Raw genomic sequence first — 72089 nt, 5'->3', positions numbered from 1 at the left:
TCTTGGCTAGGATAGCCCTCATAATTCTTCCTTTGAAGTCTTTTTCCTACACGCGTCTTCGTGACAGTGAATTGTCACTGAATATCTTCTTGGCTAGGATAGCCTTCATAATTCTTCCCGGAAATCTTCTGCTTATAGGGCGTCTTCGTGACAGTGAATTGTCACTGAATATCTTCTTGTCTATGATACCCCTCATAATTCTTCTTGAAAATCTTCTCCCTACAGGGCATCTTCGTGGCAGTGAATGGTCAATGAATATCTTCTTGGCTAGGATTGCCTTGGTAATTCTTCCTGAAAATCTTCTGCCTATAGGGTGTCTTCGTGAGAGTGAATTGTCACTGAATATCTTCTTGGCTATGATAGCCTAAGTAATTCTTCCTGGAAATCTTCTGCCTACAGGGCGTTTTCGGGACAGTGAATTGTCACTGAACATCTTGGCTAGGATAGCCCTCATAATTCTTCCTTTGAAATCTTCTCCCTACAGGGCATCTTCGTGACAGTGAATGGTCAATGAATATCTTCTTGGCTAGGATTGCCTTGGTAATTCTTCCTGAAAATCTTCTGCCTATAGGGTGTCTTCGTGAGAGTGAATTGTCACTGAATATCTTCTTGGCTAGGATAGCCCTCATAATTCTTCATGGAAATCTTCTGCCTACATGGCGTCTTCGTGACAGTGAATTGTCACTGAATTTCTTCTTGGCTATGATAGCCCTCATACTTCTTCCTCGAAATCTTCTGCCTACAGGGCGTCTTCGTGACAGTGAATTGTCACTGAATATCTTCTTGGCTATGATAGCCTTCATAATTCTTCCTGGAAATCTTCTGCCTATAGGGCGTCTTCGTGACAGTGAATTGTCACTGAATATCTTCTTGGCTAGGATAGCCCTCATAATTCTTCCTTTGAAATCTTTTGCCTACAGGGCGTCTTCGTGACAGTGAATTGTCACTGAATATCTTCTTGGCTATGATAGCCTTCATAATTCTTCATTTGAAATCTTCTGCCTATAGGGCGTCTTCGTGACAGTGAATTGTCACTGAATATCTTCTTGGCTAGGATAGCCCTCATAATTCTTCCTTTGAAATCTTTTTCCTGCAGGGCGTCTTCGTGACAGTGAATTGTCAATGAATATCTTCTTGGTTATGATAGCCTTCATAATTCTTTCTAGAAATCTTCTGCCTACAGGATGTCTTGGTGGCAGTGAATTGACACTGTATATCTTCTTGCCTAGGATAGCCTTCATAATTCTTCCTTTGAAATCTTCGGCCTACAGGGCGTCTTCGTGAAAGTGAATTGTCAATGAATATCTTCTTGGCTAGGATAGCCCTCATAATTCTTCCTTGAAATCTTCTGCCTACAGGGCGTCTTCGTGACAGTGAATTGACAATGAATATCTTCTTGGCTAGGATAACCTTCATAATTCTTCCTTTGAAATCTTCTGCCTACATGGCATCTTCGTGACAGTGAATTGTCTTTGAATATCTTCTTGGCTATGATAGCCTTCATAATTCTTCCTTTGAAATCTTCAGCCTACAGGGCGTCTTCGTGACAGTGAATTGTCACTGAATAGCTTCTTGGCTAGGATAGCCTTGACAATTCTTCCTTTGAAGTCTTTTTCCTACAGGGCGTCTTCGTGACAGTGAATTGTCACTGAGTATGTTCTTGGTTATGATAGCCTTCATAATTCTTCCTTTGAAATCTTCAGCCTACATGGCATCTTCGTGACAGTGAATTGTCACTGAATATCTTCTTGGCTATGATAGCCTTCATAATTCTTCCTGGAAATCTTCTGCCTATAGGGCGTCTTCGTGACAGTGAATTGTCACTGAATATCTTCCTGGCTAGGATAGCCTTCACAATTCTTCCTCGAAATCTTTTGCCTACAGGGCATCTTCGTGACAGTGAATTGTCACTGAATATCTCCTTGGCTAGGATAGCCTTGATAATTCTTTCTTGAAATCTTCAGCCTACAGGTCGTCTTTGTGACAGTGAATTGTCACTGAATAGCTTCTTGGCTAGGATAGCCTTGACAATTCTTCCTTTGAAGTCTTTTTCCTGCAGGGCGTCTTTGTGACAGTGAATTGTCACTGAATATCTTCTTGGCTACGATAGCCTTCATAATTCTTCCTGGAAATCTTCTGCTTATAGGGCGTCTTTGTGACATTGAATTGTCACTGAATATCTTCTTGTCTATGATAGCCTTCATAATTCTTCATTTGAAATCTTCTGCCTATAGGGCGTCTTCGTGACAGTGAATTGTCACTGAATAGCTTCTTGGCTAGGATAGCCTTCATAATTCTTCATTTGAAGTCTTTTTCCTACAGGGTGTCTTCGTGACAGTGAATTGTCACTGAATATCTTCTTGGCTAGGATAGCCTTGATAATTCTTCCTTTGAAATCTTTTTCCTGCAGGGCGTCTTCGTGACAATGAATTGTCAATGAATATCTTCTTGGTTATGATAGCCTTCATAATTCTTTCTAGAAATCTTCTGCCTACAGGATGTCTTGGTGGCAGTGAATTGACACTGAATATCTTCTTGCCTAGGATAGCCTTCATAATTCTTCCTTTGAAATCTTCTGCCTACAGGGCGTCTTCGTGAAAGTGAATTGTCAATGAATATCTTCTTGGCTAGGATAGCCCTCATAATTCTTCCTTGAAATCTTCTGCCTACAGGGCGTCTTCGTGACAGTGAATTGACAATGAATATCTTCTTGGCTAGGATAACCTTCATAATTCTTCCTTTGAAATCTTCTGCCTACATGGCATCTTCGTGACAGTGAATTGTCTTTGAATATCTTCTTGGCTATGATAGCCTTCATAATTCTTCCTTTGAAATCTTCAGCCTACAGGGCGTCTTCGTGACAGTGAATTGTCACTGAATAGCTTCTTGGCTAGGATAGCCTTGACAATTCTTCCTTTGAAGTCTTTTTCCTACAGGGCGTCTTCGTGACAGTGAATTTTCACTGAATATCTTCTTGGCTTTGATAGCCCTCATAATTGTTCCTTGAAATCTTTTGCCTATAGGGCGTCTTTGTGACAGTGAATTATCAATGAATATCTTCTTGGCTAGGATAGCCCTCATAATTCATCCTGGAAATCTTCTGCCTACAGGGCGTCTTCGTGACAGTGAATTGTCACTGAATATCTTCTTGTCTAGGATAGCCTTCATAATTCTTCCTGGAAATCTTCTGCCTACATGGCGTCTTCCTGACACTCAATTGTCACTGAATATCTTCTTGGCTAGGATAGCCCTCATAATTCTTCCTGGAAATCGTCTGCCTACAGGGCGTCTTCGTGACAGTGAATTGTCTATGAATATCTTCTTGGCTAGGATAGCCTTCATAATTCTTCCTGGAAATCTTCTGCCTACAGGGCGTCTTCGTGAGGTGAATGATCATTGAATACTGTCTTGGCTATAATGCCCATCATAATTCTTCCTGGAAATCTTCTGCCTACACGGCATCTTCGTGACAGTGAATTGTCACTGAATATCTTCTTGGCTATGATAGCCTTCAAAATTCTTCCTGGAAATCTTCTGCCTACAGGGCGTCTTCGTGACAGTCATTTGCCACGGAATATTTTGGCACTCTTTGTGACAATTAATTGCCAATTAGTTTTTCTTAGCAATCATTGCCTCCAGGGCTCTTCTTGGTCACCCTTCTTGTGTGTCTTCTCAGCAGACCACCGGAGGTCTTGCTTGAGGGGTCCCTGGTCATGGGGAGTCTCCTTGCGATCACATTTTCCTCGGGGTATCTTCTTGGAAGCCACTTGCCACCAAATTTCTTCTTGGCAATCTCTGCCGGAGGAGTTACTGAAAAGCGAAGCATGTGTACTCGTTATTTGGTTCACTATTATATGATTTATTAAATCCTACTTGGGTGTCCCCTACATTGGATTTACTCACATATGTGTGAAGTTCCATGTGCCATATGAGACGTGTCATGTGCTATGTGATATGCGTCATATCATATGTGATATGTGTCATTCGATGTATTGCATATGCCATTGAATGTGTCACACGATATGTAATGTATATGTAATGTGTCTTGTGATATGCATTATCTGACATGTGTCCTGTGATAAATATCATGAGATATGTTTTAGGTGACATACATGTATGTCATGTGATACGTGTTAGTTAAAATGTATCATGCGTCATGAGATGTGATATGCAATGTATGATGTGACATGTGATTCTCGTGATATGTATCATGTATCCTGTGAAATGTGTTCTGCAATGTGTTGTGTGATATGTGATGAATTTTGTATGTGGGATGTGGGATGTGGGATGTGTCTTGTGTCATGTGTTATGTGTTGTGTGATGTGTGATATGTGATATGTGATGCGCTATGTGTGATGTAACATGTGACATGTGATAAATATCATGTATACTATGGTATGTGCTGTGTAACATTTTTTGTGATATGTGGTTAATTTCATTTGTGTGATGTACCATGAGCCATGTCTTGTCATATGCGTCATATGTCAAGCGCCATGTGCTATGTGATAGGTGATGTGTCATTCCTCATGTGTCGTATGAGTATATATGTGCCATGCTATAGATGATGTATGACATTTAATGTGTGTATGTGATATGCGCTATGTTTCATTTTCAAAAGACTGTTTCATGATTTTATCTAAACATCATTGCAGTTGCCTTTCAATAATATGCATATTTTTGTTGCAAGAAGAAGCGTTAAAATCATCCACAAAATGAGATCCTTCAAACGAGTTTATAAATGATTTCGTTTGATAAACATGTTTGATATGGACATGCTGTTGACAAGCTAAGATGACACGTGAGGGCGTGGCCTAACTCGCGACATATTCAGTTGGACAAACCCGACTAATCGTTAAGAATATGTGATCAAATGCAAAATCTACGATTCAATAGCAAAATAATGCATATCGTGTAAATAATTCATTTTTATCCATTATTGCTGAAATCGGAAGCACGTACGGCATCGCACACATCGAGGCAATTTATGCATACGGTAGTAAACTGCCATTGAGAAATTCTAGAATAGGTTTAACTTCACACCACATTAAATATTAATCACATTTTTAGCTATTTATTCCACTTCACCTGTTTACTGTTGATTGTCCTGACTAGCAATTGCGGCTGTCTTCACTGCTATGTCTTATATATTTTCGCTATTGCCCCCGGTGAGTAAGATGAATATTTGAAGTCTAAATCCGAAATCGTAATGGATTCCACGCTCGATGATTTTCTAATTATTTTCTGACAGCGATGGCGGGACATAACATATTCATATGACATAACAATAGCAATATAATAGTGTTACTGGTAATTCATCACAAGAAGGATAATTTAAAAAATAAAGAAGTCTTTCGAAACTTTTTTTCTGAGAATCCCCCGTTCTCAGAACGGATGAAGCTTGGTACACGTGATTCATGTAATGTTTTAAACATCTGTTTTACCCAAAATACTATATGATTTTGTACCCATGAAAATAAAAAAATCGATCAAAATAATTATATTTCTTTTTACATGCATATTGCAAAAAATAGTTAATGAGCAGAACATATAATAAATATATCCTCAATTTCATTATATGACTGTATAATTATGACTGGCTGTGATCCTTGAGTGAGGCAAGTCCAATTGGCAAAACTCAAATTGATTGTTTGATTCTGATAAGAAAGTGAAATCATGTCACTGAAGAAGAGGCCAGTGAAATTGGTTAAACCTTAGTTGATTGTAATGTTTTGATAGGAAAATGACAATACATTTTGACAAGTATGATACTAAAATTAATGTATAGCTTTGAAACTAATGCAAACTTATTCTGGCTACAAAATCACTAGAAATTTTGGGTACATTTCAACTTGATTTCGTTGAATGATGGGATAGAATTTTTTTTATCGTCTGTAGGATTCCTTTTCCATTTTAAAACAAGTATTTTTGAACGTAGCCAGGCAAGTATACAGCTCATCTTTTGTCCTAAACAGTAAAAACGATAATTTGAATAGTGAATACACCTCGGAAATAACGGTTTTTAAGTTGTAATTCTATCTAACTTGTCACATGGTTTGAAGTGCGTCTAACAAAGGAAAATCTTTTTTTAACACTGACAATTTCAAGCAAATTTCAACTAAAGAGTTTCCATGGAATAACAAATACTACTTTTATTGAAAATAGAACTATTCTTGAAACTCTTTCTTATGGCAGGTACACTTTTATACAGACCAATTGAGGAGCGTGTGATACTGTGTTTGCTTACAAGGGATAAACAGGTTTGTAGTAGTACACGTATATGTGCAAAATATACCAAATAAGGTAACAGAAAGTCACAGGCCTAGGGTGTATATGATGGGAAGGAGTGAGTGAGTGAGTGAGTTGGGTTTAACGCCGCTTTTAACAGTATTCCATTTATATCACGGCGTGTCAGCTTAATGTGGGAGGAAAGCCCGAAGTGATGCAGGTCTCAGACGTTTTACCACTTCGGTAGAAACCCACGAGCACGGGTATGGTGCTGACAAACCTAGAAACATAATTGGGGAGAACCGGGATTCGAACCCACAATCATAAGTTTCTGGCGTGCCCAAGGGACACAACTCTGCACAGCGAATCGCGGCGCCTTAGACGACTGGGCTATCCGTGCGCCCTGATGGGATGGAATACACATGGGAAGGGTGATCATATATACAGGGACATTCCTTTTAACGCCACTCAGAAAACTGAATATTCTGAAGCCCATCAACTGATCAAAGATTTCAATTCCAAAGATGGATCACATAGACTGATACACACAAACCTGTTATAAATTATATTTTAGTATTGTTTTGTTTGGAAACAAATAATTTAACATACAGGAATGCCAATATGAGATTTAAATGTATATATGTTATTGATCTTATCTCATTTTTATTCATGAAATACTTAAATTAATTAATGACATCAACTTGTTACTTATTCACATAATTGATATTCAAACGAGAGCTTATCAATGAAACATAATCTGTTACACTGGGATGACGAATTGATCCATTTTTAATGTCTGTACACATAATCAGTGTGGAAAAAATAACATATTTAAATATAATTGAAAATGTTCAAAACTGCAAACAGCTGCAAATAACTAAGCGTCAACAAATATTTTATCAATACGCCACCATGTAGATATTTGAATTTATCATATACATATGAATGAAATACTGGAATTTATCAGTGACTATAGATCAAGTTATCAGTCACTAGTGACTGATATAAACCAGGTGCCGAACTACTTTCTCCTGAATCAAAACATTTAAGAGTTATCCCCTTTGTTTACGTCTGCTAAGCAACAAAAAATGTACGAAATGGACACTTCTGACATTGATTTATTGTTAAGTCAAGTTGACATTGATTTTAAAATTATTGAAAAGAAAGAAAACAGCAGATTTGCCAAAGTGACAGTTGAGGATGTGGACCAGTTTCTGGACACTGAGGTAAATCAGAAAACTAAAAGAAAGACGGAGCAGGATGCAAGAGTCTTCCAGGAATTTTTGGAGGTCAGTCTGGAATTCAGAGAGTTTACAGACATACCTCCGACTGAGCTGAGCAATCAAGCATGTTCATCGTGTCCGTGAAAAAGAAAGATGGTGGGGAGTATGAGCCTTCCAGTCTTCGGTCATTCATCAGCTCAAGTCAGCGGGTTATGGAAAAGAAAGGGTATAACAAAACAATTGATGATGTAGAATTTTCTAAAATGAAAGAAACTCTCACGCTGAAACAAAAGTCTCTAAAATCCCCGGGTAAAGGGAATAAACCCAAAGCAGCGGTTGAGTTAAGTGACGCAAATATAGAAGAAATGTGGTTTATTTGTACCATGCATTTTGGGATGTGAACCTGTAAGGAATGCCATAATCCTAGATGGGGCGATGTTGTCCTACTTACCGATGATGATGGTACAGATTACCTTCAGTACGACAGTGAGCGGCAGATCAAGACCAGGACTGGAGCAGATGCGAGAACCCCAGCCTCGTGCTTAAGCTATCCCTCAGACACAAGAGAAAGACCCAGTTGCCTTGTACAAGCTGTACCGGGAGAAGCGACCAGATGCGATGCTCTCTGACGACACTCCTTCTTTCTTGCCATCAACTACAAAAAAAAAAAAAAATGGTTCATGGTTTTTAATAAATGCCATGGGAATCAACACAATTTATGACATCATGAACGACTTGAAAAGCGGAACAACATTCGAACAAAATGAGCGCATAACACCCAACAGGTAAACATTACATAAATCACGACAGATGCTAAAACATAAATAAAAATATACATAATATGAAACACAATAATACTTTACAACAGACCTAATTCAACATGTTCAACTGGTTGCAAAACATTAATCATAATTAAAACTTGAAAATTACCCCTTGTTATGATAACCTAAGTAAGAAAGAAAGATTATCATTATTACTATCAAATATAGCAAACTCAGTCCAAAATTCTGGTTTGAGGGAATATGTCATAATTTCAAATTAAACTGAATACATACATTATTCTCATGCTGAAATATGCCCATTGTTTCATTGCAGCGTGAGAAAACATCTGGTGCAGAAACTGAACGACAAGGGACTACCCCCAAACCAAATTATGCAAATAACAGGTAATATTTGGGGTTTTTTGCAGATCAAAGTGAACATGAATCATTAGGCAAACATGATGAATTTTCTGCAAATTTAACCGCCAGATAATATAGCATATAGTATCCCCACATGAGGACTGCATCGATAAAAATACCACCTACATTCATTGCAATTATTTATATTTACAGATAAATTTTAGTATTCTCAAATGTCCACACTTCTGCAATACATTTGAACACATTGTCACAATATAACTGAAACTAACAATATACCTTTGTTTGACTAATAATCAATTTCTTTTTAAATATGGACTATTTCTTTCAAATGCACATACTATTCCATTATTGTATCAGTATAAACTATCACATTCTAGCTTCTAACTGCAAACTGAGGATATTATATTATAATCATGAAATGTTAGCCTACTTACTTAGACTATGTACTTTTACTGCGTCACTCGTGAAAATATAAGACTCTCCCCACTTCACTCGATGAGATAAAAGTGGTATTTGAGGAAACAAATTAAATATCCTCTATATATTGAATACATTTGTAAATGTTATGTGAAATTGTTCTAAAATCATGCTGGAATCTATAGATGTATTATGAAAGCCAAGATCATTAGAATATTCCAAATTTAATGTGAAACTACGGAAAATATTTATTTGGTATTTTATCAATCATGTGTACACCAATGCAGTAGCATATATTTTATCATAATCAGCAAAGGATGAATGTTATTTGGAAACACATTTTGTCACGCCCATATTCGCGCACCTGTTGACAGTGTTGTGAGTGAGTGAGTGAGTGAGTTTTGGTTTTACGCCGCTTTTAGCAATATTCCAGCAATATCACGGCGGGGGACACCAGAAATGGGCTTCACACATTGTACCCATGTCGGGATTCGAACCCGGGTCTTCGGCGGGACAAGCGAACGCTTTAACCACTAGGTTACCCGACCGCCCTGACAGTGTTGTGGGGAATGATCATTGGGATCGACCATATCTATAGACGTATTGCTTGGGCACAATTGTTGCAGTGAAAACAAAATACATGCATGTATATCGCAGTTACATAAATCACACCCCTTCTGATTTACTGTTAAACCATTTGCTGATCCTGCGATATATCAACAAAAGTTTAAATAAGGATACTGGGAAACTTGCATGTTGATAATCTAAAACCTTTTCCGGGTCACGGGAGAATACAAGGTCAAACTAATTTAATAATACTACAATTATATCGTCAAAGTCGCATTGTTATTTCATATTAGTGTGATTATTGATACCGTGTTGTGATTTGTGTTTATTCTGGATGTGACAGGCGAAGTATTTCCAAATTAACTGTTATTTTTTGTGTATCGAAAGATAATCTGCAGACTACCCCTGTCTGTGACATCACTTCCGGTGACCTTTGCACTCATCCAAACATTGTTGTCAGATTTCACAATCTTTATATTCATTTCTCTCTCGTCATATTACACGGAAAATGACAAATGAAACACTCTTCGATTCAGAAGATCATTTACTGTCGCCAAGGCATATGTGAACGCAACGTAAACTTTGTTGTTATTAAAATAGTAAGAAGTTATGCTGCGGTCGGGCGAAGCGCGCCATGTTTGATTTTAGGTCTGCTAGCATTACGACACGGCATTTGTATTTTTGTATTGAAATCATACAACCAAAACACTTGAATTTTGGAACGGTGAATATTTATAAGTTGTTTATTGACATGACACGTTAGATTAACACTAATATTCTTATTTCTGCAACTGACATGATGACCTAGAATATTATGTTTTTATTCTGTCGGACGTTTGCATAATACATTTTTTTAAATGGTTTATGATTTACCATCGTGCTGTTTATTTACAGCAATGCGAATTTAAGCTCGGCACAAATTTAACGATTTATACAGGTTCCTTATCATTCGTGACAAGCCGAAAAGCGACTCGTGCCCCTCTCGTGGCCATTTTTGCGACCGGGTTCCGTCTTAGCGCAAACGGGCATAACTAAAACAATTGTCAATTCGTTGCGTAAAGGTTGACATATATTTCACCATATATTATATATATATTTCAGATGCCTTTTAAAGCACATAAGGACGTACGGAATTATACAGTATAATTGAACACATTTAACTGTGCCTTGGGTATATTTTTAGATGCAAGACATATGTAAAATCAAAAATTATTTCTGAGGGATTCTTTGACGAAGTACTTGAAATCATACGCGCACTCTGATTGGTTTGTCATATTTTCGCACATAACGTTCATCGATAGGGGGACGAGTCTTCTTGCAGGTTACGGAAAGGGGCGAGTGCTGACGAATGGTTCCTTATATGAAACGTATTCCACATTCAATCACGTAATTCAGGTAATTCGAAGAAAATTTAATATTTTCTTTGGTCTTAACCTCTGTATGTTCGAAATATCAGGTTATTTTTTACAGAAAAAGGTGTGTGTAGACCCGTGAAGATCCGGAGTAGAATAGGTCTTCAGCAACCCATGCTTGCCATTAAAGGCGACTTGTAAGATTCGACTAACGGGATCGGGTGGCCAGGCTCGCTGACTTGGTTGATACATGTCATCGATCCCAATTGCGTAGATCGATGCTCATGATGTCAATCACTGAATTGTCTTGTCCAGACTGGATTATTTACAGACCGCTGTCATAAAGATGGAGTGTGGCGTTAAACAACAAACCAACCAACCAACCAGTAATGTGTGTATTTTACTTTCAGGAATAAATGTGTAAATATTTCTTGAAATGTATCTTCTTTAATGAAGCACCGACCCTCCTTACAGCGTCTTATGTTAAAATGATACAGCGGGCACGGGTGAGAAGTGTGAAAACAGTTCAGCGGGCAACTACGTAATCACGACATGAAGAAGAAAATTTACCTCAATATAATCAGCAGAAGGGTTTCTAAACATTTTCTGGTAAGTGTTTCAAGAGCTGATATTTGTGCATCATCTCCATTATCTGATTCAAAGTTAATAGTTTTTGTTTCGTTCTGTTTTCTTGTATATTTGTAATTGAGGTACATAGCTTGAAGAGGAAGAATTTTTTGCCAATGTTTCTGCAAGTCTATTTGCAATATCCGATTTATCCGTTAAATGTTAGTTCGTATTCTTGAGATGTTGGAAGCTACATTAAGAATTGTATGTTGAATATCGTGAATCATACTTTGGACATGGGAGTACGTTAATGGATGCATAATTTTGCCAATATTGACGTTTATTTTGTATGGTTTTCAACCTTTTTCCTTGCCTTCCTCACTTGTTTGCAATCTTTGTTGAACCATCTGTTACGGTTTTGTGGATTTGTAGAGGACAAAGTTTGGTTTTGGTTTTGGTTGGTTTGTTGTTTAGCGCCGCAGTCAGCAATATTCCAGCTATATGGCGGCGGTCTGTAAATAACCGAGTCTGGACCAGACAATCCAATGATTAATATCATGAGCATCGATCCACGCAATTGGGATCGATGACATGCATCAACCAAGTCAGCGTGCCTGACCACCCGATCCCGTTAGTCGCCTTTAACGACATGCATAGTCACCTTTTACGGCAAGCATGGGTTCCCGAAGATCTATTCTACCCCGGGTCTAGAGGACGAAGTCAGACATTTATCAGCTATTGTGTTTAGTTCAGTGGACATTAACTTACAGAGATCAGATTTTAAGTTATTAAGATTGTATTCAAACATAGGCTTTAGTAAAGATCCATCTTGTTAGAGAAGGAATATCTGAAGAAGTCATGTCATATGTGATATGTGATATTTTATATGTGACATGCGATTTGTGTCATATGGTATTTGTTATCTAAAATGTGTCATATCTCATGTGATATAAGTGATGTGATAAGTGTGACATGGTATGTGGCATGCGATGTGTGAAATGCTTTATGTGTCATGTGATATGTGTCATCAGAGATGGGTCCTGTGTCTGGTGACAAATATCATGATATGTTTCATGTGACATATGTGATGTGTCGTGTGATGTGTGTTATGGGATACGTGTCAGTTGATATGACTGTGTCATGTGTCGTGTGTTATGTGATTTGTGATATGCGAAACGTGATGCGTTTTATGTGATGTGTCATGTAATATGTGATATATCATGTATCCTGTGATATGTCTCATGTAATGTTTCTTTGTGATATGTAGAAGCCTATGACTGTGGGTTCGAATCCCGGTTCGCCCCGATTATGTTTCTAGGTTTGTCAGCACCATACCTGTGCTCGTGGATTTCACCGAAGTGGTAAACGTCTGAGAGGTGCATCACTTCGGGCTTTCCTCCCACATTAAGCTGACACGCCGTGATATAACTGTAATACTGTTAAAAGCGGCGTAAAACCCAACTCACTCTCTTTGTGATGTGTGATGTCATTAATTGTATATGTGTGATGTGCCATGTGCCATATGTGTCATGTGTCATGATGTAGGTGATATATGATGTTCACAGTTTATCATGTGATGTGCGTCATGTGAGATGTGTCATGTGCAGTGTGATATGCGTCATGTCATATGTGATATGTATCGTTTGATATGGTTCATGTGTCATTTGATAAGCGAGATGGGATATGTATAATGTTATGTGTGCTATGTTCTGTGTCCTGCGATATATATCTTGAGATATGTTTCAAGTGACATTTGTCATGTTGTATGTGTTAGTTGATCTGTGTCATGTGTCTCGTGTCATGCCCCATATGTTGTGCGATGTGTTGTGTTATATGTGATGTAACGTGTGACGTGTCATGTGATATAAATCATGTATCATGTTATATGTGTTCTGTAATGATTAATTGTATGTGTGATGTGTCTTGTGTCATGTGTTATACGATGTGTGATATGTGATATGTGATGAAACACGTAACATGTGATACATGTGTTATGTGATGTGTGATATGTGATGTGTGATGAAACACGTAACATGTGATACATGTGTTATGTGATGTGTGATATGTGATGTGTGATGAAACACGTAACATGTGATACATATCATTGTACACTGTGACATGTGTCATGCGATGTTTTTTTGTGATATCCGATGTGATAAATTTAAAATGTGTGATGTATCATGTGTCATGTGATGTATCATGTGTCATGTATTGTCTTGTGTCACGTGTTATGTGATGTGTGATATGTGATATGTGATGAAACACGTAACATGTGATACATGTGTTATGTGATGTGTGATATGTGATATGTGATGAAACACGTAACATGTGATACATATCATTGTACACTGTGACATGTGTCATGCGATGTTTGTTTGTGATATCCGATGTGATAAATTTAAAATGTGTGATGTATCATGTGTCATGTGATGTATCATGTGTCATGTATTGTCTTGTGTCACGTGTTATGTGATGTGTGATATGTGATATGTGATGAAACACGTAACATGTGATACATGTGTTATGTGATGTGTGATATGTGATGTGTGATGAAACACGTAACATGTGATACATATCATTGTACACTGTGACATGTGTCATGCGATGTTTTTTGTGATATCCGATGTGATAAATTTAAAATGTGTGATGTATCATGTGTCATGTGATGTATCATGTGTCATGTATTGTCAGGTGTCATATGTCACATCTCATGTGATATGTGATGTGTCATTCATGATGTGCCATATGACATGTGCCTTGTGCCATGTGCCATGTGATATGTGCTATGCTAGAGGTGATATATAACATTATTTGATATTTATTACGGGATATGCGTCATGTGCAGTGTGATATGCGTCATATCATATGTAGTGTGTGTCATGTTTTATGTGATATGAATCCTTTGATATATTGCATGTGTCATTTTTATATGTGAGATGATAGATGTGTCATGTAATATGTGATATGTGTCATGTGATGTGAAGTATATGATGTGTGTCATGTGCCTTGTTGATATTTGATGCGTGTTAATCATCATAGTAGGTGATATATATGTGGCATGTGTTGTGTGATATATGACATGTGTCATGTGATGTGACATGGGACGTTTGACGTGTCAAGTTGAATGTGGTATGTGCCGTATGTCATGTGATATGTTTTATATCTGATATGTGTCAAGGGATATGTCTCGTGGGTCATATTTCACATGTGTATTGTGGTACATGATATTTGACATGTGTTATTTGATATGTGTCATGGGACATGTGATGTGTCAGAAACGCGGTATGTGTCCTGTGATGTTTGTCGTTCGTAATGTGTCATATAGTATGGATATGTGTCATACGCCATGTGATATGTGACATTTAATATGTGATATTTGTCATTTGACATGTGTTATTTGAAATGCGATATGTGTGATGTGTCATTTTATACGTGATATGTGGCATGCGATGTGTGGTGTGTGGTGTGTTATTTTGTCATGTGGCATATGATGTGATAGAGGACGGTTAATAGGTGTGTGTGTGTGTGTGTGTGTGTGTGTGTGTGTGTGTGTGTGTGTGTGTGTGTGTGTGTGTGTGTGTGTGTGTGTGTGTGTGTGTGTGTGTGTGTGCGTGTGTGCGTGTGTTATGTGATATGTGTCAAGGGACGTTTTATGTGTCAAGTTGTATGTCGTATATACCATGTGTCATGTGAAACGTCATATATGTGATATGAGTCATGGGATATGTTTCGTGCGCCATGTGTCATGATATACGATATGTGTCCTGCGTCATGTGATCTGTGTCATTTAATATGTGATATGTTTAATGTATGGTCTGTGGTATGTGTGATGTAATGTGTTATATGTGATATGTGGCATGTGGCATGAGAGTAGAGTAGAGAGAGTGAGTGAGTATGGTTTTGTGCCGCTATTAGCAATATTCCAGCAATATCACAACGGGGGACACCAGAAAAAGGCTTCACACATTGTACCCATGTCGGGAATCTAACCCGGGTTTTCGGGGAGATGAGCTAACGCTTTAGCCACTAGGCTACCCGACCGCCCCAGAGTAGAGTAAAGTAACATACATATATACATACTGTTTATCAAAGTCTCATCTGATAAAAAAAAAGTATACAAGATGAAATGCATGAAAATATTCAGCTGTTCCATACGGACCTTGAATTACTTTTTTATATAAATTAAAATCAAGTAGAAGTACACTTACATTTAAATACAGAAATAAAGTTACTCCATACGCTTACTTAGCATTCGCGTGATGAAAGGGTCAAGAAGTAACCCTGAAACACCGTTACAAACATTAAAGTAGTTAATGATAACCGTTTCATGTCTCCATCTTCACAGAATATGTTAAAATTGAATTGATATATTACACAGATGTTTACAAATTAGTATTTTGATGTTTTAAAAGTGGAATAGTGCCCTGAAAGTCAGCTCATCTTAGTCCTATAGCATGTAGCAAACGGGAACCGATGTCTCTTCAGAGTAGTGAGTAAAATGTATCGACCACAGATTAAGTTCACGTCCGTGTTATAATTCATTCCTCCCCGTTCACGAAGTCACGACGAGACCATTATTCTCCATTATTAAGACTAAATTACGTATAAATTACTCCAGCATTAAAACTTCAAATTATGTATATATTAATAAATATTTTTGAATAGGCGCTTATGGTCAACAGTTTTGGCATGTCATGTTATAGTTGAATGCTAATCGGGAAACAAAAGGAAGTAACACAACTTTGAAATACCACCTATGCCATTTCATTTTAAAAGAATGTTTCATGCAATTTATTCAGGTTTACACGTTTGAATTAATCCAATTTGATAATGTCATTGCTCTTAGAAGTACAAGAGTAAAGTACAATCGACGAAGATACACATCTGTGAGCGGTAGTGACAGAGAATTAGTGACAAAGTGCAGCAAATACTAATTTTATTTACAGGGTTTGAGTCGTGATGAACTTGTCTTGAAGCAGCTTCTTTTATCAGTAAACATTAAATATTTGTGGAATGATCGGATTTTAGAAACCGCAGATATGTTACATCGCGGCGCATGCGCATGGCGTTGCGGTTAGGCCCGGGCTGTCTACCTTTATTCTGGTCGATTTGGTAAAACTTCCGCCCGTATCCCCCCTAATATATATATATATAACTAAAGGCATTGGGAGGCAATGCATACATATAAAGCTTTTGAAGGGGGGATATGGGCGGACGTCTTTCCGTAAAGTGACACACCAAGCTATCACTGACATATAAGGGGACCCCCTTAAACCAGCACCCCTACCCTAATTGTTTTTACTAATCACTATGCCTGACTGATTATAAATATCCAACGTTAAGTGTTGTCAAGTATGCAGGTTTTATCGGACGGCTGTATAACTACATGTATTTGTGTTAATGAAATCAAACGTGTCAATTATGTTTTATTCAAATAACGATGAATTACGTTTGATGATATTTGCATTTACACCTTTGTGTATAGTACACCTTTCTTTAGTAAAAGAGGGAATTTACATAAAAATGAAATATTTTTTTTAAATGATGAACAGCTTGAAGTAGTAAAACAGTTTTGCTACTTAGGAAACGTCTTTACAAGTACTGGATCATATTCTTTGTGTTACAAAACATAAGCTGGGAAAGGTGTAAAAGCTATGAATGTATTGTTATCAAATATTAGAAACTGTAATTTTACACCAAAGACACTGCTCCAATTATTTTATTCTTTCGATACATCTACAATGTGCTATGGTTGTGAGGTATGGGGTACGGTAAACGCACCTGATATTGAAGGGATGCATCTTAAATTCTGTAAGAAAGTATTAAATGTACGTTCAAAGGAATGTAATATTGCTGTATATGGAGAATTAGGTCGATATCCTATTTACATCAATAGATTTTTTAGATTTTTTAAGTACTGGTTTAAATTAAATAATACTTGTAATTGTATATTACAGGTTGCATTGTGATAAAGGTGTGAAAAATTGTGCAAGGTATGTAAAAGATATGTTGTGTGCAAATGGTTTTACATATGTGTGGTTAAATCCTTTGTCTGTAAATCCTATGTTATTTGTCTCTTTGTTTAAACAAAGACTCATTGATAATCATAAACAAAATTGGAACTCAGACCTCAATAATAGTAGAAAGTTGATGTTGTACAGAAATCTAAAAGTAACTTTTGGTTTTGAACTATATCTCAATATTTTACCACGGGGTCTACGGAAATATGTGACAATTATTAGAATATCGAGTCACAAGTTAAAAATAGAAGTTGAACGTTATCACAACATTATCAAAGTTCTTAGACACTGTGCTTATTGTCAAGCTAGAAGTGTTAACGTACTTGAAGATTAATATCATTTTCTATTAATATGTCCCAAATATAAAGAGTGAGTGAGTGAGTGAGTGAGTGAGTTGGGTTTAACGCCGCTTTTAACAGTATTCCAGTCATATCACGGCGTGTCAGCTTAATATGGGAGGAAAGCCCGAAGTGATGCAGGTCTCAGACGTTTACCACTTCGGTTAAACCCACGAGCACGGGTATGGTGCTGACAAACCTAGAAACATAATCGGGGCGAACTGGGATTCAAACCCACAACCATAGGTTTCAGGCTTGTCCAAGGGACGCAACTCTGCACAGCAAATCGCGGCGCCTTAGACGACTGGGCCACCCATGCCCCCTCCAAATATAAAGATAACGGGGTAAAATATATACAAATATACTATTGGGAAAGACCATCTGAATTAAAACTAGTTAGCCTGCTACAAACAAGTTGTAAAACACAACCTATACATGTATTAAATCCTGTTTACAGCAAATATGAAATCGTGTCCTACCTCCATTGTCAATATATATTTGTGTCGTACCTGTAAGAGGAGGGGCAGAAGCGCAAGTCTTTTTCATGAATAAATATCTCTTCTGTGTTTCTTCAAAACGAAGGAATGATTTGAATGAAGGAACATGTACAGGGTCATGAGACAAATGTTTTCATAACGCTAAACATTGGCTGAATTATGTTAGACTTTGGTAGAATTATGTCTTGAATATTTTGTCTTGAGCAAAGGAAAGTTTTCGACAAAATATTGCTTCGCGTTTCATGCCTTAGGATTTACCCATGGAAACAACATGGTCAACTGTGTAAAACCGGCCACAATGCTGAGGGTTTGAGGACAAACGTTTTGTTACAGAATGAAAATGAGACGTGGTTTAGATGAAGGTAGAAAAATCATTACCTCTTAGTGTGTCCAGCGAACTGTCTCCACGTTGGTCGGGCAGGGGTTGGGTGGCTGAGTACACGTTTTTTCTCCAGTATATGAGAGAGGGTTGTGTTTGTAATAAAGCCATGTAGACAATATACACCACACGCATATTTCTCAATCTCCGACATCCTTGAATGTTCTCTTTGCACATGTTTTGGTAGGCATCCATTTGGGGAATCATGTCGAGAATTCGAAGGTACTCTTCATCACTTCGTTCTGTTTCTTTATCGCCATTTCATGTTTCCAAAAGTTCATTTTCAAAGTTAATTCCATCACGTTGTCCAAACCGTCTGTGTTTTGCTTTGAAAATGTTACTGTCAATATCCTCAACACTTTGCGTATCGTATCGTAAGTCATCTTCCTCGCCGGGAGAGCTACCCACTGCTTCGCTGACTCTGCTTGGGGTGTCCATTGTTTCTTGATTGCCTGGACGCTGGGTCAGTTAGCAAGGGCAAAATTACTTGCGAAAATTCGCCTTCACATGTGTTTATATTTGGGATACTTGATTTTAAGCAAAACCCTAAATGATGTTCAGTATTCACCAACATAAACCCATTCTAGGATGCTTCAAAGTCACATTTCCTTAGTTTTGCAGAACATCATCTTATAATTATGGAGGTGTTGCGCGATTTTGACGGATCATTCTTCTTTGCGATATGCTATTCTGGCGCATGCGCATCCTGCGATGTTCTTCACTGACACCCGTGTACCCGTTCCACTATACATGTTACAGTCAATGTGTAAAAATGTCATTCCCTTAGGTAATATATAAAATGCCTGAATATTTTAGTCATTTTACAAATTGACTAATAAATCTGAATATTGTTCATTGACGCGTTGACTGGTTTTATACATTGACTGTAGCAAAGACAACAGTGATCTGTGTTGACAGCCTGGGTGTACACTTGTATCACTATATATAGCTTCGTTGTATACTGACATCCTGGGTGTACATGTACCACTATATATAGCTTCGTTGTATACTGACATCTGGGTGTACATGTATCACTATATATAGCTACGTTGTATACTGATATCCTGGGTGTACATGTACCACTATATATAGCTACGTTGTATACTGACATCCTGGGTCTACATGTAGCACTACATATAGCTACGTTGTATACTGACATCCTGGGTGTACACTTGTATCACTATATATAGCTTCGTTGTATACTGACATCCTGGGTGTACATGTGTCACTATATATAGCTTCGTTGTATACTGACATCCTGGGTGTACATGTGTCACTATATATAGCTTCGTTGTGTACTGACATCCTGGGTGTACATGTGTCACTATATATAGCTACGTTGTATATTGACATCCTGGGTGTACATGTGTCACTGTATATAGCTACGTTGTATACTGACATCCTGTGTGTACATGTATCACTATATATAGCTACGTTGTATACTGACATCCTGGGTGTACATGTTCCACTATATATAGCTACGTTGTATACTGACATCCTGGGTGTACTTGTACCAATATATATAGCTTCGTTGTATTCTGACATCCTGGGTGTACATGTGTCACTATATATAGCTTCGTTGTATACTGACATCCTGTGTGTACATGTACCACTGTATATAGCTACGTTGTATACTGACATCCTGAGTGTACATGTGTCACTATATATAGCTACGTTGTATACTGACATCTGGGTGTACATGTACCACTATATATAGCTACGTTGTATACTGACATCCTGGGTGTACATGTACCACTGTATATAGCTACGTTGTATACTGACATCCTGAGTGTACATGTGTCACTATATATAGCTTCGTTGTATACTGACATCCTGGGTGTACATGTACCAATGTATATAGCTACGTTGTATACTGACATCCTGGGTGTACATGTACCACTATATATAGCTACGGTGTATACTGACATCCTGGGTGTACATGTATCACTATATATAGCTTCGTTGTATACTGACATCCTGGGTGTACATGTACCACTGTATATAGCTACGTTGTATACTGACATCCTGGGTGTACATGTGTCACTGTATATAGCTACGTTGTATACTGACATCCTGTGTGTACATGTGTCACTGTATATAGCTACGTTGTATACTGGCATCCTGGGTGTACATGTGTCACTGTATATAGCTACGTTGTATACTGACATCCTGTGTGTACATGTGTCACTATATATAGCTACGTTGTATACTGACATCCTGGGTGTACATGTACCACTATATATAGCTTCGTTGTATACTGACATCCTGTGTGTACATGTGTCACTGTATATAGCTACGTTGTATACTGACATCCTGGGTGTACATGTGTCACTATATATAGTTTCGTTGTATACTGACATCCTGTGTGTACATGTACCACTGTATATAGCTACGGTGTATACTGACATCCTGTGTGTACATGTGTCACTGTATATAGCTACGTTGTATACTGGCATCCTGGGTGTACATGTGTCACTGTATATAGCTACGTTGTATACTGGCATCCTGGGTGTACATGTGTCACTATATATAGCTACGTTGTATAATGACATCCTGGGTGTACATGTGCCACTATGTATGGCTTCGTTGTATACTGACATCCTGGGTGTACATGTACCACTATATATAGCTACGTTGTATACTGACATCCTGTGTGTACATGTGTCACTATATATAGCTACGTTGTATACTGACATCCTGGGTGTACATGTGTCACTATATATAGCTACGTTGTATAATGACATCCTGGGTGTACATGTGTCACTATGTATAGCTACGTTGTATACTGACATCCTGGGTGTACATGTGTCACTATATATAGCTACGTTGTATACTGACATCCTGGGTGTACATGTGTCACTATATATAGCTACGTTGTATAATGACATCCTGGGTGTACATGTGTCACTATGTATAGCTACGTTGTATACTGACATCCTGGGTGTACATGTGTCACTGTATATAGCTACGTTGTATACTGGCATCCTGGGTGTACATGTGTCACTATATATAGCTACGTTGTATACTAACATCCTGTGTGTACATGTGTCACTGTATATAGCTACGTTGTATACTGACATCCTGTGTGTACATGTACCACTGTATATAGCTACGTTGTATACTGACATCCTGGGTGTACATGTGTCACTGTATATAGCTACGTTGTATACTGACATCCTGGGTGTACATGTGTCACTATGTATGGCTACGGTGTATACTGACATCCTGGGTGTACATGTGTCACTATGTATAGCTACGTTGTGTACTGACATCCTGGGTGTACATGTGTCACTGTATATAGCTACGTTGTATACTGACATCCTGGGTGTGCATGTGTCACTATATATAGCTTCGTTGTATACTGACATCTGGGTGTACATGTACCACTGTATATAGCTACGTTGTATACTGACATCCTGGGTGTACATGTGTCACTATGTATGGCTACGTTGTATATTGACATCCTGGGTGTACATGTGCCACTATATATAGCTACGGTGTATACTGACATCCTGGGTGTACATGTATCACTATATATAGCTACGTTGTATACTGACATCCTGGGTGTACATGTACCACTGTATATAGCTACGTTGTATACTGACATCCTGGGTGTACATGTGTCACTATGTATGGCTACGTTGTATATTGACATCCTGGGTGTACATGTGCCACTATATATAGCTACGTTGTATACTGACATCCATGGATGTACATGTGTCACTGACCCGTGAAGATCCGGGGTAGAACAGGTCTTCAGCAACCCATGCTTGCCGTAAAAGGTGATTATACCTGTCGTGAAAGGCGCCTAACGGGATCGGGTGGTCAGGCTCGCTGACTTGGTTGATGCATGTCATCGATCCCAAATGGGTGGATCGATGCTCATGATGCCAATCACTGGATTGACTGGTCCAGACTCGATCATTTACAGACAGCAGTCATACAGCTGGAATATTGCTGAGTGCGGCGTTAAACAACAAATCAAACCAAAACATACGTTATGCACTTTGTTTCATAAACTCTCTCCACGTTGACTATGCATTTGCACCCTGTTGCCGCAGTATTAGCCTTGGATTGATAACGTGCTTTCAAGCACACGCTGTATGAGGGGGCCTTCAAAGGATATCCGGGAGAAGTGTCACAATTTACACTCATGGCATTGGAGTCCAACCCCCAGAGTTTACATACACAGATAGGTAAACAGATACGTCAGGTAAAATCGATAAGAAGACTTGTGATATACACGATCGGTGTTTTGTTATTTATTTTGGTCAAGCTAGTTCACTTGAACCAATTGCTATATAAGGCAAATAATCATAAAAACCCATTTCACTTCATCACTCCTCCGCATCTGTTACGTTAAGTATTATGTTTTATAACCCCTTGGTAAATATCATAGTTTATGAAAGCGTTAAATCCTAGATAATATAAGGTATAAATATATCTATAACATTAAACTACGGTTATAACGAACTCAAAGGGACCATTAATTTTAGTTCGATGTAGCCGTGGTTCGTTATATGCATAAATACAGCATAACTACAGCAAATAGTCGGGACAAAAAAGTAAGTTCGTTATATCCGTCAGTTCGTTATAAGCGTGTTCGTTATAACCGTAGTTTACTGTAGGTAATACTGACTCACCACTGACTTTCCCGTCGGTGATTAAAATGATGTTGTGGATGATCATGGCCGTTGTCCCTGTTTGTCATGGTAACAATGCGAAGCAATTGGTTTCTTTTCCAGAGACACAATATATGTAGACGCAAACTTGTCACTTCTTTTGTAATAACCATGCACTCCGTATTTTTGACGTGACCCGTAATGGGGTGTCCTCAGATCTTTGTTTAGCGACAGCGAGAACTTAGATCTGATTTTAATGAGATTGAGGCCCATATGACTCTAGAGTCAAATTTAGGGGGAGTCATTTGAGCCTACTACACCGGCTGAAAATGAGAAGCAAAATGGGTGTAATTATATTGAATGCTAAAAACGTGTGTTTATTCCTTTAATAGTTCAACCGATGACAGCTAGCCTCGAAAACTTACAAGAACATGCTCACATCACGTTTATATTGCCACGGTGTTGTTATCGGACAAACTACATGTAGTATTCTTTTAAACTATGTTGGGTTCAGATCAGATTAGATTAGACACGCCCAAATTATAATTCTTGGATCGACGATCGATCATGGATCTCAGGCAAATAGAAACGGGTAGTCACTTTGGGAGGATGTCTTCCCACACGGAACTGATACACTGTTCAAAGCGTCAAACCTAGCATGTTACTTTACTAAGTATTAAGTAAATATAATCAAAAGCCCATGACGAAATTTGGCTTACCCCCATGAGAGGTGAGGTGAGGTGAAATGGGGTTTAACGTCGCGTCCAAGATTATTGCACTTATATAGCGACGTGCATGCACGTGTGTGTGTGTGGCTGCTTGTACTAGTTCGGACTGATGCCGATTTATGGTGCTAGCTCACTGAGATACCATGCCACAGTTTAACATGAATACCCCACTCAGACACAGTATACTGACTCCGAGCCGACCAGTCCTTGTTTTAGCCTTAATGCCTGACAGGGTAAGAACAAGTACCATCTTTTAACGTCTTTTGGTATGACGCGGTCGGGGATCGAACCCAGGACCTTCTACTCTCCGGGCGGACGCTCTACCACTACACCACGGAGTAGTTCCTCATAAGATGAAGACTATAATCGGTTTAATGATATTCTCTACTTTGCATTAAGAGATTTCTTGTCTAAAGCAAACGCCTTCGGTACACATCACCCTCTATTCCCATATCGGGGGCACGGGTGGCCCAATCGTCTAAGGCGCCGCGATTCGCTGTGCAGAGTTGCGTCCCTTGGGCACGCCAGCAACCTATGATTGAGGGTTCGAATCCCGGTTCTCCCCGATTATGTTTCTAGGTTTGTCAGCACCATACCCGTGCTCGTGGGTTTCACCGAAGTGGTAAACGTCTGAGACCCGCATCGCTTCGGGCTTTCCTCCCACATTAAGCTGACACGCCGTGATATAACTGGAATACTGTTAAAAACGGCGTTAAACCAAACTCACTCACTCACTCACTCTATCCCCCTATCATGAAGCTGCTGGCCAGCCATAATGTTACTAAAATGCGATTGAAACCTAATGCGATGAAGAATGAGTGCACTAACACTTTGTCCAGTGTTCGTTATAATACAGAATAAAATATTGTCAGAAGAAAAACCTTTTCGTTTTTTAGGCTATACCTGAGATACAATCAGTGGTGCGTGACACAGGATGTATACAATGGGTTATCTCCCATTAGTTACACGTACCATTTCATTCGTGACCAACTCCATTCGTGACAAACTCGTGTTATTCCGGGACAAGCCGAAAGGTTACGGAAGGGGGCGAGTGCTGACGAATGGTCCCAATTGTCACACACCTCTATATTCCCAGTTGCCACACAGCCTGGGAGGAGGGGATTAATTAACAACATCTACTTAGTAATGGACCAGTCCTAACAACACCTACTGGGTAATGGACCAGTCCTAACTGGAGTACACAGGATTACCACAGAGACCAAGGTATACATACTGATTGCCAAGCTGGGGTTTCAGCACAAATGTTATTGTCAAATGATATGATATGACTAAAAGGCAACTAATCTGTATTGAATGTATGGTTAATATATCTTACAACAATAAATTTGAAACAATAAGATATTCTTAGTTGTTAATGTATTTATTTTGCTTCACTAGAGTCAGGTCTGTACTCCAGTCTGTACTCCAGTCTGTACTCCAGTCCGTACTCCAGTCTGTACTCCAGTCTGTACTCCAGTCCGTACTCCAGTCTGTACTCCAGGCTGTACTCCAGTCCGTACTCCAGTCTGTACTCCAGTCTGTACTCCAGTCCGTACTCCTGTCCGTACTCTAGTCTGTACTCCAGTCTGTACTCCAGTCTGTACTCTAGTCCGTACTCCAGCCTGTACTCCAGTCCGTACTCCAGTCTGTACTCCAGTCTGTACTCCAGTCTGTACTCCAGTCCGTACTCCAGTCTGTACTCCAGTCTGTACTCCAGTCCGTACTCCAGCCTGTACTCCAGTCCGTACTCCAGTCTGTACTCCAGTCTGTACTCCAGTCTGTACTCCAGTCCGTACTCCAGTCTGTACTCCAGTCCGTACTCCAGTCTGTACTCCAGTCCGTACTCCAGTCTGTACTCCAGTCTGTACTCCAGTCTGTACTCCAGTCTGTACTCCAGTCCGTACTCCAGTCTGTACTCCAGTCCGTACTCCAGTCCGTACTCCAGTCTGTACTCCAGTCTGTACTCCAGTCTGTACTCCAGCCTGTACTCCAGTCCGTACTCCAGTCTGTACTCCAGTCTGTACTCCAGTCCGTACTCCAGTCCGTACTCCAGTCTGTACTCCAGTCCGTACTCCAGTCTGTACTCCAGTCTGTACTCCAGTCTGTACTCCAGTCCGCACTCCAGTCCGTACTCCAGTCTGTACTCCAGTCTGTACTCCAGTCCGTACTCCAGTCTGTACTCCAGTCTGTACTCCAGTCTGTACTCCAGTCCGTACTCCAGTCCGTACTCCAGTCTGTACTCCAGTCCGTACTCCAGTCTGTACTCCAGTCTGTACTCCAGTCCGAACTCCAGTCTGTACTCCAGTCTCTACTCCAGTCTGTACTCCAGTCTTTACTCCAGCCCGTACTCGTAAAAAATAAATATTTCTAAAATTTCTAAATATCAAAAGGCACCAGTTCAACATGTACCTGACAGACCTGCAAAGTTTGATGAAAAAATATTGAACGGTTTATAAGTTATGCTCCGGAAACGAAACGGACGGACGGAGACCGTTTCTATAATAAGATATCTCTGCCAAATCAGATTCGATTGTACAATTCCGACTATATCATAAGCATATGTTTATGAGTCATTATCAAATAGTAATGATACCAGGTATTCGCGAAAAGGTGAGCGTATCCTGCCCCACCGATGACGCCCGTCACAAACACATGCAAAGGCAAGTCAATGTGCACTTGAATAAAAAGACGGAAACGGGAAAGTCGAAATAGGGAATTGCATCGGACATTATTTTTGTCACTGGTGCGTTAAATTTCGAAATGTCCTCCACGTGTCTTTCAAGCGTTTTGAAAGCCTTAAGTAGGCCTTGAATGTTGTAACCTCCAACAACTGAGCAAGAGTCACATGACGCTCTTGGAAAGTTGACTATTGGAAAGTTGAAGTCATCCTTCTTGAGTGTTTTGTCAATCTGAATCTTTATGCGGAAGTGTAACGGTTATGCTGTTATTTAAGATACATTTAACAAAGCGAAACATACATCACCAGGTAGATTTTAGGTTTTAATATATTCAGAAACTACAACATCTTTCGGGCGGACACTCAACATCTGTCTATCTGAAGAACTTGTCATTCTTCTTGACAAACACTCTGAATGAGAGATTGTCCACCATCCGCCCCGTACGTTTCTTCTGCTCAAAGTACATGTACTTGAAGTCCTTCTGGGTGAGGAAGTGGTTCGTGCTGGTACCCTCGATACCCAACAGCTGGCGGATCTCCTTGGTGATGCGCTGAACAAACGAAGTCATGGGGTCTATAGGTTAATATGTTTGTTTGTTTGTTTGTTTGTTTGTTGTTAAACGCCGCACTCCGGGTAAAATGACAACCACATATGCACCTCAAGATGAGCAATTTGCTACTGATCATAAATTATGAAATATTTTTGATAGCACCTGTGGTTTGTTTGTTTGTTTGTTGTTTAACGCCGCACTCGGCAATATTCCAGCTGTATCACGGCAATCTGTAAATAATCGAGTCTGGACCAGACAATCCAGTGATTGATATCAGGAGCATCGATCTACACAATTGGGATACGATGACATACACCAACCAAATCAGCGAGCCTGACCGCCCGATCCCGTTGCGCCTTTTACAAGCACAGTTGCCTTTTACAAGCATGGGTTTCTGGAGATGTTCACCCGGATGTTCACGGGTTTAGAGCCCTAGAGCATGGAGTTTGGGCAGTTGATTGTTATAGTATCGTAGACCTGTTTCTTACAATAGTATATGCAAGGTCAGCTGACTAAATGGGTGTTTAAAGTACTTTATACACTGTCACATGAATTAATATAATTGTCTTACAGCCGGTCAACTATGTTAGGTCGTATATACGAGAACATTTTACTAGAAACACTGACCAGGATGTCATCGAACTTCATTACACCCATCCTGGGTAGCGAGGAGGCGTGCACACAGATCAGCTTACGGCCGTTGATGAAATTGCGGCGGAAACATTCCTGAAATAAATAAGTACATCTGGAGAGGTGAGGGGAGGCGAAATGGGGTTAAACTCACCAAGTGACCCGCTTTACAATAAACTAGTGTTAAGCATATCGGAGTTATGCCCCCTTTTCTTGTTAGGTGTGTAACCTCTCTGTCGTCTTTTGGGGACACGGGTGGCCCAGTCGTCTAAGGCGCCGCGATTCGCTGTGCAGAGTTGCGTCCCTTGGACACGCCAGACACCTATGATTTTGGGTTCGAATCCCGGTTCGCCCCGATTATGTTTCTAGGTTTGTCAGCACCATACACGTGCTCGTGGGTTTCACCGAAGTGGTAAACGTCTGAGACCTGCATCACTTCGGGCTTTCCTCCCACATTAAGCTGACACGCCGCGATATAACTGGAATACTGTTAAAAGCGGCGTTAAACCCAACTCACTCACTCACTCTGTCGTCTTTTGACGTCAAAGAGGGAAATCAGTTTGCGTCATTTACGGAAGGTTATTTTATGTATTGAAAGTATAACGTTATACATATATATTTATGTCCTAAAGAAATTTGGCAGAATTTTGTTCGCTCACAGTTCCTGTAAAGCTGCAAAATGAAAAAAATCACGCACAATACAACTATCGGTGTAAGATAAAATGCGGCGAAATTTGCTGTTTTTCAACGCAGAATAAATTCTTGGATAACTCTTAGCAGTGTCTTTTTTCGAAACCAGTTTAATACTTGCAGTTAAATTTACGACATTAGATGGGAAATTTAATATTCCACATATCTGTGTAATTTTACAGCCGGACGTAGATCCAGTGCCGCGTGAGCGCAATTCTCGCACAACGTTCACTTTTCAGATCTTAGGAAAATGTGCGTCAGAAAAAAAACTCGGCATCCAGCGGGTTAACGTCGCGTTCAGGTTTACTGCACTTACCTAGCGACATGCATGCACGCGCGCGCGTGTTTGTGTGGCTGCTTGTTTTAGTATGGTATGAGACACCATGCCGCAGTTTTAATACGAATACCTCACTCTGATACATTATACTAACTCCGAGTTGACCAGTTCTTGTTTTAGCCCCTGAATGCCGAGTGCCAGGCAGGGTAACAACAAGTACCATCTTTTAACGTCTTTTCGTATGATGCGCTCTCCGGGCGGACACTCTATCCACTCGATCACGGAGCCGTCAAAATGTACATAATTTTCCATAATACATGTACTAACCGACAGAGGTAATTGTTACTTAAAAGTGTCTCAATGCCCGAGAATTATATAATTATAAGCCTGGAATGTTCGCCAAATGAGTCCGCTACAATTTATTTACTGTTTGCATTGTTCTTAATGATTTCAGGCCATTTCATGGGTATTGACGTGAAACAAGCGTTACGTCTCAAACTGCCCTTCCCCTTGAAATGATCGAAGATCAGTGTGCGAGCATGGGTTGCTGAAGACCTATTCTACCCCGGATCATCACGGGTCACATTTTAGCAACATAATCGGGGCGGTCAGGGATTCGAACCCACAATCATTGTTTCCTGGCGTGTCCAAGGGACGCGACTCTGCACAGCGAATTGCGGCGCTTTAGGCGACTGGGCCACCCGTGCCCTCTATTTTAGCATCAGGTAGGAAGATGTAGTAAGTCTGGTTCAATTACAAGGGTTTGCTTTATACACCAGCTATAAGATGTATAATGTTATCCTCCAATCTTATCTAGTTGAGTGTTTTACCTTGTACAGAGGGAAGCCTATCTCCTCGACCCAATCGGCCACCTTGTCCACATCCCAGTACAAACACGGAGCAACGTTTGCCTTCCTGTCAGATTGTACAACTTTATAATTGTTGTAAGACCTGTACATCTCGCCCACTAACACGCACGAAATGCACCTGATTGTGACGTCATTAAGCACAATGACGTCACGTTTCTAATCTACCACATACGTGTATTATGTTCGGTCTTTTCGTATTTGTATTTGTAGAAGATAGGCGATCGAATACTCTGCGCTTTTATTGCGAAATTATATTTTCCATTCTAACATTATTTATAAGTATATCATACCACTTTCTTAATAATTGGCATTTATTAGTGAAACGTGTTTTTTTTAAAATTATATACAAAATGTAAATGGTGTAAAAAATAGAGTGATCACGTTTTGGTAATGTTACCACACCACATGTGCAATCTCCACCATTCTCTCATTTGTAGGGGCGGTCTGGTAGCCTAGTGGATAAAGCGTTCGCTCGTCACGCCGAAGACCCGGGTTCTTTTCTGGTGTCCCCCGCCGTGATATTGCTGGAATATTGCTAAAAGCGGCGTTAAACCATATTCACTCACACACATTCTCATTTGCAACAGCCTTTTCGTTAATTCTAAATATTGATTGGTGTGTCGCTCAGTGCAGGCATTTGCTAGGATGAAAGATAAGTAAATGGTAGCCATACGGCATCGAGGATTCTAAATTGTGAATCTCCACCTACCTCTTTGGCAAATGATTTCATAAAAACCGTGAATATAGAAAAAGTGAGTTTTTAATTGTATCATCGGTAATCTTTCGGCCATGTAACGTTGGAAATAACTGAAGACAATTTCCAAGGACCCTTAAATGAAAGAATGTCAATGAAAAAATGATAGAATCCAATGCACGACTGCCTAGCCTCGATCCCTATCCAGCACACTAGCAGAATTCAAATATTAGTTAAATACGATTGTATTTGGAGTGGTGTCCCTTTACCTATCGCCCCGCCCCTCATGAATATTCGGCTTTCGTCGTATTCAATCTTCCCCAATCAAAGTAATAGTGTGGATAATAAATAAAGTGCCCATATATTGTATCATATTCTTTTCTAAAACAATGTTAATTACACTAATTAAAATGCACCGCAACATGCAATTATCGTATAAAGGTGTAAATGTTACTTACTCGTCTTTTTCCGGAATCTAATTTTAGCTTTCGCGGGAAAATTCTCGCGCCAAATTCAGCACGTGAACACAACAAAGCGCAGTGACTGATCAACTTGTTGACAGAACTTACAATCATGGCAGGTTTTGATGATGCTGGAATATTTTACAGTGATAACTTCGGTTCAGAAGATCAACCAGATGAAGGCCAAATCAACAGGACGCAAGTGAAGAAACGATTTAAGGACTTTATCAGACAGTTTCATGAGGGCAACTTCTCCTATCGTTACCGGTAAGATGGTATACTGATGAAAAATCTAAACTAACCTGTTGAGAATTGCCAACTTGTGTATATTTGTTGATCGATCTTAGATTTCGTTATCGAAACCATTGATTAAGCATTTATCTGTGAAATGGTATTCAAACTGATTAGGCCTTATGTGATAGTAAAATCCCACGTATGATCGTGTGGAATTTTATGTAGCTGTAATCATTTTGGTTTCATACTCATAGAATATGTCGGCCACGGGATGTTTATACAGAGTTACAGCATCTCTTAATTCAAGCAATAAGATTTTTTATGGCTTTGCTAAACCATACAAAAAAGCTGCGGCTATATATGACATTGGTCTTACTATTTGTGTTAAAATGGAAAAGAAATAACATTAAACATTCAGGGATAATTCTAGGGTCGGTCTTGTACGTTTAGCCCTTCAATTTGAAAAAGGCCCACATTTTCAAATACAACGGGGCATTTTAACATTGTGCTCTATGGGTGTACCTCTGGAATATTTGAAATTTTCACATGAAGGGGCCATGTAAAAAATTCCCTGAACATGAACGCTGAACATTTAGGCCTGCATGAAATTGTGTGCTCAGTCTTCACCATAGAAACTATTCAAGATCACGATACGTGTATTCCACTACTTATTATCCCCTGGCATATAATGCGGGGGGATATAGCGATCAGCCAGTCTGTCCGTCCGTAATCATTTCCTTTTCCGGGGCAGAATTCCAAAACCATTCAGTGTATTTGATCGCAACTTGGCAAATCTATCAGGCACATACTGAAGTGCTGCTTTTTGATAATTTAGGATTTTTCTAATTTTTATTTTTTTAAATTTTTATGGAATAAAGTTGGACAAGACAATTGGGGATTGGGTTCGTTTCCGGGGCAGAATTCGAAAACCATTCAGTAGGTAAACAATGTATGCTTCTTAAAGAACATTCAGCTGTTGACTCATTACATACAGAATTGCACATTTACTAGTGGTTACTTGACAGGCAGCTGCCGGGGGGGGGGGGTGGATATGTCATCTTTCTGATGACTCTTGTTTGTTACTGCCAGAAGCGATAGTGGTTACAACGTTATATATTTGAGGCATTATCATGATTTCCTTGTGTGATTTTCAGAGACCAGCTGAAGAGACATTACAACCTTAAGCATTACTGGCTGGACATTGACTTGGACGATGTTCGTAGTTTTGACGAGACTCTTGGTGATAAACTTCTCAAGCAGCCTTCTGAACATCTTCCTTTGGTAAATATCAAATGTGTTGTCATTGTATTGTGTGTACTTTACATTGCATATAGTGATTCTTGTAACCACAATAGCTGCAGATTAACAATGTGTCCGAATTCCTGGTCTGCCACCTATGGGGAAGTCTCGGTATGCTTATTTCCTGAATTCGAAGTAAATTTAGTGAGTGAGTTGGGATCAACGCTGCTTTAAACAGTATTCCAGTTTTATCGCGGCATGTCAGCTTAATGTGGGAGGAAAGCCCGAAGTGATGCAGGTCTCGGACGTTTACCACTTCGATGAAACCAACGAGCACGGCTATGGTGCTGACAAACCTAGAAACATAATCTGGGCAAGCTGGATTCGAACCCACAATCATAGGTTGCAGGTGTGCACAATGAATTGCAGCGCCTTAGACGACTGGGCCACCCGTGCCCCCATAAGTAAATTGGATCGTAAAGACTGATGCTGTGCACAGCTGATTTGCTATGGCGGGCGTCTGTGGCTCTGGTTTCTCTGATCTTGTGTGCCTATTCAATCCTTCTGTTCAGTGTGTGTTGGGGTAGGTTTATCCTTAGGCCTTTTGTTCTTTTTGTCCATGACATACCCTTTTACTGTCTATAGAGTTAGGTATTCCCTTGGGATCAGACACTCCTTCAATGAAATCGGGAAATTCAATGAATTATTTGCAAGTTTAGAATTCCGTGGGTAAAATGAAAACAACATATGCACCTCAAGATAAGCAATTAGCTGCTGATCATAAATTATGAAATATTTTTGATAGCACCTGGAGTTTGTTTGTTGTTTAACGCCGCACTCAGCAATATTCCAGCTATATGTCAGCGGTCTGTAAATAATCGAGCCTGGACCAGACAATCCAGTGATTGCCATCATGAGCATTGATCTACACAATTGGGATTGATGACATGCATCAACCAAGGTCAGCAAGCCTGACCACCAGATCCTGTTAGTTGCCTCTTACGACAATGTTAGTTGCCTCTTATGGCAAGTATGGGTTGCTGAAGACCTATTCTAACCCTGATCTTCATGGGTCAGCACCTGTGGTAAAGGCGTGGCTAATCAAGTCGCTAGTTTAGATTCAAGGTGTTGTAACCCCTGCAGTGCGCTAATCATGCTAATTGAAATCCGAAACAGTGGTTTGGTTCGTTATATTTTCAATGATGACGACATTGCAGCATTGTGGCGCAGCAGTGTTTTTCCAGTGATAGTCGGATTGACCTTTTATAATCCATGGTTGTATGACAACGTTTTACCACATCAGGTGTTTTTAAGAAAGAGAAGTATTCAGATTTTCCTGATTTTTATTTATAGTTTGAGGATGCTGCCAAGGAGGTCGCCGATGAGGTGACCCGGCCTCGACCTGAAGGAGAAGAGGAGGTTGAGGATATTCAGGTCATGCTGACGTCCTCTGCAAACCCATGCTCAGTGCGAGAACTCAAGGTACAGATAACTGCAGCCTTGCTTCCGGAATTGTTGGAACTGTAGCTAAAATCTACCCAAAGGCCAGGGAGTTCACTGACTTCAAAAGTCCAGTTTCTATCCTTGTCAAACAAGGCCGGAATTTTTACTGAATTACATTTTGGCTAGACTAACGAGTCTATGCATAGTCCAATGTTTTCAAATCTTGTCATATTTTTAATCAATGTGCTCAAGTAATTTGATGCACTTTGCTCCGTAAGACCTGTTTTATTACAGTAAAGATCTTGATAATCCATAAGATCGTCTTGAGTGGGCGCCTCAATTTTGTTTGAACCAGATGCAAGGGATATGAGAGGTGGAATCTGATTCGTCAGTAGGAGGCACACAGAAGGGACTTAACTCATTATTGCCACTGGTGGCGCTACATTCGAGCCACGAAATTCCAGCCTTGTCAGGCAAGGGTGGAAATGGGACTTTTATAGTCAGTTAACTCCCTTGCCTTTGGAGGATGATATTTTGTGAGGAATGAATGACTAAATATACATTTTGATATTCGTGACAAACTCGTACTATTCCGGGACAAGCCGATAGCGACTCGCGCCCCTCTCATGGCCATTTTTGCGACCGGGTTCCGTCTTAGCGCAAACGGGCATACCTAAAATAATTGTCAACGACGCCCTCATGCATATTCATGACCATCCAGATGGTCATGAATATGCATGAGGGCGTCTTTTTTTAGATACGGACTCCTGTGCGTTATGGTTCACATATATTTCCCCATATATTATATTTATTTCAGATGCAATTTAAAACACATCTGGACATGCAGACTTATCCTGTATGATTGAACAAATTTAACTGTGCCTTGGGTATATTTTTAGATGCGAGACATTCGTAAAATCAAAACCTATTTCTGAGGGATTCTTTGACGAAGAACTTGAAATCATACGCGCATTCTGATTGGTTACGGAAAGGGGCGAGTGGTGACGACTGACATTTTGTGTGACAAACTTATGTAAAAAAGAAGTTCTGTTGATAGCTTTTGTTTTGCTTGAATATCTATATGAGAAGTGATGCAACACTGACGACATGTTGTGTTTTAGTCGGAACAAGTGTCCTCGCTGGTGAAGATTCCTGGGATTGTTATTGCTGCCTCGACGATCAGGGCCAAGGCAATTCGTCTGGCGATACAATGTCGTGGCTGCAGCAACATCATGAACAACATCGCAGTTAAACCCGGCCTGGAGGGATATGCTTTGCCGAGAAAGTGCAACACGTAAGTTCAGCCTTTGAACAATGATTAGGTGTTAGTGCTTGCTTCCTCTACATGTAGATCTACCCGTGAAGATTCTGGGGTAGAATAGGTCTTCAGCAAGCCATGCTTGCCGTAAAAGGTAACTATGCTTGTCGTGAAAGGCGACTAACGGGATCAGGTGGTCAGACTCGCTGACTTGGTTGATGCATGTCATCGATCCCAATTGCGTGGATCGGTGCTCATGCTATCAATCACTGGATTGTCTGGTCAAGACACGATTATTTACAGACCGGCGTCATATAGCTGTAATATTGCTGAGTGCGGCGTTAAACAAAAAAAACAACCAAACCAACCAATATGTAGATCTGAGGACATCCCATTACGAAAGAATGAAATGAAACAAGAAGTCACCATTAGCCATGTTAGCCATTCCGAAGCTTTACAGCACAAGTTTCAAACTGGCACTAACAAGTTCATTACTGCTGTGAGTTGCTATACATCTGTATGTATGAATTGTCTCCCTTGGATAGTTGTAGCAAGTGTTATTTGCTGTGTACAAAATTGATGGAGTTATTGATTTTTTTTACCCCCGACCTAAAAGGTATATATAGTTCTATATGCCAAAGAATTCCGTCCGTCCTTCTGAGGACATTTTTTGTGTGCACCCCATTATTTGAAAACTACTGCATAGATTCTTATCAAACATGCTGAAGACTTTTTTACACAGATAGGAGAGGTGCACTGACAAGTTTCATTTTGGTATTTGGATTTTCTGAAAAAATTACACTAATTCATTCACTTTTGTACTTAGAACGTTTTGCTGAAACATTTGTGCAACCAATATCTTAAAGACCTGTATGGATTCTTTTCAAATTTAGTGAACAGTTTACATACAAATAGAAGAGGTGCATTGCAAAGTTTGATTCTGTAATGTGGAATTTCTGAGAAAATGTGAAGTTTTACATGTTTTGAACTTTGAATGTTTGTTTTACCATGCTTACCTCAACATTTGTCCGACCTATAACTTGAACTACTTCATGGATTCTTTTCAAATTTAAAGAACACTATACTAGGCTAAAAAAATAATAGTCTTGGTTCTCAGGCACCAACTGCATGATCTTAAAGTCTGCCGCACATTTTGTTTTTATTTCCATTTTCAAAAAATAAAAATTCTAATACTTAAACACAATGCACAAACAAAAATTGAAAATGATAAAAAAAAAAATGTGCAATTAACTCTATGATGATGTGGGCAGTGCCTGAGAAACAAGACTATTGGTTTTTTTAGCCCTAATAAGAGAGGTGCAGTGCAAAGTTTGATTTTGATGTGTGTATTTTCTGAAAAAAATATTTTATGTTGGACTGAGTAATATGTTCAATTATGTCTTGCTTCTGAGTGTATTGGAAACTCGTGACCCTTTAAATCTTTCTATTGAGGTTCTTGAGTAATTTTGTGGCCAGAGACATAGATGAATTCAGAGACGATGACTTGTGTTTCAGTGACCAGGCTGGGCGGCCGAAGTGTCCGATTGACCCATTCTTCATCATACCAGACAAGTGTCGGTGTGTAGACTTCCAGGTGTTGAAGCTGCAGGAGACGCCAGAAGCTGTACCCAACGGTGAAATGCCCCGTCATCTGCAGCTGTACTGTGACAGGTGAGCAGACATCTTTCAGCAGCTGGATGTGAACGTATTGAGTGAGGGTTTCAGTCAAGAGGGAAGAGGGGTTTTAACATAGACGGGAAGAAATTCATTTTATGATCAAGTGGAAACTTCAAAAGCCAGTTTTGTTTGTTGTTTAACACCGCTTTTGGCAATATTCCAGCAATAATACGGCGGTCTGGAAATAATCGATTCTGGACCAGACTATCCAGGGATTGACATCATTGAGACACGATGACATACATCAACCAAGTCAGCGATCTTGACAACCCGATCCTGTTAGTCGCCTCTTATGACAAGCATAGTCACCTTTTACCATGTTTACAGCAAGCAGGGGTGGCTGAAGACCTATTCTACCCCGATCTTCAAAGGTCTCAAAGACCAGTTATATCTGTTGTGTGGATTCCACAACCATTGTCCTTTTTGGTTGGGATTATAAAATGTTGACTTGTGCCAGTATTCATTATTGGAGTACTAAAAATTATTTTGAATTTAGCATGTTTCAAAGCCAAGTGGTATGTGATTATGTGTGAATTGCGTTCTTGGTGAGTTATTACAGATATGAATTGTTGATTTGTGTTGCAGGTACCTCTGTGATCGTATCGTCCCTGGCAACAGGGTAACAGTGATGGGGGTCTACTCTATCAAGAAAAGTTTTAAACCAGCAAAGGTAAGAAGATATGGCCTCTTAATGAATTTGATGCCAAACTGCTGTTTACACAATGTTAAACCTAATGCCTCTCAGCCATCACTGGTTGTTCTATTAGCACATGCTGACTCGGGTTATGTGTAGTGATCTTACACAGTTGCTGCGTGTTTTGTAAACAAATTCTTGTTGACAAGTGCAAACACCCAGAAAGCTCCAACTTACTTTGTGGTGACCAATTTTGTAATATTATGGCAGTGTCTGAAACTCTGCAGAGTAAACTGAGAGCCTTAGGCTAAAAAACATGCGTCTTGCTTCTCAGGCACTGCCCACATCATCATAAAGTTCATTGCACGTTTTGTTTTTGTTTACATTTTCAAAAAAAAAATTGTGCATTGAGTTTTAGGTTTAGGATTTTTACAATTTTTTAAAAATGGAAATAAAAACAAAATGTGCGACAGACTTTATGATGATGCGGGTGGTGCCTGAGAACAAAGACTGTTATTTTTTAAGGCCTTGGGGCCAGCACATTTAAAAAACTGTGAGCCAAGAGGAAACACTAAAGGCCCAAACATTTTAACTGTAACAGGGAGACCTTGTAATATAAATTACAAAACACAACCTGTCGACCAGAAGCTTTTTTCCCCAGAGACTCCATGTGATAGATGAAGCCTATATTTATCCGAAATTTATCAGCTTTTAAAACATCTTTTCGCTTCATGTCATTTAAAAGGTCTAATCCAATCTCATTAAAATCAGATCTTAGTTCTTGCTATCACTGAACAAAGATCTGAGGACATCCCATTACGGGTCACGTCAGAATGACCTTTCATCCAATCAGAGCGTCGCTTACCAGATCATGAAAGTGACAGTCAAAATGTGTTTTCTAATCATGCAACCACAATATATTTAACACGGGGTATTCCGAACGACAGTTACGGGTTTTACGATTATATCCATATAATTTAGGCCATCTATAAGCCATTCCAGCATGTTCCTCTTATCAGTTTTAAACTTTTTAATCGAGAATATGTCAAAATATGTTTCAAAGCTTAGTCGCCAGTTTGAAACTGATGTAAAGCTCGAGAAAGCTGCCATCTGATAAGCCAATGTTGATTTCTTGTCAGTCATTTCATTGGGGGGTCAATGTTCGCGAAAGATCTTTCTGACGTGACCCTTAATGGGATGTCCTCAGATCTTTGTTTAGCGGTAGTGAAAACTAAGATCTGATTTTAATGAGATTGGGTCTAATCCTTCTGTTTATATATACGAAAGTTACGTTTATCATATTACTTAAATAATGCTTAATAAGTATCTTAAATAAACTGCAGGCTGTATGAGCCTGCTGAAATTTAGAACTATCAGCTCAAGCCCAACAGGCCGAACACTGTATGATGGCCAATGTTATTGATGTTATCAACCAACCTCCTAAATATGCAAGTGTGTTATTCTCTGTTGATGTTATAGTTTCCATCAAAGGTCATTTGTCAAGTGGGGGGCACGGGTGGCCCAGTCGTCTAAGGCGCCGTGATTCGCGGTGCAGAGTTGCGTCCCTTAGGCACGCCAGAAACCTGTGATTGTGGGTTCGAATCCCGAATCGATTATGTTTCTAGGTTTGTCAGCACCATACCCGTGCTTGTGGGTTTCATCGAAGTGGTAAACGTCTGAGACCTGCATCACTTCGGGCTTTCCTCCCACATTAAGCTGACACCCTGTGATATAACTGGAATACTGTTAAAAGCGGCGTTAAACCCAACTCACTCACTCACTCATTTGTCAAGTGTATCTCTGTATCATCAATGTCATACTTCCGGAATGGACCCGTGAAGATCCATAGAAAATGGGGTAGAAAATGTCTTCAGCAACTCAAGCTTGCTGTAAAATGCGACTAACGGGATAGGGTGATCAGGCTCGCTGACTTGATTTATGCATGTCATCATATCCGAATTTCGTTGATCGATGCTCATGATGTCAGTCACTGGATATTCTGGTCCAGACACGATTATTTACAGACCGCCATCAAATAGCTGGAATATTGCTGAGTGTGGCGTTGAACAACAAACCAAGCAACCAACTTCTGGAATGACCATTGTATTACATGAGCCTATGGTGATAATATTGATATTGTCTGGTCCAGACACTTTATTATTTACACACCACAGTCATATAGCTGGAATACTGCTGAGTGCTATGTTGAGCAAGCAGTACATATTTCTGACTACTGGCTTTAAATTTATTATGCCTCAAAGTGAGACTGACCAATCAGAGAGCAGAACTACTAACCCCATATGAGCCGGTATGCCGTCCGTGAAAATTTCAAGTTGATTGTTACTGACCTCACATGGGACAGTATACTGTCAGTAACAGCCATTTTGGATTTTCAAACACCCAACTCACATATTTCTCATGAAAATTCTGGTACAGAAATTCATTGGGCTCTGTTTTGTGTTTTAATAAAATGTTTTAATTTTGATGTGCAAGGATGTTAAATTATTATTTTTAGATCACATTTTTTACTTTTTTTAATAAAGATTATTGTTAAAATTATCAACAAGGTTTGGGTTCTAAGGTTTGAAGAGTAGTCTCCCTTTGACCCTAAACGTCCAAGCTCCTTCCAAGCGCGTGACACCTTCGTTACACTCTCGGTGACACCGCTGCCACCAGTGTGGGCGCGGCCATTACAAGAATCTTGAAATTTGCCCTCTAACCCCAAATGTAGTAACATTGATACTTTTGTTTCTGTCTTTGGGAATGCCATCATATTTCATTTTGATAAGGTTTACGACTGACCATGTTTTCCAGATGAATTTACTTTGTTGTTTTAATAATCAGATTGGTTCGAGATTGCAGACTAACGGAACATCAACTAAATTCTCCATTACATTCTTACAATATCAATAACACGATAGTTTTAATGAAACAGAAATTCAAATTGACAAAGAAAAAAAGTAATTTAGCAGGGATAAGTGTTTTCGGCGTCACGACAGTCGTCACTTGTTTGTAAACATAGCGGTCATTTGGTTGTGAGTTAAACTCCAAGCATGGTTGTGGCCACCTATTCACAGTGGGGAGTTTTGACTGGTGGCAGCGATAGTATAGAGAGCTCTGCGAACGGGCTACCGCTGTGAGGAGCTTGCTTAATGTCAACAGTTGTAAGTGTCAAGCTTTCATTTTGACATGCGATATGAATACCAGAAAATGTTAAATTTTTGGCATAATAAATTCATTATGGCGTCTTTAGTTGCCATATACGTTGTCATATTAGGTTACAGAAATATTGATCCCATTATTTTTCTGCTAACCTAATGACACTGTATTCGGCAACTAAATTACGCCCAGACCAAAAAATTTCTGCTAACCTAATATGACTACATATAGGGCAACTAACACGACTAAAGACGCCAAAACTAATAATATTTGCTCATGCTGGTGATGGGAGGCACAGGTGGCCCAGTCATTTAAGGCGCCGCAATTCGCAATGCACAGTTGCGTCCCTAAGGCATGCCAGAAACCTATGATTGTGGGTTCGAATCCTGGTTCGCCCCGATTAAGTTTCTAGGGTGTCAGCACCATACCCATGTTTGTGGGTTTCAGAAGTGGTAAACGTCTGATACCTGCATCACTTTGGGCTTTCCTCCCACATTAAGCTGACACGCCGAGATATAACTGGTTAAAAGTTAAACCCAACTCACTCATTCATGCTGGTGATGAAAGATAGTTGTATACACTAATGTGCCAACTGCTGATGTTATTTGTCTGCAGGGTGGCGCCAGAGATAAGGTGAATGTTGGAATACGGATGCCATATTTCCGTGTAGTGGGCATCCAGGTGGACACGGACGGAGCGGGTCGGACCGCACTCAACCCACTCACCCCTCAGGAAGAGGAGGAACTCCGCAGGCTCACCAAGACCCCCAACATCTTCGAGACCATCGCCAAGAGCATAGCGCCATCCATCTGGGGCAGTGCAGACATCAAGAAGGCTATTGCGTGTCTACTGTTTGGGGGTTCTAGGAAGAAGTAAGAACTTTGGCGTTGTGCTTCCTGGCCTTGTGTGAAAAAACTGCTTCCACTAACACAGCCAGACCATTATTCCACGAGAAAGTCTGAAAATTTGTATCACATTCGTATCGAGCCCAAATATAATTTTTTATCTGATTCTAAACTAAGTGCTGTGTCGGGTAAATTTGGAAAAATAATTTTTTTTAAATTATCCTTCATTCCTCCTTAATGTATTTACTGCTGTTTTCTGATGTCGTAATGCAGGTTAAGTATACAAATGTAAAAAATATTTAGATGATACTTATTTTTTTAACTGATCCTGCATTAGGAAAACATCATTAAATGCTTTATGGAGCAATGCAGGATAAGTATGCAAATGTAAAAGATATTTAGATTCTATTAAATTTGTTCAAAATTTGTATTTTTAACTTCAATCAGAGGTATATAAATACTGCATTCAATGGGATATTGTAAAATGAAGTGTTCAAGGTTCTTCTAAATTGGTTCTGTTGTCAGTCAAACAAGCCATGACATTAGTTATTCTAGCATAAATTTGGACTAGTGGTTGAATTTCTGCCTCGGAGCAGGTTTATGTGAATAATTTGATCCTATACCAAAGCAAAATGTAGAACCCTTGCTGTGAAGATTTAAGTATTTATATATACCTTGATATACCTACATATATGATTGGAGGGGGTCACGGGTGGCTCAGTCGTCTGAGGCGCCACGATTCACTGTGCAGAGTTGCGTCCCTTGGGCATGCCAGCAACCCGATTATGTTTCTTGATTTGTCAGCACCATACCCATGCGTTTCACCGAAGTGGTAAATGTCTGAGACCTGCATCACGTCGGGCTTTCCTCCAACATTAAGCTCTTAACAGTGCAACTGTAATACTGTTAAAAGCGGCGTTAAACCCAACTCACTCACTCACTCACTATATATATTTATATGATGATTTCTATCTATGTGCAATTTTGTTTGTAAAATTGGAAACACTACTTAAATATGTGTTAGTCAGCGTGTGAAGTCAGTATTCGTGTATCATAAGTAGAAGTGCCGGTGTTGTTTACTGGGTGAGAGTTACAGGAAGCTGTGTGTTGGCAGGCTGCCGGACGGCTTGACCCGGAGAGGGGACATCAACTTGCTGATGCTGGGTGACCCAGGAACTGCCAAAAGTCAGCTGCTCAAGTTTGTAGAGAGAGTGTCGCCCATTTCTGTAAGTGCAGATTCAACATCTTCATTGACGATATATGAAATAGATCACATCATACGTCTCATCAACAATGTTGATGAAGAACAGAAATGTAACAAATGCATTAATTGAGAGACACATCACACATTCACATGCATTTATGATGTCCTATGAAGGTATTTGCATGATAGGAAATCTCACACCAGTAGAGTCAAATATTACATTTTTACAGCTTTCACAGTTACGACTATGACATTAAAAAAGTGGTCCCTGTAGAGTTAAATCCAAACTTAGTCAGTTATTTCAGACAATACAGTGACAAGAATGTCTCGTGTTAATGTTGTTTATTCCATTACATTCCACTTACAGAAATGTCACACAGCATCACTGATCCAAACTGTCTAACTGCCCTTCCCAAAGAAACCCAATGGGGGCACGGGTGGTCCAGTTGTCTAAGGCGCCGCGATTCGCTATGCAGGGTTGCGTCCCTTGGGCACGGCAGTAACCTATGATTGTGGGTTCGAATCCCGGTTTGCTCTGATTATGTTTCTAGGTTTGTCAGCACCATACCCGTGCTCAAGGGTTTCATCGAAGTGGTAAACGTCTGAGACCTGCATCATTTCGGGCTTTCCTCCCACATTTAGCTGACACGCCGTGATATAACTGGAATACTGTTAAAAGCGGTGTTAAACCCAACTCACTCAAGAAACCTACCTCCCTTGTGTCACATATACAATCACACAGAACATTACTTCCCTGTAAACAAGTTCCCTTGGCAATATCAAACGCAAGCTCACACTTGATGCCACCATCTTGAATGGTTTCTCACTCTTACGAAATCCAGTTATATGTTGACAAAGTAACTGTAACATTTGACAACTCTATTGTGTTACTGATGCTGTTGCCAGAAGGCAAGTCTTGTATTATTATTGTAAGTAGTTGAAGGGGCAGTACTATATAGACGGCCATGTTTGCAGGTGTACACATCTGGGAAAGGCAGCAGTGCGGCCGGACTCACAGCCTCGGTTTTGAGAGACCCACAGACTGTGAGTATAAGCTGATGTTCAGACATTTTTTAGTTCCCGAGTCTCTCTTTTCTACACTGGCCATATAACGTGGCTAGATAATGTTATGTCCGTCTATCCACCTTGAATTATGTAATTTCTGTTGCATAACCAGAGCTACAGATAAGTATTTGTGTAAAATTCCTTCCCCCCCCCCCCCCCCCCCCCCAGATATTACTTTCAATTAACTTTCATACAGAAACTCCATGCATTAAATGAAAACCTCAAATGTACAAAAACAGCATGCGTAAATACCTAATGAAGTTTTTTCAGCATGCGTATAATGGAGTTAATTTCCACAACACAATTATGAGCTAATGTACTTTCCGAGCTGAGCCTACTGTTAAAACCGTGACATACATCTAAAACATTATTTATTTTTTTTAAATGTTTACTGATTTTGGGAAAACCCAATAGAGTGATGAAAAGATAAGTGAAAAGATATTGGTTACCCAATGAAAAATGTAAAAACCCAATTAAAATAGAAACCTTCGAGTAAAAACTCAATTGCTCCGACAGTTATCTGGAGCTCTGCAGAAATGATATGGTCAATTTTTGCTAATATCGTACTCACAGTTTTGATATTCAGTTTGACAATCGTATTTAGGAACTGGTGTCCAGATCTTGATAAAGCTCTTCAAACAACTGTGGCAATATCCTTAACTCCTTTTGAGTATTTGAAACTAGCAGCGTCATTGTTATTATCTCTGTTGGTAGAAAAACTTTGTAATGGAGGGAGGAGCGATGGTGTTGGCCGATGGGGGTGTGGTGTGCATCGATGAGTTTGACAAGATGAGGGAGGACGATCGAGTCGCCATCCACGAGGCCATGGAACAACAGACAATCTCCATAGCAAAGGTGAGAAGGCCCAGTGAGGACCACTACTGAAGTGCACGACAGCACAACCGAAATACACAATATCACTAATGATACATGTAACACAGCACTACTGAAGTGGACAACAGCACTAATGATATACACTACAACACTAATGATAAACACTACAGCAGTAATGACAGACACTACAGCACTATTGATATAAACAACAGTACTAATGATATACACAACAGCATTACTGAAATATACAACAGCACTAATGATATACACAACAGCATTACTGAAATAAACAGCACTAATGATATACACAACAGCATTACTGAAATATACAACAGCACTAACGATATACTCAACAGCATTACTGAAATAAACAACAGTACTAATGATATACACAACAGCATTACTGAAATATACAACAGCACTAACGATATACTCAACAGCATTACTGAAATAACCAACAGTACTAATGATATACACAACAGCATTACTGAAATATACAACAGCACCAACGATATACTCAACAGCATTACTGAAATAACCAACAGTACTAATGATATACACAACAGCACTAACGATCTACACAACAGCACTAATGATATACACAACACAGCACTACTGAAACACATGACAGCACTAATGACCTGTACATGACAGCACTAATGACCTGTACATGACGGCACTAATGATATATACACAACAGCGTTGATGGTAATATCTTGTTCTTCCGTCAGTTGCATGATGAGTTAAATTGATGGTGATGCTGTATCAAACTATGTCTGCATCCCGTCCTGCAGTAGGTACGATGTTGTTCATTTCACCTTGGTGAGGCTTGTGGACATTCCCACTTTGAAAGTAAATCTTGTCTCCCACACTGACATGTTTACCCCAGGGATGTGTTGCAATAACCTTCTTGACTTGTCAGTAAACTATCTGTCTGCTCTACAGCGTTCTAAATTGGCACCAGTCCTGTAGTCCTTGCCAAATTGCCCAATAGAGAAGGTATCTTAAGGACTAGCAAAAGAATTGCCATTTTTATGGGTTTTACTGTACGCTATCATTATAGGGACTAGTGGACTAAAACTGTTAAGTTTCTACCGCTGCTTTACCAGAACTTTCTAAGGTACAAGACCTGGGAATATCCAGGTTGGAATTGATCTTCAGCAACCCATGCTTGTAACAAGCCACTAATGGGATTGGGTGATCAGATTTGCTGACCTGGTTGATGCATGTCATCTGATCCCAACTGTGTAGATCAATGCTCATGATGTCAGTCACTGGATTGTCTGGTCCAGACTTGATTATTTTCAGATCGCCGTTGTATAGCTGGAATATTGCTGAGTGTGGCGTTGAACAACAAAACAAACAAACAAAATGATTTTCTGATGAGCAGCAGACATTTAGTGGTCTGACAGTCTGAACATACTGGGTGAGATGTGTAGGCAAAGTCCTATGGTAGCGACTGCCTCCGTGGTCTTTTGGTAGAGCATCCGGAGAGCGGAAGGTCCAGGGTTCGATCCCGGGCCGCGTCATACAAAAGATTGTACTTGTTGTTACCCTGTCTGGTGCTCGGCATTAAGGGGCTAAAACAAGGACTGGTCGGCTCGGAGTCAGTATACTGTGTCTGAGTGGGGTATTCATGTTAAACTGTGGCATGGTATCTCAGTGAGCTAGCACTATAAATCAGCATCAGTCCGGACTAGTACAAGCAGCCACACGTACATGCACGTCGCTAAATAAGTGCAATAATCTTGGACGCGACGTTAAACCCAATTTCACCTCACCACACCTATGGTAGCTCGACATTTTCTCGAAAGCATCCTCTTCATGTCCTGATCTGTCTACAGGCTGGGATCACAACAACCCTCAACTCCCGATGTTCCGTGTTGGCTGCTGCTAACAGCGTGTTCGGACGGTGGGATGACACTAAGGGCGCTGACAACATCGACTTCATGCCTACCATCTTGTCCAGGTTCGATATGATCTTCGTCGTGAAAGACGAGCACGACGAGAGAAGGGATATGGTGAGTTTATGGCATCTCACCTGGAACTCACCTTCAGGTTTGGTGTTGATGGGACAGGGAGTGGACAGGGCTTGAATAGGCTTCGAAGTTTAGGTTGCTTTTATTAATAAGTTGTACTTGTGCATGTCTAATATAGCAAAGTCAAGTCCTGTTAAAGGAACGTTGTTTATTGTTTGTTTGGCCCCGGTATACAGAATCCTTTTAGGACCCTTTGTTTTTGTATTTTTGTTGTTGAAATTTCAACATACTTTTGAAATTTCAAGTTAGTATCTTGAAATTTTAACTTGCTTGTCTTGAAATTGCAACTTATGTATCTTAAAATTTCAACATAGTATCTATTAAATACAAGTTAGTTGAAATTTCAAACTAAAATCTTAAAGTTTCATGAAACTTTTTATCTTGAAATTTCAACATAACATCTTGAAATTTCAAGTTAGGATCCTAATATTTCAAGGAAAAAAGAAATGGCCCCAAAAGGCTTCTGTACCGACAGCACTTCAATAGTACTGTTATGTAATGATGAGAGTGTGGTGTTGTAACTGATTGCTTGTTGGGACATCTGAGCAGAATATGTTCCCAGCACCTGTAGGAAGATACAAGTAATGATTTGGTTATTTGCAATGGGACCAATAATTGTGTGTCAAGAATGGATCATTGTGCACTTTATATACTCCAATGGTCTGTCCGAGACTTCTCAGCAGGAATATTGTCGAACAACATTTCTCTAGGTTGTATTGTTTGTATGACAGTGTTCCCGTTTATCGGTAAATACCAGTTTATAACCGGTAAAATTAGGTTTGGACTGGTACTTCATGTGACTGCCAGTCCCTCTGGACTGGCAAATAAAGTACCTTATAAATCTTTGTTGTTGAACAAAACATCAGCGATGTTCATATAAGTATATTTTTCCAATGAAGTCAGCTTGTCTGTTACCTTCAGGGTTTCCCCCTTGTCTATTTTTTGTGCAAGGAAATAACATTTTGCTTTGGTTCGAGGTTAAAGATATATTTGAAGCGACTTAGTCTTGAAAAATAAAAAAAAAAAGAGAAAATTGTGACTGAATTTTGTGTGAATGACGTGTATCTAACTAAGTTACTAAGAGATGATGTCATGTTGAATGAATTAAAACTAGGTAATTCTTTTACGTTTATTTAATTGTTGAAAGTTGGGGACTGACAAAAATTAGGAAGGGATTTTTTAATTTTTAGTGTTGCCAGTCCACTAGGACTGGCAGATTTAAAAGCCAGCGGGACCACTGCTATGAATTTCCATGCATCTTGAATGTCAAGCTATGTTGACAGCCAGTTCAGCTAGGTTGTCTCGTACTGTGATGATGAGAGCGGCTGTATTTATCCTTCAGACACTGGCCAAGCATGTGATGAACGTGCATCTGAACTCGCTTCAGTCCGCGGAAGAACTGAATGATGGAGAGATTGATCTCAACACCCTGAAGAAGTTGATATCATTTGTTAGAACGTAAGTTGCCGATTAAAAACATGACATTTAAACTGAAGTAGCCCAGGAACATTGTGTGGCTTGTAAGGCGACACTTTTTTTATTTCTTGGTTTACGGATTTCAAAAGTGAGGCAGGCCAATTTAAAAAAAAAAAAAAGCCTCACATTTTTTTTACCTGAATTTTGTACTAAAAAGTTAGGTAGGTATGAAAAAAAATATCCTGGCGTAATAAAAGTAAAATAACTCAATTTTTCAAGAACATTATATTATACCCCTGGCACTCAGCTTGTGTAAGGATGGCAACATAACAATATTCATGTCATGGGTGGAAATGCAGGAAAGACGCTGCTATTTTGGCAGCAAATGCATGGGCAACGTTTAACTCTTTCAACACCAGCCAACCAGAAGATTACTGCTGTGACACCAAGTTCCCAGAGACTGTTGTGTGATAGATGAAACCAACATTTATCAAGGAATTATCTGCTGAAATTAACATCTTTGCTACTACATGTTTTGCCATACACTATTTGAAAGGTCTAATTAATCCTATTGTTTATAAATACGAAAGTTACGTGTATTTCATTATTTCAATAATTCATGAACAACTAAATAAAGTTTGTTTTAAGTAAATAATAATGTAAGCTAAAACATACATAACGTCAGAATTAAACGCAAATCTAATGATTTTTTCGGCAAATATAAGTATTCATAAAATCCAATATTTCTTTTCAATTTTCATTTTTTTACGTTGGTGGAACATTATTTTAGAAAGAATTACAAATAATATCTGTCATCCCCCATTTCCCGATGATAGTGGCTGTTCGCTCACTAACATGAGCAAATACCTGGGTTTTCAAAGCTTCGTATGAATAACACATACGTCCTGCCATGTCAGTATACATTAAAAAAACTTATATTGTTTCACCGACAAAATCTGCTACAAGGTTTGTGATTGGTCAAATTTAAGCGCGTGACCTAAGGCAGCTAATCAAATTACAGCAACGATAATTTTCAGACTTTGGCGAAAGGTTTGGGTTAAATCATGTTATTCTGAACGTTTCAGCATGAAATCGCGATCTATATTAAAAATATAGAACTTTATGGATGCATAGAGTTAGGTTACGAGCTGTGATAAAGATTTCTTATGCATATATTTTGGGATTAAGACATTGTGTCCGAGCTGAGAAATCGAGGCAACGAAAGCCGAGATGTCATTTGACTTACGATATGCAATCGCATGAAAAGTTGGAAATAATAACTAAGATGTCAGTTTGGCAACTTTTATAGATATATTTTTGATGAATTTATTACTTTGTAAATAAAGACGTTTCAGCGCGTGAAACGTGTTTATTTTGATATTTGACATGTTCGATGAGGACCCGTTGTCGAAGTGTGTCCGAGAATTTTATTTTCAAAAACATTGCAGGAAATAGTGTCAAGTGAATACATGTTTAATCTATAGATAAAAAAAATGATAAAATCAAATGGAAACGTATTTCAGACATTGTGAAATGTGATAAAGGTTTAATAAATGAATGATATGACAAGTAGGTTAATATAATTATAAACTATTTTGACGTGGCTTGGACGGTCTACCGTGCGGTGTGACTTGTGGCTTTGAACTGCCAACAGTGTTGAAATAGTTTAACTGGTCACCACTGCGCTTTGTGTTGACAAGCTTTGATGGTATTAGAGAAGGATCCCAGCAAGAAATATCAGAGTGACTTCCCTTTGCTTTACGCTCGACGAGGAAAAGAAATCTTTTTTGTTTGAACTTTTTGTCGAAAAGATCGGCGGTAATAAAAAAAGGGTAATTTTCATTTTACTTTTTTTTAACATTTGGACTTAGAAAGAGCAACGCATCCGTAAACCAAGAAATAAAAAAAAATGTCGCCTAAAGATCAATTTAATGACAAGTTTTGTTGTTATATCGTGTGATAATTTGAATATTGATTTCTTTCCTTACAGCAAATGTGGACCCCGTCTTTCTCCGGAAGCTGCCGAGAAACTGAAGAACCGCTATGTTCTGATGAGGAATGGCGCCCAAGAGTATGAGAGGGAGACTGGAAAGAAAGTCAGCATCCCCATCACTGTCAGGTAGGCATCACATCTCCATCACTGTCAGGTAGGCATCGCATCCCCATCACTGTCAGGTAGGCATCGCATCCCCATCACTGTCAGGGAGGCATCACATCTCCATCACTGTCAGGTAGGCATCCCCATCACTGTCAGGTAGGCATCGCATCCCCATCACTGTCAGGTAGGCATCGCATCCCCATCACTGTCAGGTAGGCATCGCATCCCAATCACTGTCAGGTAGGCATCGCATCCCCATCACTGTCAGGTAGGCATCGCATCCCCATCACTGTCAGGTAGGCATCGCATCCCCATCACTGTCAGGTAGGCATCGCATCCCCATCACTGTCAGGTAGGCATCGCATCCCCATCACTGTCCATTAGCATCCCCATCACTGTCAGGTAGGCATCGCATCCCTATCACTGTCAGGTAGGCATCGCATCCCCATCACTGTCAGGTAGGCATCGCATCCCCATCACTGTCCATTAGCATCCCCATCACTGTCAGGTAGGCATCGCATCCCCATCACTGTCAGGTAGGCATCCCATCACTGTCAGGTAGGCATCGCATCCCCATCACTGTCAGGTAGGCATCGCATCCCCATCACTGTCCATTAGCATCCCCATCACTGTCAGGTAGGCATCGCATCCCCATCACTGTCAGGTAGGCATCGCATCTCCATCACTGTCCATTAGCATCCCCATCACTGTCAGGTAGGCATCACATCTCCATCACTGTCAGGTAGGCATCGCATCCCCATCACTGTCAGGTAGGCATCGCATCCCCATCACTGTCAGGTAGGCATCGCATCCCCATCACTGTCAGGTAGGCATCGCATCCCTATCACTGTCCATTAGCATCCCCATCACTGTCAGGTAGGCATCGCATCCCCATCACTGTCAGGTAGGCATCGCATCCCTATCACTGTCAGGTAGGCATCGCATCTCCATCACTGTCGGGTAGGCATGGCATCCCCATCACTGTCAGGTAGGCATCGCATCCCCATCACTGTCCATTAGCATCCCCATCACTGTCAGGTAGGCATCCCCATCACTGTCAGGTAGGCATCACATCCCCATCACTGTCAGGTAGGCATCGCATCCCCATCACTGTCAGGTAGGCATCGCATCCCCATCACTGTCAGGTAGGCATCGCATCCCCATCACTGTCAGGTAGGCATCCCCATCACTGTCAGGTAGGCATCGCATCTCCATCACTGTCAGGTAGGCATCGCATCCCCATCACTGTCCATTAGCATCCCCATCACTGTCAGGTAGGCATCGCATCTCCATCACTGTCGGGTAGGCATCGCATCCCCATCACTGTCAGGTAGGCATCGCATCCCCATCACTGTCCATTAGCATCCCCATCACTGTCAGCTAGGCATCACATCTCCATCACTGTCAGGTAGGCATCGCATCCCCATCACTGTCCATTAGCATCCCCATCACTGTCAGGTAGGCATCGCATCCCCATCACTGTCCATTAGCATCCCCATCACTGTCCATTAGCATCCCCATCACTGTCAGGTAGGCATCACATCACTGTCAGGTAGGCATCGCATCCCCATCACTGTCCATTAGCATCCCCATCACTGTCAGGTAGTCATCGCATCCCCATCACTGTCCATTAGCATCCCCATCACTGTCAGGTAGGCATCGCATCTCCATCACTGTCTGGTAGGCATCGCATCCCCATCACTGTCAGGTAGGCATCGCATCCCCATCACTGTCCATTAGCATCCCCATCACTGTCAGGTAGGCATCACATCTCCATCACTGTCAGGTAGGCATCGCATCCCCATCACTGTCAGGTAGGCATCGCATCCCCATCACTGTCAGGTAGGCATCGCATCCCCATCACTGTCAGGTAGGCATAGCATCTCCATCACTGTCGGGTAGGCATGGCATCCCCATCACTGTCAGGTAGGCATCGCATCCCCATCACTGTCCATTAGCATCCCCATCACTGTCAGGTAGGCATCCCCATCACTGTCAGGTAGGCATCACATCCCCATCACTGTCAGGTAGGCATCGCATCCCCATCACTGTCAGGTAGGCATCGCATCCCCATCACTGTCAGGTAGGCATCCCCATCACTGTCAGGTAGGCATCGCATCCCCATCACTGTCAATTAGCATCCCCATCACTGTCAGGTAGGCATCCCCATCACTGTCAGGTAGGCATCGCATCTCCATCACTGTCAGGTAGGCATCGCATCCCCATCACTGTCAGGTAGACATTGCATCCCCATCACTGTCAGGTAGGCATCTCCATGACTGTCAGGTGGGCATCGCATCCCCATCACTGTCCATTAGCATCCCCATCACTGTCAGGTAGGCATCGCATCCCCATCACTGTCAGGTAGGCATCGCATCCCCATCACTGTCAGGTAGGCATCGCATCCCCATCACTGTCCATTAGCATCCCCATCACTGTCAGGTGGGCATCGCATCCCCATCACTGTCAGGTAGGCATCGCATCCCCATCACTGTCAGGTAGGCATCACATCTCCATCACTGTCAGGTAGGCATCGCATCCCCATCACTGTCCATTAGCATCCCCATCACTGTCAGGTAGGCATCACATCTCCATCACTGTCAGGTAGGCATCACATCTCCATCACTGTCAGTTAGGCATCACATCCCCATCACTGTCAGGTAGGCATCGCATTCCCATCACTGTCAGGTAGGCATCGCATCACTGTCAGGTAGGCATCACATCTCCATCACTGTCAGGTAGGCATCCCCATCACTGTCAGGTAGGCATCGCATCCCCATCACTGTCAGGTAGGCATCGCATCCCCATCACTGTCAATTAGCATCTCCATCACTGTCAGGTAGGCATCCCCATCACTGTCAGGTAGGCATCCCCATCACTGTCAGGTAGGCATCCCCATCACTGTCAGGTAGGCATCGCATCCCCATCACTCTCAGGTAGGCATCGCATCCCCATCACTGTCAGGTAGGCATCACATCCCCATCACTGTCAGGTAGGCATCGCATCCCCATCACTGTCAGGTAGGCATCGCATCCCCATCACTGTCAGGTAGGCATCACATCCCCATCACTGTCAGGTAGGCATCGCATCCCCATCACTGTCAGGTAGGCATCGCATCCCCATCACTGTCAGGTAGGCATCACATCCCCATCACTGTCAGGTAGGCATCACATCCCCATCACTGTCAGGTAGGCATCGCATCCCCATCACTGTCAGGTAGGCATCGCATCCCCATCACTGTCAGGTAGGCATCACATCCCCATCACTGTCAGGTAGGCATTGCATCCCCATCACTGTCAGGTAGGCATCACATCCCCATCACTGTCAGGTAGGCATCGCATCCCCATCACTGTCAGGTAGGCATCGCATCCACATCACTGTCAATTAGCATCTCCATGATTGTCAGGTGGCATCCGGGGGGGTCGGGTACCCTAGTGGTTAGAGCGTTTGCTCGCCACGCCAAAGACCCGGCTTCGATTCCCGACATAGGTACAATATGTGAAGCCCATTTCTAGCATCCCCCGCTGTGACATTGATGGAATATTGCTAAAAGCGGCGTAAAACCTCACTCACTCACTCACTCGGGTGGCACCCCCATCACTCTTTCTTACCACTTTAATCTGACTATGATTACAACTGAAATTCTAATGTGTCAATAATCTTAACACAAATTTGTGATCTCAGGCAGCTTGAGGCCATCATCAGAATCTCAGAGAGCCTGGCCAAGATGAGGATGGAAGCTTTCGCAACTGAGACAGATGTGGATGAGGCTCTGCGGCTGTTCCAGGTGTCCACTCTGGACGCCGCCAACTCCGGCAACCTCGCAGGTAGGCAGAGTCCATGAAATCTTAAAGATATCGTCACCAAGCAGCAGACTTTTCCAGTAGTTAGAGTGGAAAAAGTGAAGAGTGAAGTTTAAATTATCAGGAACCCAGGGGAATGGATTGTATTTAAGAAATAAACATGTGGAAGTTTATTGTACAATAAAACAATGGAGGGAGAATCACCCATGATAGGTGCAACCTCGAGTGTTATATTCTCCCTGCAGTGTTAGAATAGTAAAGGACTACAAGTCGTTTATTTCTGATGAGATATCATCATTATGTATTGCCCCTTTAAGGATGATGTAAAAATGTAAAAGCCTTAAAGATATCTCATTAAAATCAGATCTAAGTTCCTGCTGCCGCTAAACAAAGATCTGAGGACATCCCATTAGGCATTATAGGGGTCACGTTAGAACGACAGTCAGAATGTGATTTCTGATCATGCAACCTTGAAATCTTTAACATGGGGTATTCCGAACTATAGTTACGGGCTTAATGACTGAATCCATACAATATAGACAATCTATTAGCAATGATTAGCCATTCCAGAATGTTCATTTGTTTGGGTTTCAAATTTTTAATCGAGAATTTGTTAAAGTATGTTTTGAAGCGTAGTCGCCAATTTGAAATTAGGGCTGTAAAGCATGAGAAAGCTGCCTTCTGATTGGCTAATGTGGACTTCTTGTCAGTCATTCCATTGGTCGGTCAAAGTTCGCACAAGGTCAGTCTGTCTGTCGTGACCCGTAATGGGGTGTCCTCAGATCTTCGTTTAGCGGTCGTGAGAACTAAGATCTGATTTTAATGAGATTGTAAAAATATTTGCCCGTATTTTGATAATGATGACTCCCTAAATAGAATCTGACCTCGGAAATGTCGGACAAGTCCACTGGGTTGGTTAGGTTTGGTATTTCTTGCATATTCTGGCAATCCTCACATTGATTACCTTACCTTTTCTCTAAATCCCGATTGTCATATCTCCCCACTTTATGATGCGATCGTTGACCACTGCGTCTATCTGCAAAGCACAGCTACATCTATGGGAACAACTTACCAGACACTTCCCTCTCACAAATAATGTCGTTCAATATATGAAGTCATTAAAGTAGCGAGCACATAATGGATTCTCCAGAAATGACATCATGATAGAACAATGTTTTATCGTGAAATAATCCACGCTTTGTTTTTAATTTTTCTTTGCGATTTATCACATAGCTATCTTATGTTACTTGTGTTGGTGATGTGGTTGGTGTTGCCATAGTGACACATGTGTTGGTGATGTTGCCAGGAGCTGAAGGCTTCACCACAGAGGAGGACCAGGAGCTGCTGAGCCGGATTGAGAAGCAGATGAAGAGACGCTTCATCATCGGATCCCAGGTGTCGGAACACGCAATCATTCAAGACTTCACCAGACAGGTAGGTTGCACCTAGTTATAACGCTGTAGTCAGCCACAGGTTTTTTTAATAAAACCACAACATATGTCAGTAAAACTGAGCTGAAAGCCATTTTTCAGTCCCAGCAAGCTTGAATGAAGTTTCACTCAAGCTGGAAGAGAGTCGTCTCCCTTTCACTGTGAAACTCTGTTGTACAAGCTTACAGTTTGCTTGGCAATAATACCGTAACAGCAAAAGTACAACAAGTGAAGGAAGTTTCCAGTTACTGACCCATTTCTTCAAAACTTTTCAAAATAACCCCCAAAAATAGTCTTCTTCAGAGGTGTTGAAATCCATGGTTCACTGGTTGTCTAATTGTCGCCGAGTTCAGGCACAGCTCATCAAATCTTGTGTTGGTTCTTGAGCTGATAAAGTGTTGGATATCTTAAACTGTAGAGCCTCATTATTTGAATTTTTATCAAAATGCTTAGTTACAGTTTCTGATTCATAACTTTAACAGCCCTTTCATGGATTCTGAACTAAAGAAACAAAACAAATGCGTTCCGAGACTGTACACTCTAATTATGTAAATGCCATGGTGCTTGAAACGAAAGTGCGTGTGCGTTATGATACCTCCATGTCAGAATGATGAGATCTGATTGGTCCACCTGATCTTGATGAAATATTGTGTATCCAACCTTGGTGGGGAATCTATTTTTCAGTGGAGGAATAAATCCCTTATACCCCGCCATGAGCAAGACAGGCTGCATGTGGATTTCTTAGAGGCAGAATAAATCCTTTATACCCTGCTTCAAAGCAAAAAGATGTTCGCTTTTTCCAAGTCAATGAAAGTCATGTGACATAGTACATGCTTACCTCAGCTCGATTGAACAGCTTTTTTCTATCAATTTTGACTTTATGTTCATTCTCTTACAATTAAAACATGTCGGTAAGATAAATTCATTGGAGCAGTATCAGGGGTGTCCTCCTTAGGTTTTATACCATGAGCGGGATTAGCCAAGATATTATTCCAGGCTGTATCAGCTGATTGACTGATTAGGAACTTCAGGTGATGGAGGATTTATCAGATCTTGACAGCGATCAAATTTGAGTAAAAGTGTGTTTACAATTTTGAGGCCAACTTGGCAAAAACCTGTGATTGGCAGTTTTTGTTATTGTAAACCAGATTTCACTTGTCTCTATTATGCTCAGTTAATTGGGATGTATTCTGTGTAAATATTTTATAGTTTTTAATACATGTTAATAGGGAAAATTTTATTTATGTAAAAACCTACTAGTCGACAGGATTATTATTTAAGCCTGAATGGTTTTATTGAAACTGATAGCTAGACCATGGAAGGGCTGTCAAATAAGGTGTTATATGCTGTACATCGGGTCTGACAGTGTTTCCTTCTTTCAGAAATACCCGGAGAGAGCAATACAGAAAGTTGTGTATCTGATGTTGAGGCGTGGAGAGATTCAGCATCGCATGCAGCGCAAGATGTTGTACCGAGTCAAGTAGTGCCGTCTTGAGGGGGTACTTCAATAGGATGAGAACTTGTTTCCATGGGGATGTAGTCGTTCAAGGGATTTTACTAAGTGCTCAGGGGCATATTCAGCCTGCAGCAAATGTCAGTAAATGTTCCGAATTTGGAATGACAAATTCCCTGATGGCTTTGTAACTTTTGACAAATTTGAGCAAAATAACAAATCCCTGCTCTTGTACCTGCTGTGATGGGGAGACGATTAGAGATTCTTCATTGTAAAGTACAGATGTAAATGAGATGTAGATATTGTACGAGGGAAGTTTCACTCCATCGGTACTTGTACAGAATATGTTGTCTGCTGTTGGTGCCTATTGTGTTTAGCTGTTCAGCCATTAAGTGATGATTGAGAATTGGCTGCATTCAACATGTCCAATAGAATGCTTTGTATTGTAAATACGTATTAAATTTTGTTTCTTGTAATGAAAGTTGTTTTTGATGATAATGAAATCTGGACCAGACAATCCATTATCGGGTATGATGACATCACTCGGCAAATCCATTGATTGTCATTACCCAGAATCCCCTTGTCTGCAGCCTGAGAGTGAGTGAGTGATTGTGGTTTTAAGCCGCTTTTACCAATATTTCAGCAATATCATGGCGGGGGACACCAGAAATGGGCTTCACACATTGTGCCCATGTAGGGAATCGAAGCCGGGGTCTTCAGCGTGACAAGCGAACGCTTTAACCACAAGGCTACCCGACCGCCACCCCTGCAGCCTGAGAAATGTGGGTTCATTAGTCCTCAGCATTTGACAACCTTCCACCACATATTAATGTGTGTATGGCTATAACAGGGTATGTTAACTTGGAGAACAAACACTACACTCACAATTGTAGTTCCACAGGCTGAGGTTTTCAAAAACAGAAATGTATTTGCCAATATTCCCCCAAAAAATATTGACTGAGTATTTTTTGTGCAGTAAAACTATTCACTGGGTACAAAATCTTATACTGCTGCTAGTCCACATTTAATGAAATAATCAATTGGCATACATATTTGTTTTTGAACAGGTTATTCCTTTTCTTCGATTCGTTATATTCCCCTTAATGCAATATTTTCATAAATCTGTTTTTGTTTGTCAGGCATGCAACGAAGATTCGAGTGCACAAAAATCATGACAAAAAAGAACCAGTTTTTAAAACAAATATATTGTAACATTTGAAAAAGCAATAAGGCAATAAATAACTCAAATAAAAATGTTTACAAGCATATTGCAGAAACAGACCCTAAACATCTTTCCTGAATGTATTACCTACTAGTCTGATGCTTTATCTTTAGTACTAAAACTAAATATTTATCTTGGTATAACGACAACCGGAAACACAGAAATTCCTCTTGACCACGCGTGTTCTTATGGACAACTGGAGAGCGAAGGTCGCGTCATACCAAAACACGTTATACTTACTGTCTGGAGCTGGGCATTTAGGGGCTGTAACAAGGACTTGTCTCGGATTCTGTATTTTGTGACTGAGAGTTAAACTGCGGCATGGTATCTCAGTGGGCTAGAACCGAACGACCATAATTAGATAAACATACACGTACTTCGTTACGTAAGTACAATGTTTTTTAATTGTGACAAAATCCTAGAGCAATCGTATTTACAGGGGCTTCGTGTTACGGGGCTTCCCCGAATGACTTCCAGAACCGAAGGACTACACTAAAACGGATAGGAATCATGAATAATTTGGGGGATACTTAATAAAAAATATGTGCTCAGTCTTCACTACAAAAAACATGTGATGACTACGGTAGTCATGGTTACAAATTGAGACCAGCATCCATGACACCCGTCCAGAATTTGAGGAAAAAAAATTATAATTCAATATTAAGTTTCACACAACCTTAGACTAGACGAGAAAAAGTAATATTACAAAACTCCCTAGTTTTATCCATGTTCTTATACCCGGTTCACATGCACATTTACTTACATAAGTAATTTTGCACATGTGTAGCTATACAAGCATGTGTACATGTAAATTTACTATGCGTTCACATGGAAGTGTGTAAATAAGGTATGTAATTGGTGTAAGGCACAAATATTCATCCTTCTGTTCACGACTTTCGACATGAAAAGGTTGTTTTCGAATTATGAAAAGAGAGTTACTTTACAGAAATCTTTGCATGAAGCAACGTGTGTTTGATTTAATATGTACACCAATTTGTAACTTCTTGAGACCCAAAGAAAAGAACCCAGCTGTGGATGTCCGCATAAAAGTTGGTATTGCTGCAGTCTGAATAGTATCATTTTCAGAATAGAGAACTGTTTACAATTTGTTTGATGTTGGCAAAACAACAGATATATAGTAATTAGATCATCCTCCCACCTTGCCATAAACATTCACATCACAACACATACATACAGTGCACATTTATACTTGCACCTGCTCCAGACATGATGTAAATTTGCTCCTGATGTTAATATACATACGTGAGTAAACGCGTTCACATGAAGTATACTTAAGTATGTATATTAACACACCTGTGCAAATATACACACATAAGTATAGAGTGAGTGAGTTGGGTTTAACGCCGCTTATAACAGTATATCGCGGCGTGTCAGCTTAATGTGGGAGGAAAGCCCGAAGTGATGCAGGTCTCAGACGTTTACCACTTCTGTGAAACCCACGAGCACGGGTATGGTGCTGACAAACCTAGAAACATAATCAGGGCGAACCGGGATTCGAACCCACAATCATAGCTTTCTGGCGTGCCCAAGGGACGCAACTCTGCACCGCGAATCGCGGCGCTTTACACGACTGGGCCACCCGTGCCCCCTGCATAGAGTGCATGTGAACGGGGTATTAGTTGCGATACAATAGTATTCACATTTTACGGACTGTGTTCTTGATACAGGTTCGGGATAGGCTTAACTTTACGGACATAGAAATCTCAAAAACAAAGTATTTCGATACACTGCAGATTATGATAATACTGATGCAGCCCAGAGACCTAGCACTAACATAAGCTGCACATAGATTGCACATGGCGTTAATGTATGTAGGATCAGTGAGTGAGTGAGTGAGTGAGTTGGGTTTAACGCCGCTTTTAACATTATTCCAGTTATATCACGGCGTGTACGATCAGTGATGATTTTATGAGCGCGTTCACTCGGGCGGACCAAGACCTGGGGCCACTTGCACAAAGCGATCTTAGCGATAAGACTATTGTAAGCCTATGTTAAAGTATGGAACTTACAATCATCTTAGCGCTAAGATCGCTTTGTGCGAGTGGGCCCTGCACCGTTAGGCTTTTAGTGTCTGCATATTTCTGTCGGTACGTCAGCCATGGCTCGCTTTCATATTCCTCTACTAAATTAAGATAGTCTTTAGCTTGCACAAGCCGCCTCAGACGAGTAATGAACACTCGCCACTCGGTCTGACTCTCTGCGACATGTTGCAGCAGCGGCGCGGTAGCGCGGCACAAGCGCCCAGCAGTTCCCGCCACGCGGTCGCGGGACTCCGTGGCTTCAGAGCAGACGACACGCAGGTCATTTAACACATTTTCTATTTCGGTTTTGCGCTTCGACTGTAAAGCTTTGAATAACTGAGCTCTAAGAATGTTCTGCTGTTGACTAATGGTTCCCTCAAAGAACATGGTGTCCAGTCTGACCAGGAGGTGCACTCCTCTTCCGCGGACAGACTTGGCAGCATCGTCTCTGCTCTGCAGGAATCGCGGGATGTTCTCCTCCGTGTAAGACCCGTGCATGCCGCTGTCACTGTCCATGTACCTCAACACCTGAGCTCCCCCGATGCCGATACCGTCCACTCCGGCAAACACGGCGTGTTTGATTTCGTCGAATTTGAAGCCGGCGGAGAAGTATGTGACCAGACCTCGCATGTGAGCCTCATGGTTGAAGGCGAGAGCCTCTTCAAATCCCAACATGTCCTTTGGGTGACTGTCACCCGTGCCCCTATCGAGAATCACAACATCAAAACCACCCAATGAAGTTATCTCAAGAGTTCTCATTGCTATATGTTGGTTGTTGACCAGGTGCTTTGGATTTACTCGCTGAAAGTCGTCAAAAATGATCTGGTTGACATCCCAAGAAGCAGAAAGGTACTGACTGAAGCGTTCACGACTGACCTGAGCAGTTAGCGCTCTCATGTACCTCACAGCTTGGCTTGTACTCAGTCCGTCCATGCTCACCTTGCACTCCGCAGCTCCGTGATGGAAGACTGCCGTGGCTTCATTAGATACCAGATGAACTGTCTGCCAAAACTGTTCATCAAATTCACCATATTCAGAGTGTCCTATCGCTGCGCCCGCACAGGTCGAGGTTGGTGCTGCCGGCCCCGTGTGTAGGAGCACCTTGGCCAGGCCCAGCAAAGATGGTTGTGTGTGGGCAGGGTGTTCAACAGGCAGACGACTCGGTGTCTCCACGTGGATGATGGTGCCCTGCATCCACTTCTGATGACGAGTCGTGCCCTGCACGTGCCTCTCGCCTGGATGTGTGAAGGACAGGTACGTTTGCGTGTGGGGGCGGAACCCGGGGGAGCCTATGGGCATGTGAGTGGGCAGGTTCAGGCGACATCCTTGAGCCAGTTTGTGGTACGCCAGCTGAAAGGCCAGGTACTCAGAACGCGATGGTTGTCGTTCCCGCCCCCGGATGTCCTGGGCCAACTGGGACATTGTCTGTAGGAAATCAGGCCCATACTTGTTTTTATCCCATGTGAATGTGACGGTGTTCAAGACAAACTGGACCTGAAAAAGGACCATACATGAGATAGTATTTTGTTTAAAATATAGATAAATACCAACTATTTTTTCCAACTAAATGATTTTACTCTGTCACAAACATTGTTGCAAAGTGTTGTTTGAAAAATCATAAATCTAGACGAATAATTTTCATGACAACATCTGGTTTTGCATCCGTAGCTGATATGAATATCCATACAACTCTCCGAATATCGGCCCCTAATAAATAAGCTCGGTTAAACGCCGCTCTGGGTGCCGTTGTTCAAAACAACCTTAGCGCTACGACTGTCGTAAGTCTACGTTAAGGTTTGTTTGTTGTTTAACGCCGCACTCAGCAATATTCCAGCTATATGACGGCTGTCTGTAAATAATCGAGTCTGGACCCGACTATCCAGTGATTGACATCATGATCATCGAACCACGCAAGTGGGAAACGATGATATGCATCAACCAAGTCAGCGAAACTGACCACCCGATCCCGTTAGTCGCCTCTAACGACAAGCATAGTCGCCTTTTACGGCAAGCATAGCTTGCAGAAGACCTGTTCTAACCCGGATCTTCACAGTCCTATGTTAAGGTACCTTAGCGCAAAGATTGCGTTGTACAAAGTATTTTAGTTATGTCACGACATGTCAGCGTCTTTGATACTTGGCCACACGTGCCCCCTCTCTGTGACAATAATTCTCTAACCTGGTGAGTGATCTCGCCTGGAGTTTCCCTGGGTAAGACCCCCACAAGTGTATGCTCGAGTTCCCACTGACGTAACACCCCGAGGGTGACCCTGAATGCCCTGAAGACGGCGTCTGTGACGAGCTGGGCAGTGGAGGCGAACAGGATCTCCTCGACGATGGACTTGTAGGTTTCCCGCCTCGTGCTGTCCTGGGGGAAGATGGCCTCGACCTGGTGATTCACGTACGTCCTGAACGCTTCGGCGTCTGCAGGTGTGGTCGTGCCGACTGCATGGACGTAGGCGGGGTGATCGTCCGTGCACGGGGAAGGAGACAGTGCAGCGGACGATGTAGGCTCCGCAACACTTGTCGACATCATAGGGGCGATGGTATGGTTCAACGTTTCATTGCTTGAACTAGTAGTCGTTGCCATGTATGTTGGTATGTCTGAGAGAGGAACATACTCTCCTTCAAGCGTTTCACAAACAGGTAGATGTCTGGTTAGGAGTGACATCCGCCTCTCCGTGTTTGGGCGTGGGACAGGAATCGTCACGTTTTCCGGGGTGGAGGGACTGGCATTCCTATCATGGTCCTCGGTGTGAGTAGGGGAGGGTGACGTTGAAGGCTCCCGTGCATTCCCTGGGGGTCGAACCGTGGCAAGGTCTTGGAGTAGGTCGTGGAGACTGGCGACTGCCACCTGGCGGAGAGTGCCCACACCAGCCGTCACAGTCGCAGGACACTGTATATGGGGAAGGTGCACGCATTTTTAAAGAAATCATCATTTACGATTGTTGAAAATTGATTATGAATCCTTTAACAGTTACACTGGGCTTACGTATTCTTCGGAATAGTCTAATGTTGCGCAGTGTCGCCCGCCGTGATATTGCTTAAATAATGCTAAAAGCGGAATAAAACCATACCCATACACTCTTTGAGCATGCCTCTGTGCGGCGTAATATAAATGGCTCTCAAAACATATTTTCTTATGGAAAAACATCTCTGTTTACACTCCGAAGTGGGAAAAGGCTATCGTGTTTACTCACTGACGTTTTGTTTGTTTGTTTGTTGTTTTGCGCCGCACTCAGCAATATTCCAGCTATATGATGGCGGTCTGTAAGTAATCGAGTCTGGACCAGACAATCCAGTGATTGATGTCATGAGCATCGATCCACGCAATTGGGATCGATGACATGCATCAAGCAAGTCAGCGAGCCTGACCACCCAATCCCGTTAGTCGCCTCTTACGACAAGTATAGTCGCCTTTTACGGCAAGCATGGGTTGCTGAAGACGTATTCTACAGCGGATCTTCACGGGCCTTGATACCTCATACATCACGATACAGCATTTGTGGCCACTACAGAAGTGAAGGAATGAGTTTAAGATTAAAGTCACCTCGACAGTATTTTAGCCATATGGTGACATTATCAGAATGATGAGATCTGATTGGGCAACGTGATCTTGATAAAATACGACGTATCACGCCTTGGAGGGAAGGAAACAAATGTCTCAGCGGGAGAATAAATCCCTTATACCCCGCCACGAGCAAGGCAGACTGCGTGTGGATTTCTCAATCGAACAGGTGTTTTCTAACAATTTTGAATTGGTGTAAATTCTTTTACAATGTCATATTAAAACATATCGGTAAGATAAATTCGTTGTAGCAGGATCACTCGGGTGACATGGGGTATTATTGTGAGTGAGTATGGATTTACGCCTCCTTTAGCAATATTCCAGCAATATGACAGCGGGGGGCACCAGAAATGGGCTTCACACATTGTACCCATGTGGGGAATCGAACCCTGGCCTTCGGCATGACGAGCGAAGTCATTAGCTTGTAGACTACCCCACCGCCCCGGTATATACATTATAATTTATGTACATGAATCATGAAGAACATATAGTTATAGTGATGTGAAATGTTTTGTACCAGTTCGTCAGAGAGCACATCATTATCGTCGACGTCTACACGGCAGACGTCGTCTTTGGTGGCCGAGGTTGAGCCGCACTGTCCGATGTCTGATCTGCCTACAACACAGTGCATTACATCAAAGAGCTGCCGTATTTACATACGATAAAAACAAATAATAGTACACCTATATGTTCGTTCTAAAGAGGCGACTAACGGGATCGAGTGGTCAGGCTCGCTGACTCAGACGTTTACCACTTCGCTGAAACCCACGTGCACGGGCATGGTGCTGACAAACCTAGAAACATAATCGGGGCGAACCGGGATTCAAACCCACAATCATAGGCCTCTGGCATGCCCAAGGGACGCAACTCTGCACAGCGAATCGCGGCGCCTCAGACGACTGGGCCACCCGTGCCCCCTATATCGCTTTGAGGATCTCAAGTGGAGATTTCCTATTTACACTTGTCATGTGGGATACATGACATCGACACTGTTGCTTGGGTTGAAACTTACTTGTATTGAGTTCGCTCGAAATAGACCGCGTTGATAATCTCTGAAAAAACAATACTGAACATTAATTCTTCGTTCGTAATATGATGTCATACAAGACTGATATGTTCTCAGAATATACCCGAAAATCTTTCCGAAAAAAAAAATCAACCCCCTGTTTCACTGAACGTATTTTACATCTGAAATATTGATGAGACCTTCACTTGCAAACTTTGTATTCCAAAGAATATAGTTATTTTTGTTTATATGTAACAAATAATAATTGAGCACCTATTTATGTTGGGAAAATAGTTGAGCTCTTAAAAAGATACCCCTCCCCACTCCAATGAAATTGAAATGGTATCTCCATAACAGACCGAGACTATATAAATTGCCCACCTGCGTGATATGATAGCAAGCCCATATTGATAACATCGCTCCAAATCCGACAAGCCCAAATGAGGACAGACACACCCCGATCAGAGCATACCAACTCGTATATGGCCACGCCATGCTCTCAACCTGCAATAATAATAATAATAATCATCATCATCATCATCATCATCATAACGATGATAATAATAAAAATCATCATCATCATCATAACGATGATGATGATAATAATAATAATAATAATAATAATAACAACTATAATTAATGGCGATGTTTTGATAACGGCTATGATTACATAAATTCTAATTGCTATAACACAACCACAGAACCGTTGAGCCAGTCTTTGTCAACACAGTTGCGACTGTCGAATTTACAAGGCTGGCGTTGGATTATCCTGCATGTGATAGCTCATGACAAGAAGGCTTTCCCATGTGGGTGTACAACGCACACGTCACACGTCAGGTGAAGTTTAGTAACGTCGGTCGCGGAGAGGAGTTGTATGGGTGTCCGTGTAAGGCAGAGTTTCTAGGACGCCCGTCCTGTCCCGCATACAAACACACGTGACACGTGTGGTGTCTTCTTAAGCAAATAGCTTTGTTCTATATATGCCTCTGTTCACCGAGCAGTAAATGGGAACCTGGTAGGGCGAGACGGTAATGTGACTGTTTACCTTCTATAGTGTCTCACATGGCGGTTTGGTTGTATACTCCCCAAGGAGCTGATAATGAATCCATGTGCACACTGAGCATTGACCGGGGTAATATCAAATTATAATCCGGTCTAGGCGCATTTAAGCAGTTATCCGTTGGAAAGTCCGCTGTATAACTTCACAATAATTTGATATAATAATGTCAATGATTGTCATCATCTAGAACCAACTAGCAGCTTTTATCGGGGGTATTTCCGTCCTTAAAGGCAAACCAGATTGATAAGCAAGACAATAAATCGTGATTCTCCATTCTGTTGTGATAAATACCATACCCCGTGGAATGACACGACGCTAAAAATAGCCGACCAATCAAATTACACTCGTGTATAAAGGGGAATATTCTGCTGGAAGGAGAGATGAAAAAAGTGACGTCACTTCCCAAACGAGGTTATCTTGGCGAATGGGTTCAGGCTATATCTTAATATAATGAAAACGTAATACAATTTGTAACTGGTGATGCTGGATATTCTGAAAATAATGTGTTGTAGGTAAAACAATTTGTTGTATGTTTCAAGCAAATCCCCGTAGTCGGGTAAATGAAACCTATTGAAAATATATGGTGTATGCATGTGGTGAATATAGAGCACAAGATATGTTAATATATGCAATATAAACACGAAGTTACTAAATAATAGAAGTTACTGAATATTAAAATTAATCAGTTATGTTTTATAAATGAATCATTTACACCAACGTAATTCGTTATATACTGCGGAATAGTTGCACCTGTCTTTCTCCCTGATTACAATTATTAGGGACCGACCAGTCCTAATATATTTGAAAAAATATTCATGCTTCCGACTGTTGAAAAAAAAAGATTGCCACAAACATTACATTGTTGCAGGGTGTCTTTCTTCTTTTTTTAAAAAATAATTTCAGGCACATCGATTTCAATAAAAATACATTGTGCCTATAGCTTTAAAAATATCTAATATCGAAACTTCATTGTTGTATCAAACTGTATTCACAAGACACCAAACCCAGCTGAATCAAGTACAGAGTATTATTTTAGCGTCACAGGTTCAAATAAGAAAGGGGGCGGTCGGGTAGCCTAGTGGTTAAAGCGTTCGCTCGTCACGCCGAAGACACGGGTTCGATTCCCGACATGGGTACAATGTGTGAAGCCCATTTCTGGTGTCCCCCGCCGTGATATTGCTGGAATATTGCTAAAAGCGGCGTAAAACCATACTCACTCACTCACTCAAATAAGAGTGAGTGAGTTTATGCTTTACGTCACATCGGCAATATTTCAGCCATATCGTGACGATATTCAAATAAGAACACTATTTCACTTTGATATCGTAGTGATAAATATGTTAGAAATTGATATACTGTGTTTTATATAAATGATGCTAACACACTGTAATGAAGATAAATATTGTATAGTGTAACACAGTAGGGAACGTAGAATCAAGAACTTAGTGCACGTGCATGGGTAGAATAGACATACTATCTTAATGTATGTATTTGCCATGGAGCTAGCCGGAGTCCCGGAATGACCGGCCGATGACCCAACGAGGTTCGTCAGTCCGGCTGAATAAAGTAGAGAAAATACATCCCCGTGTTGTCGTACTTCAACCGTACGATATTAATATCAAAATCAATGGCTGGCCCCTTAGCGATAGCTTTAGATGTGGTGTGGTGTGGTGTGGTGTAACACCAGAAGATGTGCTGGGAGTTTTAATTGTGAAAATGTTTAACTGTGAGAATTTTATTGCTGATAAATACCAAGTTCTAATACACTGTCCTTCACATACTGATGATAGAAAATACATGTTCCGGATATAATATTAGAAACAATAGATTACGTCACAGGATGTGTCTATACCTTGTATTGCCATGTAAGGTGCGTCGGTTCTGTGAATAGTATCGAGGTTGGACCATTGAGCATTCGATCCCTGATGGTAAGTGTTCAATTTAAACCGGGTTCTTGCGCGCTAATCTAGATAATGAGCCATCATAGCAATGGAGAAATATTAAACCAAAAAAATGATAACGATGATGATGATGATGATGACGAGGATGATGATGATGATGATGATTTCTAATACCAATAATGTAATCGTTAAAAAAATGTTTGTCTAAAATACACTTTGACATGCAGAAAGTAAGTAAAGCCACAATGAGTATTAAAACAGAGCTATCAAGTCAAGTGCGACGTTAAACAACAAGCCAACAGAGCTATCAAGTCAGCCATACATACCGTGCGTCTGTACCTGGTCTAGCAGTCCATGGAGCCGAGTTATTGTTTCATGTTCCTTTCAATGTAAACCTACTCTTAGGTGTGCCCAGCGCCCAGACTGTTTTTTAGATGCGCCCCTTTCCGATGGGACGATGGGTTACTACCGTATTGGATAGACATGTGTTTGATTTCTCTCTCCTGACCCCTGCATTGACTAAAACAAAACTGAGATAACCTGATCTGATTGGCTGAGACATTCAATTTTCCGAGAATAGTCCGGGCATGGAAAATGTATTTATTGAAAATCCTGTGGTCGCGACCCGCCCTGACATCCGGGTGTAGTGAAAATACTGGTCCTGATCCGGTACGGTCGTCTTGACAAAGTTAAACATTGGCGGGATGTTTGCCTTGACATTGCTACAAACGATGTCCTTCACCTTGCTGAAAGCCGACGTGAAACGGTCACGTGTCATAAGTCGCGTCAACCTAAGTCATGTTTGAACAATTGCAGGGGATAACCCGGAAGACGGCAAGCTTGACAGAATGTTAGCATGTGCCACACTGGCAGTGATTGGTTCGCCATATTCCAGCTATATGACGATGGTCTGTAAACAAACAGGACCAGACAATCCAATGAGTTAAATTACTTTTGTAAAAGTATAATATGGTGTTGATTATTTCAGATCCATCCTGAAAGCTTCCAGGTTAAAATATTCAAATTTCATTCTTCTGATGCGAAATTGGCTCGAATCCCCGTTCTCCCCGATTATGTTTCTAGGTTTGTCAGCACCATACTGTGCTCGTGGGTTTATATCTCTCACATCAAGCTGACACGCCGTGATATAACTGGAATACTGTTCAAAGCGGCGTTAGGGGCGGTCGGGTAGCCTAGTGGTTAAAGCGTTCGCTCGTCACGCCAAAGACCCAGGTTCGATTCCCGACATGGGTACAATGTGTGAAGCCCATTTCTGGTGTCCACCGCCGTGATATCGCTGGAATATTGCCAAAAGCGGCCTAAAACCATACTCACTTATTCACTTACTCAAAGCGGCGTTAAACCCAATTCACTCACCATGTTTTCTTTTAAGGGAAAGCTTTTAATCTCCTGACATGATAGTCGAATATATGTCTGGAGTAATTATACTAGTAATGTATGCTTGTGAGTAGTATGTTTCTGCAGCGTGAAGAAACTGCTTTCTCTTTCGTTCAAACAATAGTGAATGTTGTTTAACGCCGCTATATCACGGCGGTCTGTAAATAACACAGTATGTGGATTGGGTGACTGAAAGCAGAGACCATATAATAATATAGCAAGAGCTATCAGGAAAGATAAGTGAGTGAGTATGGTTTTACGCAATATTCCAGCTATATCACGGTGGGGGACACCGGAAAATGGGCTTCATACATTGTACCAATGTTGGGAATCGAACCTAGGTCTTCGGCGTGACGAGCCAACGCTTTAACCACTAGACTACCTCACCGCCCCTCGGGAAAGATGACAAGCAATCAGCCAAGTCAGGGAGTCTGACCACCCGATTCCCATTTTAGTCGGCTTTACAAGTTTATTTGTTTGTTCTTTTAGAGGTCATGTAAAGGATATGATTTTACTTTGTTTGTTTGTGGTTTAACGCCTCACTCACCAATATTACAGCTATATGACGGCGGTCTGTACATAATCGCGTCTCAACCAGATAATCCGGTGATGGATATAATTACATCTATCTACGCAGTTGGGATACAATGACTGCATGAACCAAGTCAGCGAGCCTGACCCGTTCCCGTTCGTCGCCCCTCAGACAAACAGTCGCCCTCACGGCAAGCATGGGTATTCTCTACCCGGATCTTCACAGGTCTCGGCTTTACGACATAGGACTAAGCTTATTGTGACCCGCAATCTCCACGGGGGGTATCTTGTGTAACGCCACACTCAGAAATATTCACTATATGAGGGCGTCCTGTAAATACCAGTAATCGAATCTCGACCATGCATCCAAATTTACCTTTCCTGACCACCCGATCCCTTCAATCGCTTGAGACGATAAGCATATTGGCTTTGCGACCTTATGCTCACACATTTGAACGCATTATTTCGGAGAACTCAGCCTGTTTCTGCGGTGTCCTCCCATAGGTTAGACAGCCAGTTGTTAGACACCTTAAAATAACAACTTTTCTGGTTGAGTGCACAACAAAGTGCAATGCTGTTACCTTGATTGATAATGGAATGACCCATAGCTAAACATCAAGATGTACTTATTATATTTAATAAACGTTCATCCCTGATTTGGCTGTTACATCAGATGTATATATACACATATATTAAATTTAGTCACGATATGTACACAACGTCATACTCGGTTACTCATGCGCAGATACACTGCTCTTGGATCAATTAGGCACGTAGGTAAAAAGCCTAATAGTGCCACTTTGGTAGCATATTTTAATATTTATTTATAAATCGAACTTTCATTCAGGATTATTATTTTAATTATTTGTTTATTTTCTCCATATTTCTAGTGTTGTTTCTAATTATTTCGATTATACTTTTTTAAAACTCGAAATGTCGAGAAAATAATTGAAATAACGAGTAAATAATTGAAGTAAATAGAAAAAACCCTCGTAATTTCGAGAAAATAATTGATATAACGAGAATAAAAATTGAAATTTCGAGTTTTTGAAATAAACTCGAAATAACGAGTAAATATTCGAAGTAACGAGAAAGAACTGGAAATTTCGAGTAAATAATTGAATAACGCGACATTTAGATATAAAAACAATAATGCAACCAAGTGTGACCATTAAGCTTTCGTACGTCGGCACCGCACCGCCTGCGTCTCATATTATTGAGGTGAACTTTCTAACAATGTCCTGCATGTCTGGGTTGACACTATAACTGAACAGCAGGAATTGGGAATTTTAAGAACAATTACACCAAACATGACATGTTATAATAACAGAAAGCATGTACTCAAAGACTTTCCAGAAAACTATTAAAAATAGGCCATCACCTAGGCATCACCTGCATAAAGTAGGTATATATGAGCCGTAAACAGAGGGTGTAACTAATAATAATAATCATAATCATAATAATAATAAACGCATTTATATAACACCGACAGTCACGTAAATGTCTATCCGCGTGCTGGAAAGTAAATACGTCACGGATTTTTCCAAGTGTTTCCCAGAAAGATACGTTTTTGGGGAGAGATGTGACCGACTATTGAATTGAATAGTTAGAAAATATATCTTATTCGAATGTGCGACTGATGTGACTCATGCTGATAACAGTTCGTGACTTACGTCATGATTACCAGATTAAGTCATATGAACGGATCCGTCAATAATAAATCCAATCCTCGTGTCCCTTTCCTTGATTCTTTCTTGTCCTGTAAACTTTTCCATGAACTGGACCACGTTTGCTGACAGGTTTAGTAACTCACAGAGAGAGATGGCAATTCTTCATTGGTTAGTTGGCACCACTGCGTTCTATCAAAGAGGATTTGACCCCGAAAGTTAATACTAACAATTAATATGAAAAAAAATGAACCCAACTCCTTACTCTCCGAGCGTTCAATGCAAGCACGGTATCAAAGTATTTTGATTATTTTCACTATAGCCTAAAACAATTCATAGGATGCCAACAGATACAGGGAATCGAGTAACACTTTATCATTTCACTTTATCATACCGGTATATGGTCTCTGCATAGAGTAACGACTGTCGTACCGGTCAGACGATCGTTACTCCCACACTTTAACACAGAGTTTCGACAACAGTAACGCTAAGATAACTTTATGAAACGAGGCCCAGGTGTTATCACTGATTTTGATATTCATGTATACGCACCTACTAATGTCAGCTGAGACGCCCCCTTGAGGTACTTATTTTGTTTGGATATTTTATGTACCATGTAGTTTCTGTGCTTCAAAGAGATGTACAATCGAGTGAAGTTTTGTGTTTTCTTGTATTGAGATTGCAATTTCCTAATAAAGGTCGGAAAAGAAAAAATAATAACAACAACAACAATAATAAGGCTTCACACATTGTACCAAAGGGGGACTCGAACGCGGGTCGTCGTCGTTAGTAGCAAACGCTTTAACCACGGGACTACCCTATTGACCCGATACAACTAAACATCGGCATGGCATTTCAGGAACAAGAATGATTATGGTCTTGACTGCAGGCTGCTTAGTCTTGAAGAATCTTTGATGGTTTCGCTTCTAATAGTATTC

The 72089-nt window shown here is 40.8% G+C and overlaps 3 protein-coding genes across 3 annotated transcripts; 1 reads left to right on the top strand and 2 right to left on the bottom strand.

Annotated features, from left to right (window-relative positions):
- Positions 1-27128: 27128 nt before the first annotated feature.
- On the bottom strand, positions 27129-29861 carry LOC139443278 (sterile alpha motif domain-containing protein 15-like). The gene is made up of 3 exons (XM_071224253.1): positions 29733-29861; positions 27933-28031; positions 27129-27305 (listed from the first exon to the last, which is right to left on the bottom strand). Exons 1-3 carry the CDS (start codon positions 29859-29861, stop codon positions 27129-27131), a joined length of 405 nt encoding a protein of 134 aa, XP_071080354.1.
- A 1122-nt stretch (positions 29862-30983) lies between these two features.
- On the top strand, positions 30984-56807 carry LOC139442765 (DNA replication licensing factor mcm5-like). Its single transcript, XM_071223659.1, has 16 exons — positions 30984-31193; positions 32315-32441; positions 33753-33881; positions 34964-35136; positions 36616-36771; positions 37363-37447; positions 41186-41442; positions 42530-42641; positions 43595-43663; positions 44399-44539; positions 46363-46539; positions 47900-48015; positions 49964-50092; positions 53756-53898; positions 55181-55308; positions 56687-56807. Exons 1-16 carry the CDS (start codon positions 31039-31041, stop codon positions 56786-56788), a joined length of 2199 nt encoding a protein of 732 aa, XP_071079760.1. The 5' UTR covers positions 30984-31038; the 3' UTR covers positions 56789-56807.
- A 3184-nt stretch (positions 56808-59991) lies between these two features.
- Positions 59992-67937, bottom strand: LOC139442367 (uncharacterized). Its single transcript, XM_071223169.1, has 6 exons — positions 67882-67937; positions 64976-65098; positions 64601-64640; positions 64106-64203; positions 62200-62916; positions 59992-61515 (listed from the first exon to the last, which is right to left on the bottom strand). The coding sequence occupies exons 2-6, from the start codon at positions 65087-65089 to the stop codon at positions 59992-59994; spliced, it is 2493 nt and encodes an 830-aa protein (XP_071079270.1). The 5' UTR covers positions 65090-65098; positions 67882-67937.
- Positions 67938-72089: the final 4152 nt, after the last annotated feature.

The sequence above is a fragment of the Haliotis cracherodii genome, unplaced genomic scaffold, assembly GCF_022045235.1.
Source record: "Haliotis cracherodii isolate W230 unplaced genomic scaffold, xgHalCrac1.p SCAF_5, whole genome shotgun sequence".
In the NCBI taxonomy this organism is placed as follows: domain Eukaryota; kingdom Metazoa; phylum Mollusca; class Gastropoda; order Lepetellida; family Haliotidae; genus Haliotis; species Haliotis cracherodii.
Note: the sequence above shows the minus strand (reverse complement) of the source record. Positions and strands in the feature narration are given on the sequence as shown.

Coding starts and splice junctions, on each gene's coding strand:
- LOC139442367 (XM_071223169.1), bottom strand. CDS start 65,089: ATGGCGTGGCCATATACGAGTTGGTATGCTCTGATCGGGGTGTGTCTG. Junction 62,917..64,105: donor ATGTGCTCTCTGACGAACTG/GTACAAAACATT, acceptor CCCCATATACAG/TGTCCTGCGACTGTGACGGC. Junction 61,516..62,199: donor CAGGCGAGATCACTCACCAG/GTTAGAGAATTA, acceptor GTCCTTTTTCAG/GTCCAGTTTGTCTTGAACAC.
- LOC139443278 (XM_071224253.1), bottom strand. CDS start 29,861: ATGTACAGGTCTTACAACAATTATAAAGTTGTACAATCTGACAGGAAG. Junction 28,032..29,732: donor TAGGCTTCCCTCTGTACAAG/GTAAAACACTCA, acceptor TATTTATTTCAG/GAATGTTTCCGCCGCAATTT. Junction 27,306..27,932: donor TGAAGTTCGATGACATCCTG/GTCAGTGTTTCT, acceptor TCGTTTGTTCAG/CGCATCACCAAGGAGATCCG.
- LOC139442765 (XM_071223659.1), top strand. CDS start 31,039: ATGGCAGGTTTTGATGATGCTGGAATATTTTACAGTGATAACTTCGGT. Junction 41,443..42,529: donor TTTGGGGGTTCTAGGAAGAA/GTAAGAACTTTG, acceptor GTGTGTTGGCAG/GCTGCCGGACGGCTTGACCC. Junction 46,540..47,899: donor ACGACGAGAGAAGGGATATG/GTGAGTTTATGG, acceptor TTTATCCTTCAG/ACACTGGCCAAGCATGTGAT.